General features: G+C 41.2%; 1 protein-coding gene across 2 annotated transcripts; it reads right to left on the reverse strand.

Moving 5' to 3' along the window:
- Positions 1-45,630: 45,630 nt before the first annotated feature.
- LOC124233301 (zinc finger protein 391) lies at positions 45,631-53,726 on the reverse strand. 2 transcript variants are annotated; one of them, XM_046650465.1, is made up of 5 exons: positions 53,663-53,726; positions 53,127-53,181; positions 52,177-52,290; positions 48,302-48,492; positions 45,631-47,537 (listed from the first exon to the last, which is right to left on the reverse strand). In XM_046650465.1, exon 5 carries the CDS (start codon positions 47,457-47,459, stop codon positions 46,383-46,385), a length of 1,077 nt encoding a protein of 358 aa, XP_046506421.1. In that variant the 5' UTR covers positions 47,460-47,537; positions 48,302-48,492; positions 52,177-52,290; positions 53,127-53,181; positions 53,663-53,726; the 3' UTR covers positions 45,631-46,382. The 2 variants fall into 2 exon arrangements, with proteins under 2 accessions (XP_046506421.1, XP_046506422.1); XM_046650466.1 differs by having other exon boundaries at positions 52,177-52,325.
- Between the last annotated feature and the right edge of the window lie 12,096 nt (positions 53,727-65,822).

Genomic DNA, 65,822 nt, shown 5'->3' on the forward strand with positions numbered 1-65,822 from the left:
AATCCCAATGACATTCTTCACAGAAATAGAACAAAGAATACTAAAATTCATATGGGGCAACAAAATACCCTGAATAGCTAAAGCCATCCTCAGAAAAAAGAACAAAGCTGGAGGCATCACAATCCCTAACTTAAAAATATATTGCAAAGCTATAGTAATCAAAACAGCATGGTACTGGTACAAAAACAGACACACAGATCAACGGAACAGAATTGAAAGCCTAGAAATAAAACACACAACTACAGACACCTAATCTTCGACAGAGGAGCTAAGAACATACAACGGAGAAAGGAAAGTCTCTTCAATAAATGGTGTTGGGAAAACTGGACAGCCACGTGCAAAAGAATGAAAGTAGACCATTATCTTTTGCCATACACAAAAATTAACTCAAAATAGATTAAACGCTTGAAAGTAAGAGGTGAAACCATAAAACTCCTGGAAGAAAATATAGGCAGTACACTCTTTGACAACAGTCTTAGAAAGATACTTTTTAATACCATGTCTACTTGGACAAGAGAAACAAAAGAAAAATTAAACAAATGGGACTTCATCAACTAAAGAGCTTCTGCAAAGCAAAGGAAATCAGGAACAAAACGAAAAGACAACTCACCAACTGGGAGAAAACATTTTCAAATCATATATCCGACAAGAGGTTAATCTCCAAAATATGTAAAGAACTCACACAACTCAACAAAAAAATCAAACAATCCAATCAAAAAATGGGCAGAGGATATGGAAGACATTTTTTCCAAGGAACATATACAGATGGGCAACAGATACATGAAAAGATGTTCAATATCACTAATCATTAGGAAAATGCAAATCAAAACTACAATGAGATAGCATCTTATACTTGTTAGAATGACTATAATTACCAAGACATAAAACAACAAATGTTGGAGAGGATGTGGAGAACAGGGAACCCTCATATACTGCTGGTGAGAATGCAAACTGGTGCAACCACTATGGAAAATAGTATGGAGATTTCTCAAAAAATTAAAAATAGAAATACCATATGACCCAGCTATCCCACTACTGTATTTATCCAAAGAACTTGAAATCAACAATTCAAAGAGACCTATGCACCCCGATGTTTATTGAAGCATTATTCACAATAGCCAAGATATGGGAACAACCCAAGTGCCCATCAACTAATGAATGGATAGGGAAGATGTGGTGTGTGTGTGTATATATATACAATAGACCACTACTCAGCCATAAAAAAAGACAAAATCGTCACATTTGCAACAAAGTGGATGGACCTTGACGGTATTAAGTGAAATAAGCCAGACAGAGAAAGACAAACACTGTGTGATTTCACTCATTCATGGAAGATAAACAAACACATGGACAAAGAGAACAGATTAGTGGTCACCAGAGGGGAAGAGAGTTGGGGGTAGGCATAAGGGGTAAAGGGGCATGAATATACGGTAACTGACAGATAATAATGTACAATTGAAATTTCACAATGTTATAAACTATTATGACCTCAATAAAATAATTTTTAAAAGGAAGTATTCAAAAGCATCTAAAAGAATACAGAAATGGCCCAAACAATCTTAACTCTGAAATGCTACAATCTTTGTTTTCAATTTGCTAAAATTGGGGTACTTTGGGTTATTAATAGTTTGCAGAAAGATCTGACATGGAAGGATGAAATCATTGAAGGCAATATAAAAGAAACCATGATGCCTGGAAGAGATTACTTTGAAGAACAATACAATCTGTACAACCTTGTCTGTGAGCTGCCATCTTGCACTTCTGGCTGCCTACTGGACATTTCTACTCAGATCTCCTACTGGTATGTCAAATTAAATACCTGAAGCTGAATTTATCATCTTCTCCTCAGAACAAATCCAATATCTCCTTTGCCTATGAGTTTCTTTCTTTATTTAATAACCGTTTATTGAGCACCCATATTTCTTAGAGATTAAGCATGGAAAGATGATAAAATTCAGTCTCAAGAGCTCACCATCTATTCAATCTATTTACATAGATAGAGCAATTAGAATTATATAGTGAGGTGTTACCTGTACTAAAGATGTAAACAAAGCACTGTACTCAACCAAGAAACAGCAAGGCATTTTACTCAAAGGTAAGGTTCCCAGTTAAGGTGACATTTTCCTCTGGGCCTTGACAAAACTACAGGAATTGTCCAAGCAAAAAAGGAAGGAGGAAAGGACATTCCGGAAATAGAGATAGAGCAGCATGATAAAAAGTTTTGAAGGCTTACAGAGAATTCCCAAACAGCACATAGTCTTGCAACAATTGCTGTTGGGTGGGGTACATGGCAAAGAGTAGTAGGAGATGATAGGTAGAAGATGATAGGCATAGGTATATTAGACATAAACTAACTGGAAATGAAACGAACATGGATACCAGCAGATAATTATTTACTATAGAGAATAAAAATAACCTTCTTGATCTCCTTGTTCAAAATGTCCAGGATAAGTGGAAGCCTAAAGCCATTGCAGGACACAGCCTCTGGTTTCTCTCTGTCTTGAAGATTCCTTCATATTTTTCAGCAGATTAAAGAAACTGATTTAGTTGGAAAGACACCAAAGCCAGAAATAATGTAATTCAAGATGACAGCTGTATTAGTTTTCTACTGCTGCATAACAAATTGCTACAAACTTAGGGGTTTAAAACAACACGCATTTATTATCTCACAGTTCTGTAGGTCAGAGGTCTGGGTAGGCTCAGCTGGGTTCTCTCCTTAGGGTCTTGCAAGGCTGAAATCAAGGTGGTGGTCAAGCTGCATTCTCATCTGGAGGATCTGTAGAAGACTCTGCTTCCAAGCTCATTGAGCTCGTTGGCCAAATCTGTTTCCTAGTGGTTGACAGAATGAAGTCCCCACTTTCTTGCTGGCTGTTAGCTAGAGATTGCTCTCAGTTCCTAGAGGCCCTTTTCAGGTCTTTTCCACATAGACCCCTTCATCTTCAAAACTTTGAATTGCAGTAAAATCTTTCTCATGCTACCAGCTGGAGAAAACCCCCCACTTTTAAAAGGCTCCTGTGATCAAGTTAGGCTCACCAGGATAATCTCCCTATTTTCAAGTCAAGTGATTAGTAGCTTTAATTACATCTGCAAAATTTCTTTTATCCTGTAACCTAACATAATCACAGTAGTAATACCAGGAGCCAAAGGATCACTGGACTCATCTTAGAATTCTTCCTACCACAATGGTTCACTATGATTATTGACGTATATTATATTTCACCAGGCAACAACAACATGGAGATTAAACAGGATCCCAGACAGAATATTTATGTAGTCCTGTTTCTACCTACTTTGTGGCAACTGACCTTCTCAAATTCCTCCTAACTCTGAGATTCCATAGGGAGAGTTTTATTTGTGCTTCCTAACGCAGCCTCTCAGCTCCTCAAATGCCTTTTTCCTGTTCTCCTATTCTTATTTCATTGTTAAATTGCCATAAATTAGTCAACAAAAATGTATTGAGCTGGGTAGCATCTTAAGTGTAGCAAAGAAAACAGAATTCCTGCCATCCATGGAGCGTACATCCTTGTGTGAGAAAAATATATAAATAAGACAATTACACATACCAATAAAAATTATGAAGATCAACAAAATACTAGCAAATTGAATGCAGCAACATATAAAAGGATCATGTACCATGACCAAGTGGGATTTATTCCCAGAGTGCACAATGGTTCAACAGTACACAATGGTTCAATGAAAGTCAATCAGTGAAATACATTGCTTTAATAGAATGAAGGAAAAAAACTACATGGTCATCTTGGTTGATTCAGGAAAAGCATTTGACAGAATTCAATATGCTTTCATGATTTAAAAAGGAAAACACTCAATGAACTAGGAATAGAAGGAAACTTCCTTGACATGATGAAGGTCATATATGAAAAATCCACAGATATCCTCATACTCAATGGTGAAAGACTAAAAGCTTTTCCCCTAAGATTAGGAACAAGACAAGGATGCCTGCTTTCACCTACTATCTATTCAACATAGTACTGAAAGTTCTAACCAGTGCAGTTAGTCAAGAAGAAGAAACAAAAGGCATCCAAATTGGAATGAGAAGTAAAATTATCTCTGTTCACAGATGACATGGTTTTACATGTAGAAAAGTCTAAGGACTCCACAAAAAAACCTGTTAGAGCTAATAAATGAATTGAGTAAAGTTGCAGAATACAAAATCAACACACAAAAATCAGTTGCATTGCTATACACTAATAATGAACAACCTAAAAAGGAAATTAAGAAAATAATTCCATTTACAATAACATCAAAAACGATTAAACAGGAATAAATTTAACCAAGGAGGTTAAATTTCAAGGAGATGAAAGACTTGTACACTGAAAACTACAAAATATTTCTGAAAGAATTAAGACATAAATAAATGGAAAGTCATCTCATGTCCATGGATTAGAAGACTTAATATTATTAAAAGGACAATTCTACCCAAAGTGATCTACAGATTCAGTGCAATCCCTATCAAAATGCCAACGGCATTTCTCTTCAGAAATAGGAAAAATCCATCCTAAATTCATTGTGGTATCTCAAGGGACTGTGAAAAACCAAAACAATCTTTAAAAAGAAAATGAATTTGGAAGACTTCCTGATTTCAAAACTTACTACAAAGCTACAATAATCAACAGAGTATGATACTGGCATAAAGATAGACATATAGACCAGTGGAATAGAATAAAGAACACAGAAACAAACCCTCATATATATGGTCAATTGCTATTTCACAAGGGTGCCAAGACATTAAATGAGTAAAGGACAATCTTTTCAACAAAGATTGTGGGAGAACTGGAGATCCACATGCAAAACAATGAAGTTGGACCTTTACCTTACATCATATACAAAAATTAACGCAAAATGAATCAACAACCTAAAGGTGAGAGCTAAAACTATAAAATTCTAAGAAGAAACTCCAGGGGAAAATCTCTATGACATTGGATTTGGGGATGACACCAAAAGCACAGAAAACAAAAAATGGATAATTTTGACCTCACCAAAATTAAAAATTTTTGTGCATCAAAGAACACTATTTCGAGAGTGAAAAGACAACCTGCAGAATGGGAGAAAACATTTGCAAATCATATGTCTGGTAAGAAATTTATATCCAGAATATATAAAGAACACCTGTAGCTCGACAACAAAAAACAACCATGTTTGAAAATGGGCATATGACTTGAATAGGCATTTCTCCAAACAGGGTATACAAATGGCCAATTAGCATATGACAGGATGCTCAACATCACTTGTCATTAGGGAAATGCAAATTAAAACAACGAGATACAACTTCATACCCATTAGGATGAATACCATCAAAAAACCAGGAAAATAATAAGTATTGGTTAGGATTTAGAGACATCAGAATCTTCACGTATTGCTGGTGGGAACGTAAAATGGTACAGCCAATGTAGAAAACAGTTTGACAGTTCCTCAGAAAGTTAAACATAGAATTACCATGTTATCCAACAATTCTACTTCTGGGCGTATACCTAAAAAAACTGAAATGAGTTACTCAGACAGAAATTTGTATACCAATATTCATAGCAGCATTATTCACAATAGCCAAAAGATGGAAGCAACTCAAATGTCCATCAACAGATGAATGGATAAACAAAATGTAGTATATACATACAATAGGATATTATTCAGCCTTAAAAAGCAAGGAATTCTTACACATCCTACAACATGAATGAACCTTGAAAACATTATGCTAAGTGAAATAAGCCTGACACAAAAGGAGAAATATTGTATGATTCCACTTACATGAGGTACATAGAATAGGCAAATTTATAGAGATAGAAAGTAGATTAGAGGTTACCAGTGGCTGGGAGGAGCAAGGAATGGGTTGTTCCTGTTTAATGGGTATAGAGTTTCTATTTGGGATGATGAAAAAGTTCTGGAAATGAACAGTGGTGATTATTGTAAACATTGAAAATGTACTTAATGCCACGGAATTATACACTTGAAAATGGCTAAAACAGGAAATTTTATGTTATGTAAACGTTAACACAATGAAAAAATTATAAAAAAAATAAAATAGGGTAATATGATGGAGAATGACTTGGAGTGTGTGATTTTGGTGAGGAGGTCAGGAAAGGCCTCTCTAAGGTGATATCTGAACTGATTTCCAGTTACTATGGCTGTATAACAAATTATCCTAAACTCAGTGGCTTATAACAAGGATGTATTATGCTTGTGGATTTGTGGGTCAGGAATTTGGAGAGGGCATAAAGGGATAGCTTGTCTCCATTCCATGATGTCTGTCCGGGGCTCAGTGGAAGACTTGAAGGCTGAGGTTGAAATCATCTGTAGGTTCACTTGCTTACGTATCTGGCAGTTGATGCTGGCTGTCTGCAGAGACTTCAGTATTGCTATAGAACAAAACGTCCATAGGATGCCTCTCCAGGTAGCCTGGGCTTTCTCACAGTATAGTGGCTGGGTTCCAAAGGTAAGCATCCTGAGAGAGAGCCGAGTATCAAATGGTATCTCACCTTTTATGACCCAGCCCTGAAAGTCACCCATTGGCACTTCTGCCCAATACTCTTCATGAAGGCAGTGACAGTCTCACCCAGGTTGGGAGGTTGGGTGGGAGAATAGGCTCTGCCTCTTGATGGAGAGTGGCAAGGTTCTGGAAGAATGTTTGGGTCTGAAAATATTGCTGTGGCCATTTTTAGAAAATAGAATCTCCCACAATCCTGAAGGATCAGAAGAGGTAACCACAGAAAGATCTGAGAGAAAGAGCTTTCCAAGCAGAAGCCACAAAGAAGACCCTTCTCCCTCTAGCCTCTCCTTCCATGCCAGAAACTTCCTGTCATCCCCATTATTGATCCTTTGTTACATGTGCTACAAAACAAGAACGCACCCTTTACCTTCCAGGACTAATAGAGATTTTTGGAGAAAGAGCTCTTTAAAAAATTTACTTGATCTTTACAGAGGATTATTAACCTTATTATTGCTCTTTCTCTTACACTTCAAGTAGTTGAGAAAGAGGATTGTATAAACATCAGAAAGCATCTGGTAGTCAAAATCATCCTTTACTCAGCTACAGCCCTTGGTCCTTGACTTCTGATACATATCCACCTTCACTTCCCTTAGGAAGAGTTCTTTCCCATAAGGTTCTTGACCCTTCATGAAGAAATCACCCTTAACTAAGAGTCAGTTTCTATTTTTGATGACTGACTGCTGACAGCTTTCAAGATACCTTTCTTCTCCTTCTGCCTGATACCTGGGCAAGCTAATAAGCAAGTCCCAGTGTTCTCTGCTTTGGTGCCCTGTGTGGAGGGTGTGCAAACCACACAATCCCTGGCTCACATGCGGGAACCCTCATCCCAGTCCCACTCCCTATCCACCATAAAACCCCAAGCTAAGAACCCCTCCCTGTTTTCTCTCAAGCTATTTTCAGACCATTTAGGGAGCCTGCTGTGCTCTCTCCAGAAAGTCTCATTATATGGATAATAAACCTTTTTATACCCTTTTGGTGCATATGTAGAGTCATCAATCTTGACATCTGAACCAAATTTGGATGGAGGAGATCCATCCTGCCTCAGTGGGGTGACCATATGACCACCCCAGTCTGAGTCCTTGCATGAACACAGCTCAGGTTTCCACTGGCGATCTTCATGCATAGTTGTTAGGAATCAAATTGTTTCCCTGCAAAAATTCTGGCTCTACTACAAAAACACACTGTAAAATTAAAATTACGCCGGCTTGCTGGATTGGAACAAGACATACTGTTAAACCCCACATAATTACTTTGCTCCCTGTTCTTTCATTTTGTGGTCTATCAGTGCTGGAGAGTGTTGGCAAGTTGCTAAGCATTTAAGAAATATGGCAGAACAAGTTAATGTTGAGAAAAAAACCAACCCATTAACTTTTTCCTCTGTAAACTGCAATTATTAAATTTAGTGGTGGCATATCTCTGTCCAGCTAATGGTAGAGATAGGTTCCCAGGAAAAAGTTTGATACAACAAGAGAAAGTCAGAGAAGTATACCTCTCTCTAGATTTGTCCCTGTGAAGATGGTGTGGAGAGGGAGGGAAAGGGGGGCCAATATGAAGACCTCACAATGGCATGGGATCTGTATTCTAGACCCTGTCTTGGACACATCCTCTATCTCAGATGGGCTTCCAGGTGCCTAGACCATGGATGAACCCACCCTGAGGGGTAGGGGGATTCATCTCGATCTTGGACCAGCAAGAAAGCATCAAGTAATATACCATTACTGAGGCCTCTGAGAAATGAAGTTCTGAGCAGAATACTACAGGGCCAAGAGAAATCTGGAACCACGATTCTGAGGAGCTGATGGCCCCAGCACTGCCCAAGAAGAACAGGAAACGAAGAGTGGGAGTATTGGAGAAGGAAGGTATTTTTAGGGGCCTCTTCTTGCTTGCTCCCTTATTTTCTTCACTCCACCTCTAGGAAGAGTCCCAGAAAGAAACTGATGGCACACTCAAGCAGTTTAATTGAAGAAAAGTTAACCAAGAGAGGGACTCAACAAATTACAGTGGAACAGCAGCATCTAGCAATTGCAGAAAAAACATTACCACCACTGAGTCTGAAAGAGCAAGGACAAAAGAAGAGTGTATTCATTTCCTATGGCTGCTGTAACAAACTAACATGAATTTGGTGGTTTAAAACAACAGATTTATTTTCACAGTTCTGGAGTCCAGAAGTCTGAAATCAGTTTCACTGGGCCAAAATCAAGATGTTCGTAGGGCCACACGCCTTTTGGAATCTCTAAGAGAGAAACGATTCCTTGCCTCTTCTAGCTTGTGGTGGCTGCCGACATACTTTGGCTTGTGGCTAGGTCACTCCAATATCTGCCTCCATTGCCTCCTCCTCTTCTGTGTCTGTCATCAAATCTCCCTCTGCTTTCCTCTTACAAAGATACATGTGATTGCATTTAAGTTACACTCTGATAATCAGGATAATCTCCTTATCTCAAGATCCTTAATTTAATCATGTCTGCAAAGTCCTGTTTTGCATATATGATAACATTCATAGGTTCCAGGGATTGGGACCTGGTTATTTTTGAGGAGGCCATTACTCAGCTTACCACAAGGAAGAATTCTGTCTGTAACCAGACCCAGTGGAGGAATAATATTCTGACCTCTCTCTTCTTCCACCCTGTGCAGTCCAACGAGATCAGCCTCTTGCTGGGGCTCAAATGAGTTAAGTAAAGAATGCACTTGGAGGGGCAAACAGAGGAGAACCAGTGCATAGCTGCAGCTGGGCATGTGAGCAAATGAAGCACTTAGTGGGAGTGTCACTGAGGCAATCTATCGTCAGGAAACATTCACTCATTTACTTCACAAACATTGATTAAACCCTCAGGTTGAGTGTGCCAAGTACCAGAGATCTGCTGATTGATGTGATCTCAGCCAATGAGATGCTTACAGCACAATCTGGAAAAGATAAACATGGGCATGGTGCCCTGTAAGACAGAGGGCAAATAAGCACCAAGAGTGGCACAAGTCCAGGCTGCCACCTCACAGAAGAGAGGAGGAACTTGCAGCCAAGTCAAGAAATCCTGCCTTAGACCAGGCTGATTCTCCAACGACCTCCTGCCTCTGCCCAGGACCTACATGATGAATGTGACGAAGTAGATGCAAGTTAGTGATATTCAGTTTGTCACCAAATGAGGGGGCAATGAACATGATCTCTAACATGTAATTTTGGAGATGTGTAATTTTTGACCCTGACCTTTTGTGGGTCAATCTGGGAATTTTTGCCAATCTGGTGAAAATGATATTTCAGTGTAGTTTTAATTTTCTTTTCTTTATGTGCACATATAGGTATAGGTCAAACTTAAGGTGGAGAATGAAGAAATAGGTAGTAGTCCAAAGGGAAATCTAGCCATATTAGCAGAAAATTAGCTTAGTGGCTAAAGTAGCATGTGGGTTGAATGAAGATGTTTTAAAACAGGAGAGACCTACTAGACTTGTTTAAAGTGATAATGAAATGAGTTACAAGAAAAGGAGAGGTTGAAAATTCAAGAGTGTGAGAGTCAAGTGACAGAGGCAGAAACGGTCTATTTGGGATGGATAGGAGCTAAGTGGTGGGTGTGGAAAGTGTGAAGGACAGAAGGCTGTGGGTGGGGAGCAGATGGCAGGCACCTTTTAAAGGCAGAGGAGGAGGAGAACTTTTGGAACAAGAATTAAAAACAGAGATTAGATTCACTGGTGGGAGAGAAAAAGCACAGGAAGCAGATGCTACATTACCCACAGGCGTGGGGATCCCTGCCTGCCAAGACCCCAGGGTTCCAGATAAAAGGCCGAATGTTTGTTGGATGATTTATCAACATAAACAGTGATTGACTCAAAAAATATTTACAGAGCTTTCACTCTATCAGACACATTGATGTCACTCAGAATGAAATGAGACATGAAATAGAGCAGGAGGCTATAAGCTAGATGCAAAAGTCAAGTAAGTATGAGAGATGAGGAGAAGACTGAAATGTGGGAGAGCATGAAGTTGTAAAAGGGGCGTTCTGGGAAAGCTGAGATTTACTTTAGTTTCAGAAGTACTGTGGCAACACTAGTAGGAAGTTGGGTCCCAGGAAAAGGAATCACTGGGCATCGCGGAGATGACAGTGGAGGTGAAAATTGTTCATTTGGGCAGTGATCAAAGTATTACTTGAACATGAAGCTGGAAGTAAAACTAGCAGAGAGTTAGCCATTAATGATTAAGCAGCTAGGAACTAAAGGTTTTTTTCCTTTTCGCAATTACTGATTCTGGCTTTTAGCTATTTAACACACCCATTGTCAACTGTGCTGTTTAGGCAATATGCTGTCCGACTCCCACTACCTCCTATAGATAACATCTTCCTGGAGCCTGGGTCACCATGGTAATGGGTGGGTGAGCTGTTTTTCAGGAATTAGAACTCCTTGTCCCCTTCAGGTCGGTTGAGACCACCAACTCATCAACTGGGGCTGTGCAGATGTCCGACAGGCGATCTTTTGATGTCAAGAGACTAAAAACTCCACCCTCAGATCATGCTAACACCACCATTTTGTGAACACGGGCATGGAGTCTGACCACGTTTGCACAGATCATCAATTACCTCACCTCTCCTCATCTCCAATCACCTACCTCCACATTTCAGACCACCTTGCCCCCTATCCCATAAATATCCCTGAGTCCCTATTTTCAGGGAATCAAATTTGAGACTCATGCTCTCGCTTCCTTGCATGGCTGCCTTGTGAGTAAACTCTCTCTGATGCAATCTCGTCGTCTCGGTGTTTGGCTTTCTGGGGGCCGGGCAAAAACAAACCTGCTTCGCTAACAGAAGGAATTAGATAACTTCTTGTTTCAAGAGGAATGCTAGTACACATTTTTAAAAATTTTATTACATAAAATTTCAAATAGACACAAAATAGAATAGAGTAGTGAACTCCAGCATATCCTCCACCCAGCTTCAACAAAGATCGATATTTTGCCAATCTTATTCAGCACTTCCCCCCTCTTATTTATTCCCGGAGTACTTTTAAGTAAGACCCAGACATCTTATCATTTGACTTGTATGTATCTCTTAACCAATAAGGACTTTCTCTTCCTTTTAGGCATAAGCATAATGCCATTATCACAACTAATAAAGTTAACAATAATTTTATAAAGTTGCTTTGACAGCAGCAGACTGAAGCATTTGCTAGGGGCTCTAAATAAAAACACTGGTGTTTAGGAAGCTGAAAAGAAATGCTGATACAGGGACAGGATTAGTTAGTTCTTTGATGGTACCATTAAAAATTATATTGTAAAATATTAGCTAACATGGGGAAAGTTCAAGATGAATGTATATAGTAAACATTGTGTTACATATAAATTAAACCTTTTTTCTTATATATAAACATATATACACAATCTCTTTCCATATCTAGCATATATAGATATAAACTATACGTATCAGAAGAAAAAAAGGCTGAAAGAACATTTACTAATATGATTAATTATCTGAATGATAGAACAAGAGTTTATTTTTGCTTTTCAACCCTTTATGCTTTTCAGGCGGTGTGTGCGTTGGGGTGGGGGGAGGGCGGCAGGGAGATGGTCGGGGGAGGGATCGTGGCCTCTTTGATGGGGCCGAATTAATGTTCTGTGAAGAAAGTGACTCATCTTTAATCTCAGTCCACAAATCAGAAATGCAGCTGGATACATAGTAGGCGCGGAAAATACATGTTAAATGAATAAAATCTAACGAAATAGAGTGAAAGTTTCACTGGTTTATCACTTTGTCAGAAAAAGGAGTGGCAAAGAGTCAGACTAGTTTACCCTCCCAAAACGACGCCCACCGGTATCTCTACAGCACTGCACGCCGCCGCCACCCCAACAGCCTTTAGAATCTTCAACAGGAAGACGATGACGTCACACAGGGTTTTCGGTGTAGGTGGGACTTTGTCCTATAAGACTTCCGAGAAATAGAGTCTGAGAGCTCTGACGCCCGCCAGTCTCGGAGATTTCTGGGAACTGTAGTTCTCAGACGTAGGCTCAGGCCATGCAAGGAGGGACGTGTGGTTGCTAGGAGTTCGCTCTGCTGTGTTCTCCCAAAGCCACCTCTGCTTTGGGAGGAGGGGTCTGAGGCTCCGCGCGCTCTCGCCTGCTGTTAGAGGGGGTGAGGGACCCAGTCCGTGTGTCGATTATAAGCTCCATAACCGCAGCAACAGAATTTGGATGGCGGGTAAGAAGGCTGTGTATACCCTAGTGCCGTACACAAAAAAAAGTCCTGGTGTACGAGAGTTCCTGCGTGTGGGACTGTCTGAAACTAAGTTTGGAGCCCTTTGTTTGACAACAAGAACAAATACATCCCAGTGCGTGGGTCTGGGCAACATAGCAGGGATGGGGTAGGACCGAGAGGCTGAGACAATCGCGTGCCTGGTACTCTGGGAAACAGGAGTCTTTACCAGGAAAAACAAACCTGACCTGGAATTTTTCAGCCGGAGATCTTGGGAAGAAGCAGGAAAGGAACATGAGGAATATATCCTAAAGCTTCTGAGATTGAAGCCATCTTTGATTGCTTTACCAGGGAAATTTAGAATTAAGATAAAACCGCGAAATCCTCTGTGAATACCAAAGAGGTGGTGAGTGGTGGGCTGGTTGGTTTGTTTCAAAGCCTCAGAGAAAGATATGGGTAATAGAAAGATGAGATTCAAGGGGAGAAATCAATCCCCAAAGGCTGGAAAAGCGAAAAACAGACATCTCGGAAGAGAACTCTTAAAAAGGGCTGGGAAAAAGTAGTTTCTCTTGCTTCAGGGTGGGGTGTTAGCGGAATGTGTGGGACCTCTATAATGTCACCCTCACAGCTGATCATCCAGACCACTTCTCTCCGTTAGACTCCGCTATGTGTGCCAGCATGGTGTCTGAAATTCCTAAGAAAATGCTTGCGTTGCCTCCTCCCACGGTTCAGGGGAGGGGACAATGAAATTACCAAACCCTTTTAGGGAGCCGGCTTCCCAAAGTGTGTTCTCTTGTAGAGAGTCACGGTAAGATAAAGGAATATGGTCCCCTGACCCAGACTGCTTGGGTTCAAGCCCTAGCTTGGCAATTTACTTGCAAGACCTTGGTTAAACTACTCATTTCTGCTTCAGTTTCCTCACGTTTCAAATACGAATGTTATCATGGATGTATTTTCTAGGGTTTTTTAAAGATTCAACGAATTAATTCATGTAAAGCTTTAGAACAGTGGCTTATAGATAAGCACTCAATGTTAGTCATCACTTTGTGTTATTAGTTTATATGTTATTAGGTAAGTTTTATAAGTTATTAAATAAGAAGATCTGAGCATTTTGCTCTTAAAGCACTTTCATGTGTTTTAAATTTTTTTTTATCAGAGCAGTCTTGTGAGATGAGTGGAAATAAAGGGGAAACTGAGGCTCATGCTAAATGACTGACTTGTGTTCAGGGAGTAGGTGGTATTGTTGGGGCCCAAAGCCTCATCTAATGGATAATTCTTTTGACCACCAATACATAATGTCCCCAGTAAAATTCTTCTAGCTTGTATCTATGAAGCTTTGTCAAACCTCCTGCAGAATGATTCTGTACACACCTTAGAGTCAAGTAACAGGTTGGGAATTCAGGCAGTCCTCAATCTATAAACAGAAACTATTTGACCTTTGCATGTGCTGGAGAGAATTTGAGTCTAAGTTGATCTTTGCATGTTTCAAAACATCTAAGGAGACAATTAAATTTATTATGATTTATTCTCATTTATACATGCATGGGATTATGGACAGGCATCTCTATGGAAAGGTAAAGTATTAGCAAATTGCCTGGTATCATCTCCCTTCGCACCAGATGGAGCTTCATTCCAAATCCTTGCTGGCTTGAGAAAGGCAGCTACAGAAGCCAACTGCACTGAGAAGAAAGTGTTGGGTTCTGATCTCCATAACTCAGAATACATTTTTCCCACGTTGTTATGATGGTTTGTGAGTCAAACACATTATGGCATAAGCTTTTAGGATTTGACATACCATCCTAGCTTCCAAGCATTATTTCCTTGGAAAATAGTTTCTAAGTTGCTGACTTTTGGAACTTAACTTGTAGATAAAAAAGAGATTCTTGTAGTTTTCTCATTTTTGTGTGGCAGTGACCAGGACCCAGAAATATTCAATGATTTATATATTTGATAGGTATTTCTTGAACAACACTGTGTGCCAAGTACTATTTTGTAGCTGGGGAACAAAGGTGGACAAAAAAGACAAATTACCTGCCCTCGTGTTTGATTTGGTTAGGGAAGTTCGGTTTGGAAGTTTGGTTAGGAAGATAGACTTCAATCAAATAATCATATTAGCTAGAAATTGTGAAGGAACTGTAAGTGCAAAATGACCTAGTCTAGGAAGTCATGGTGATGCGGGCTCAGTGAGCTGAGGAGTCGAAAGAAAGATTTCTTGGACTCTCAAGGTCTGGTAGTAGTGCTCTTTTATTCAGAGAATAGCATGAGGACAGGACCTATGGGCAGTGAAGAGCTGCAGGCACGGGGACAGGACCCATGGGCAGTGAAGAGATGCAGCATGGGGACAGGACCCATGGGCAGTGAAGAGCAGTAATGGGTTGAGGGTAGGGCTAAATTTATAAGGCATAGGTATGTGAGTTATTTCTTTACTAGACAAAGGAAAGATCATGTGAAAAAGTCGTTAAAATTGTATCAGTGTAGGTGGGGTCTGGTTACCGGGTGGTCATAAAACTTTGGATAGAAGTCAGGTTGAATCAAGTCAGGATGACCTATACTTCCTGGAGGATCATATAGATCAGTATGTAGGCCAGGATGCTTCTCTCCCTGGGGCAGCCTTGATTCTCATCAATAGAAAGCTCCATAAGGAAGTGACGCTTGAGCTAAGAGCTGACGGGTGAGAAAGACTATTTAATATGTTGTATTAGCCATATTTTCTTATTTTCTGTATTCTTGATACTCTGGCATCTGGGGCCTTGCTGACTGGGGAGACACTCCTTTTCCAGGATTAGCTAATTCCTAGAGGTATCAAACAAGTTGCCCCCTGCAGCATATCTTTCATAGGCAAACTCACCAATACAGAGCCCATAACATGCCTCCCTACCTCCTCTCTTTGGCTCTACTCTCTAGGCCACTATTTCCCTGTCCTAGTCATTTCAGGGCCAGGTACAAGACAACTCAGCACAGCCCCTATACGTCAGAGCCCGCTGAAAAAATTCAAACTAGCCAATGCTAAGCCTGCCTACATGTCCTCACCTGTTCTTTTCCACAGAAGCCATACTAAAGGCTTTTGCCCACATATGATAACAGGATGAAGCTAAAGGGAATCACAGCAGTATCCAGAAAGGCAATCTTTTTCTCCAGTGGAAGCTCAAGTGGAAGCTGTTCATTCCCAGAGTGAGTGGCTGCTGGCAGGTTTCTGAGAGTTCTTAGATTGACAGTTCACTGGCCATCAGTCAAATTGATGGTGGTGGTGGCAGTCTGGGTTTTGTTTTTTTTTTCCCTAAAGATTGGCACCTGAGCTAACAACTGTTGCCAATCTTTTTTTTTTTTTTCTTCCCAAATCCCCCCAGTACATAGTTGTATATTTTAGCTGCGGGTCCTTCTAGCTGTGGCATGTGGGACGCCACCTCAACATGGCCTAACGAGCAGTGCCATGTTCGTGCCCAGGATCCTGGGCCACCGGAAGCAGAGCGCGCGAACTTAACCACTCGGTCACGGGGCTGGCCCCTCAGTCTGGGTTAATTTGGCCAGATTTCTTGAAGACAAGAGCTGGGAGAGATTAACGGTCCCTCCCTCCACCCTGACCTCCCAGGGTTAAGGTGTTCACTTCCTACCAGCTGGGCTTGTGGGAGACTACAGCTGCAGTCTCTGCAGTGGCCACTTCATCCTTTTCCCAACCCTTCCCAAACCATATGCCCCAACTCACCCCTAATTGGCTTGGCAATTTCTTCCTTATAATTCCTTGTCCCATCTTAGAACATTTCCCACTCTCTGATGTTGTGAGCCATGCCACGACTACCTTAGGAGCTGTCAGAGCATATTCATTATCATTATCACCAATATCCAAGCCCAAATCCAACAAGCAGAGCTGGGCAGCAAAAGAGGCACCAGGCTTGATTTGCCCTATCCTGGCTCTTTTTTGATACTCGTAATTCTAGTGGCCTGGTTTCTTAGAGGTAGGTGTTGGAGGAAAAAAAAAATACCGTGAGAACAATTAATTACGTGATTTGGGTCTCACACAGACAGACTGGGCTTCCCCCCCACCTTCAACTCATAGTTAAACATTCTTTAAAATAAGAAGTACCCCTTTTGGGGAACTGCCACATTTAGGCCCAAACTGCATACAGTGTGAGTGTGTGTGTGTGTGTGTGTGTGTGTGTGTGTGTTGTACTGAGAATTGAGCCTCAGTTGTTCAGTTATCTTTTTCAGTTTTTGAGTCCATTCCATCTTTTAATACCATCTGCTGCATGGGGATGATATGGGACATGAAAGGTCCAGAGAATATCCCAGGTAGCTGCCCATTTCTGGGTACTTATTGCTATAAAAGTGGCTGATTGGATGTATACAGAGAATCTAAATATCTAACATAGTCCATTAAAGAGTCTTTGAATAGTATGGCCTGCATCTGCTGTGTGGGCAAGGAGGGCAGTTCCATACCCTTGAAAAGGTGTCTACTGCAGTCTATGCTCATTGGTACCCTTAAATGAGTTTATGGAGCCTATATAGTCTATTTCCTATGACTGGCCAAGTCTGGTACCCCTGACAATGTGCCCCTGAGTTCCTTTTACTACTTGGCTCCTTAGCTGGCAGTCTGGACACATTTGTCAGGCTTCTTTGGCCTCATGTGCTGGAATCACCAAGATTTGTTTTTGGCCCAGTCATAGACTGTAGATGGATACCCTGTGTGATGGCGTATCCAGGTGGGTGTGGTCCTTACATGGGCAGCACAGGTCTGCTTAGCTTCTGATTCCATTGGTGTTCATCCTGGAAGGTTTTTTTTCCCCATGGGCAGCTAGATGGGTCATGAACAGGGGTATAGGTCTAATCTGCTGCCACAATGTTTGTCCCCACAGAGGCCAAGAGTTGTTCATCCAATCATCCTACTGCCAGGCACCAGACCACATTGCCAGACTGTAGGCTACTGCTTATGAGTCAGTGAAAATCTAACAAGGTGCATTTTTGGGGGTGTTTTTCAGGGCAAGCACCACAGCCCACAACTCCACCCAATGACCAGAGTTCCTTTTTCCATGCACAGTTTTAAGCAGATTTCTTTGGAGTTGCACAGCAGCAGCATCCTAGTATACCCCATCAGCCTTTGACTTAGCAAATCTGTCCATGAACCAGGTCCAGCCATCCTCAGGCTCCTTGGTGTATCAAGAAGCCTGAGGTGCTGGCACAGCTCCCATATCTGAGATAGCTATGTTTCAAGGTGACTAGCTAGTTTTTTCAATGTAGATATGAGACTCTATTAATGCCTAGTTTACTTCTTTCCTAGTTATACCACTTCAGTTGAATAATGGGTGCTCATTGGGCAATGCCTACTATGTTGGTATTCTCATTTATGACCCATCCCATGAAGGGGATGTCAGGGCTTATTATAAGAACACCAGTTGTTGATAGTCTTTCAGTGTCCATTAGCACCCAATAACAAGCCATATTGTCTCTCAAATCAGATATACTAGGTGTTGTTGTCAGGCAAGCACTGCATCCAAAACCCCAGAGGGTGCTGTTTTCTGGTAGTGAATCTTTTTGCCACATGCTCTAGTCTGCATAATTCTCAATCAGTGACATTTCTAGTTCAAAAGGCTCATTAGGGCTGGCTGACCCGAGTGGAAGAGCACCTGTACAGATTGTTGGATAATTTCTAGGGTCTGTTATTGGTCAGGGCCCCACTCAAAGGTGGCTGCCTTTAGAGTGATCTTATGTAATGGGCTGAGTGGACCCCTATGTGAGGTACAGATTGCCTCCAATACCTAAACAAGCCCATCAGATACTTGCCTTCTTTTTGTTTGCTGGAGATTTTAAGACCAACTGTTTGTTTGTTTTTTTTTTTTAAGATTTTATTTTTTCCTTTTTCTCCCCAAAGCCCCCGGTGCATAGTTGTATATTCTTCGTTGTGGGTCCTTCTAGTTGTGGCATGTGGGACGCTGCCTCAGCATGGCTTGATGAGCAGTGCCATGTCCGCACCCAGGATTCGAACCAATGAAACACTGGGCCGCCTGCAGCGGAGCGTGCGAACTTAACCACTCGACCACAGGGCCAGCCCCCCAACTGTTTTTTTTTAACAGGCTCAAAGATTTTTTCTGGCATCAGCTTGCATGCTCCCCAAGAACGGTGTTTCAGCGTCTGACCCCTGTATTTTGTCAGAGTTAATCTACCACTCCTAGTCACTCATATATTGAGTTGTCTTATCTAAAGCACTCTGGATGCTGTCTTTAGGCCCTTCAATCAGACTAATGTCATGGATGTAATGGTACCATGACACCTCTGGTGAGATTTCAGCCTTTTCTAGGTCTTAATCTATCCACTGGTGACAAATTGTGGGAGAGTTTAGGTAGCCTTGCATTAGCATGGTAAAAATATATTGTAATCCAAGCCATGTGAAAGCAAAGTACCTCCGATCATCTGGATGCAGTAGGATGCTAAAGAAGGCATTAGCAATGTCCACCATTGTGTACCAGGCACCTTCAGTCTGCGCAGTGGACTCTGTGATAGTTATGATATCTGGAACTGCAGGTGCAAGGGGGACTCCTGCTGCATGAGCTTTTGGTAGCCCACAGTGAGGCGTCAAGTATCACGGGCATTTTTCACTAGCCACACAAGACTATTAAAAGGCAATATAGCTTTTTAAAGACCTTCTGCTTCCATTAGTTCCTTGATCTGTATAGTGACCTCCTTTTCAGACTCCCATATCCTATACTGTTTCTTAGTGAACTACATGCTAGGTTGGGGAAGCCTGATGGACTCCCAGTTGTGCACTTGTCCCACTATACTGTTCTAATCATGGCATTTCCTTATTGGGAACATCCCTTAAATCAACACAGTATTACACATACTTAATACATCTATTCCCACAATATATTCAGCAGTATCAGTTACAACCCCTTTAGTGTATATTGCCCCACAAGAGCCCATCCACAAAGTTACATTAGTTCATCATCTAATCTGAGAGTTATTCAAATTCAGTTAAAGTAACTTTTTGGGCTGATGGGCTTTCTCAGCACAACAGTGACTTGTGCCCAGTATCTAAAAAAGCTGAAAAGGTTTGGCAACCTTGGTTGCCATCCAGTCTCTCTAATACCTTGATCAGTGCATAAGGCCTCCAGTTTGCCTTAGGGATGGAGGAACCTCAGCCTCTGCCCTAGTTCTGTTTGTTCCTTAAGGGGGTAAGGTCTGGGTAGAGAGGTAGTGTTCAAGGTGTTAGATCAACATTAGTCCAAGCTAAAGGAGGTCTAAATCCTTTTGGTCTTCCCTTCTGTTTGTCCATAGTAAACACCAAAGCTGGCCAGGGATTTTCCCCTGCTACAGCCTGGATCTTTAAATTTTGTGGCTCCCTCATGGCCTGATTATGAGAGAGCATTTCCCTCATGGGCAAGCCATCAATCTCCTCTTTGGAGACCCCTGATGTAAAAGCCAGATCTTATGGTGTGACTATGGTTCTACGGTCTGGACCTTCAATTATTATTTTTTTTCATCCTTAGCCTGAAGGACATTTACCTTGGCCTGTGTCCAGGCTTTCATTCTGGGGAGCATATTGCCCAGTAGCTAACAGTTTCCTGAAGTCTATCTCCAGGGTGCAAGAGGAAACTTGATTGCCACCAAATGCCTGATTGTGCCAGCTGAAAAAACCAGTCAGTCTGACCCTGGATGACTATTTCATCATCTGCACACTCATAGTTTCTATTGTAAATCAGGTTGAGGTTACATTCCCCATGAGTTCTTATCAGATGACAGAAACTCATATCTGTTAGATCCGTTTCAATATGGATATAAAGGCCCACAGCAACAAACTCTGATGGGTCTTTATATCTTCTTCCTCCATGCTCATGTCATCAGAAAAGGCGGTCATGGCCTGGGTGAGTTGGAGAACTGGGCCACTTGTTTGGTTACTAAAGAATTCCATTTCTTCTCATCCAGCAAAACTTGCATGGCTTCTTAATCTGCTAGCCAGAGGAGCCAAATTTCTATAGTCTTGTTTGGCTTTTGTCCAAACCTATGTCTAACTTCCCTTATTTCTCTCTTGTTGTACGAGCAAACCTTAGTACACCTCTGACTAATTAGCTGTCCTTGATCACCAGGAACTATTCTATGTATAAGTATGGCTTCAGATTGGACAAAAGTGGTTGGTCCCAGTGGTGTAGAAGGATGAGCAACAACCATGGAATGCTTTATTTTTTTAAGCTCTGTGGGATCTTCCTTAATCTCTAACTACCAAAGCAACTCATCAGGGGTCTCAGAGATGATAATTAAAGACTGCTTGTCCCTCTTGTCAATAAACTAGATCCACACTACAGCCTATCAGGATCCTATTCCACACACAACTAGGGTCTCACTTGTTGTTTTGTTTTGTTTTTTCCCCAAAAAGGCAGTGTGACTGTATCAGCCTCTGGAAGGAGGGAGTAAAGAGTCTGAGGCCAAGGCCCTGTGTTATGTGGCTTCTTACCACAAGCCAAAGGACCAACTTTAATAGGGATTACAACTTTTGTAGGAAGACTATCTTTACTTTGTGAAAGACAGCGGTTTTTCTTTGACTGCCAGAGGGATTAAGTGTTGTGAATCCACTTACATTGTTTCCAAGAAACTTTACTTGGCAAACTGGCCCTGAAATTTGTTCAGGCTTATCAGTTGCTCCTGCTGGCAGGCAGCCAAGGCTATTGACACTAAGACTTTTTTTAACTTGCAACCTATAAGGCATCATTTATATAGTAAAACTTTGGCCATTAGAGGAATTTTTTCTAACACTTTGTGAACATTCACACTTCAAATATGTAACACATTTCAATACCAATTACATATGTTTACAACAGTACATATAATGAATCCACCCAGACCTCACTCACAAGGTTACGTTAGGTTTTACTTCTTCACTGCAAGATTGCTCATACTCTATTAGATACTTTGTGAAGAAACAGACAGACAAAATTTAACATAGTCACAACAGCAGGTCTCAGGAGACCATGTTATCTCCTCAATTGGGAACTCAAGAAACACAGGGCAGTGTGGAGGAGGCCAGCCCGCAGGGTGGGCTGGAGCAGCAGGAAAGCTTCTTTCCTTATAGCAGCTAAGGCTGGGGTAAGAAGGATGGACAGATAGGGGAGAGGGGAGCGCCGAGCTGTTTGAACCAGCAAAAATAGCTATGTACTTCTTAACTCTTCACTTGGCTTCAAAAAATGAACTTTTATTAACAATTTGGCACCAAACTGTGAGCTGGCTTCATTCCCAGCTCTAGCCCTGTGACCTTGAAACGTTATCAGCAGCATATGCTATCGGATCCTTAGAAGTCCTCTCACATTGCCTAACCTGGCCCACACAGCCACTGAATAGGTAGGACAGTGGAAGGACCCCTACTCCTCCTTCACCTCACCTGCCACTTACTTAGGTGAGGGCATAGGCTGCCAGATCCTGAGGAATCTTATCTCATCCCCTAACCTGGCTCGTGCTGTGCTACCAGGTCTGAAGGCATCTTTAGCCCCTCACCATGCTGGTGAGGCCTCATGTCTTCTCAAAGGGCACTGTAACTTTACTAGCTCTATGTGAGTGCCAAATTTGCCAAGTACACAAGACAAGGCCAAGGCCTGACTGATTTGGCCAGTCAAGATACAGTGAGCCACTTTTAGATTCAGACAACTTACTATTTACATAGACAGCAAAAGGAAGAGTATAAGAAAAGGTGCTCGCTCCCTAGGTCATTGTCTCACACACTGCAAAAGGATGACACTAAACAAAAGGAGCTGGGTGGCTACAACAGGAGTGAGGGGTTACCCTGTTGCTGAGGAGCCAATTCTAGACTCAGCTAAGCAGTTCTCGTCTGCGGCTAAACCCTGGGGAAAGCCTCATCCCTCATGGGAACCTGCAAAGCCATGAGAAACTGTCTCATGACAGCTTCTCAGGAGTATAGAGAGGTGTGTAGGAGGTAGCCTTAAGGCAGCTCCTCACAGCCTTCCATCTTGTGTTCAGGAGGATCACAAGGGCTCTGCCAAGGCTCAGATTAGCTGTGGGTTGAGCTTTTGCCTGTGTGGTCTACATCGACATGTGCATGTAGGCGCCAGGGTGGAGGTACTCACTTACCAGGGGTCAGCAAACTTTTTTCCGTAAAGGGTCAGATCTAACATCTGTTGCCAGTCTTCCTCTTTTTGCTTGAGGAAGATTGGCCCTGAGCTAACATTTGTGCCAGTCTTCCTCTATTTTGGATAGAGGAAGCCACTACAGCACAGCTTGATGAGCAGTGTGTAGGTCCGCGCCCAGGATCTGGACACGCAAACCCCTGACCACCAAAATGGAGCATGTGAACTTAACCACTATCCCACCAGGTTGGCCCCTCATATATCTTTTACTTTTATTTTTAATACAAAAAGTTTTAAATCTTAATGTAATCATATTTATGAATATTTTTAAAGTAACAAAGATCAGTAACATACATTAAAAATAAATACATATATGAAGAAAAGCGATTGGAAGGATACACCAAATTGATGACCATGGTGTTCTAGGGAGATAAGAGGAAGGAGAGGAATAATCAGTATAATGAATCTAATCCTTAAAAAAAAAGTATTAACAGGGACATTTCAATAAACATTAGCAAGAAGCTAAAGTCACATCACTCCTCCCACGCTCCATGACCAGACCTCCCCCTCCCCAGCGGGCTGGCTCCCAGGATTGGTGGCACCATCTCCATCACCTCTACAGGTGCCTTGGACCAACCCTGGCTCTGTGGCTAGCAGCTCCACCTCCGCACTCCTGATCAGCCAGCCGCAACCCTAACCCCACTCCTGGGTGGCACTTGCCCTAGTGGCTCCTCACCAGATATCCTCCAACTCCGTGACCCCGCACGACCCTCAGCTTTCCCACTGGTAGATGCAGTAGCAGCAGGTTCATGACCGATCCTTTCAAACAAGCTTGCTAGCTGTTGTTTCCACCTTAGCTGGAGTTCCTGAGCAGTAGCCTTGCTCGGGGTAGAGCTTTTAGGGAGGGCAGGGAATAAAGTTACCCTGAGTCTGCCCACAACTTCTCATCATCTTGAAATAATGATGTTAATAATTGTCATCATTTCTTGAGCACAGAGTAATATGTCACTTGCTTTACTTTATAAATTAAATACTTGACTCCACACAGCAGTCCTGTGAGACACATACATATTACTATTCCCATTTTACAGATGGTAAAATTGCAGTCTAGATCATTTTGAGTGGCTTAGTCAGAAAGTGTCAATTTAGGGACTGGAGGCCAGGCTCACTGACAATTGGCACCTCAAAGCCAAGTTATTTATCATCCCCAAAGTGTCCTCATGACCTGGGAACCAGCTGAGATCCTATGGCTGTCTTGTTTTTACTGAATATGAGTTATTTAACATATTCTTCATATTGATTTGTTTTCCAAGGGAATGTTGACATTACCAATAGATGAAATCCAGTTAATTATTTGCCTCTATAGAAATTAACCAAAAAGTTAAATACAACAAAGCACAACATATACAATTAAATTTTAAAAGACTGAAGGAAAAAGTTGGTAGAAAATACAATGGATTTATAACAATGGATACATGAAATAAGATTTTTAAAGAGAACTGAATTGTCTGTAATCATTTAGTAATAAAAGTCAATGTTTTACTCCAGATATGCTTTAAATTTAAAATAAAAATCACGTGCAATGGCAAAAAGATTTTTCATCTATATATAAATATTTTAATGTACCCAAATTATCAATTTCCATAAAAATATTTTAAGGTACAAGTTAATTTGTGGGTAAAGATTTATACTAAATAAGAAACAGGTAGTTTTACTATCCTGAGAATTTCAGATACATATAGTTTTTAAACATACACTAAAGGAGTACTTCTAATAACAAAAGTGGTAGTGAATGAATGTGACTTTAGGAGTGAGCTCATGTAAGTACCATCTGCGAACAAAAAATTCCTTTAAACCCTTTCTGAGGAGAAAGCCGTGCAGCCGGATCTTCGGCTCTCCGTCCCCTCCAGGTGCTCCGTCGCCCGCTGCCCTGGGCCAGCGGGATGAGGCTTTGCAGTTCTTGACCTGTAGAGTCACCAACTTCCCAACTGATGCCCAGGAGCTTCCAAGGGCCCTCTGGGTGCGGATCTTTGCCTGTGCCCCTGAGCGGCAGGAGAGGGAGCCAGCTTCAGCTGCGTGGCGGCCAGGCTGGTGGGGCCAGGAGATGGCGACGTGGAAAACCCGGTCTCCAACCTGCCTCTTTTACTGCACAGCCCGCTGCAGCTCATAGTGGGAAGAACAGAACACCGACCTCCCTGTTTCGACCTCAAGATAACTAATGGAGCACTCTGCCAGGGCTTGGAGCTGAAGTGTGCCAAGCGCCCCGATCCAGCTTCTCTGTCCAGCTCGGCCCACAGATATCGGAAGCCTTGGGAGCCTAAAGCAGACTCAAAGGCCAGACCCGCCACACTGCTCCCCAGGGGTCCTTACCGGCAACTTCCACTGTTGTCTGCCTCCCAGGAGCACAGAGACCTGCCTGAGAGGCCTGTGAGCTCCCGGCCTCCCCAGGCCTTGCACAGTGTCCCCCTCGTTCTGCACGTCCTCTGCACCCACCAAGCACACTCACCAGGAGACTGCTGGACACACAGCCCACCAATCTCACTACGTGGGTTGTCACCTGAGGCTTGGAGGTGCTTTCCCATGAAGAGATCCCAGAATTCCTTTATGAAGCCCGTTCTTTCCAATTGGTGGGAAATTTACTTCAAAAGGAAGCTTTGGTCTGCCCACCCAGCAATGTGGAGCCAGGTGACTGTCAAGTTCAGTCCTCTTCTACGGAGAGTGCCACTCCTCTGTATCCCCAGCACAAGTAATCAGCTCTGCGGGGCCCCCACCCATAGAGAAGCCCCCAGACCCATGTCCAAAGGAGACAGTGCTGAGGACCCTCAGAGAGGGCAAGAAAGGGAGAGTGAAGATGGATGAGCCAATAATTCTCTGAGAGAGCAGACAGGAGGAGAAGGAGTCTGGGGACCAGACTATCAGCATTTAAGCCTCTGATAACAAAAGGAGTCCTCCCTGCCTTTGAGCTCAGGCCTGGGTCACTGAAGAGAAAGCCGCCATTCCCAGTGCTTACATAACTGAAAAAGAGACATCATCACTTCTTTATGAAGTCTTTGACCAGCTGAAAAAGAACTGCCAAGAGGAGCCCCTATAGCTCTACTCAAGATTTCTTTGTGCCACAGAAGAGAAAGGGTTCCATTCATCATCCCAGCCAGAGGAACGGCCAGCCAAGAGGGAGGGAAGAAGGTCATCAACCACACTCTCAAAAGCCTCACTGCAGTCCCCACAGAGAGAGTCCATGTAAGCATCTAGTGGTTCTGACCAGCGAAATGAGAAGAATCTGCTGTTCCCATTCAGCTCTGGGAACCAGCTGTCCCCGTGTCCGCAGCTTGGTTACGCAGTTCCCGCTGAGCACCTGGCCTTGGGGAAGAAAGTTATACTCCAATAGATCAACAAGGCCAGGGAGGATAAAACTGAGGCAACCTCACCTGGTACTGAGACCTGGCCTGATATTCAGTCTTCCATAACTATCACCCAGCTTGCTGCACGGACATCTCCACAATCTACTGGAGAGGCAACCAGTGTGGCACATCTGCCTCTGAAGTCATTCAGCCTGCAGGCCTCACTTGGGTCCTTATGGTCAGAGCCCCTTCCAAGCACCTCATCAGACTCAAAGCCCACAGCTATTTTCATCCTGCTGACCCCTGCCTCTCCTACATCAGTGGTCACTGACACCACCCAGCCACCTCTGACACATCTGCCATGCCCCAGATCTCTCCTCCCACCAATTTCTGGCATTTCTACCCCTCCTTCAAACCTGTCTTTGGCAGCCCCAAAGGTATCCCTATAACCCTCCACCTGATTTTGAACCTTAACATTGCTGGGGAGAGCCTCATCCTCCTCAAGTTCAACACAAAGACACGCAGATTTCTGACTCTGGGGGTTCCTTGACTTGCTCTAGAAGACTCAAGTCCTCTGTGGCAGATGCATAATGAGGCCTTATAGAAGCAAATGTCTTGAATTTGAACAGTTCTACTCTTGGTACTAGAGAGTAGAGAAAATATTTGCACATATCAATAACCTCTTCTCCCCACCCACTCCTTCCTACCTTTTCTTTTCTTTGGGAACAGACATGCCAGGAAGGCATGCTTTCTTTCTCAATTCCTTATTTGCCACCTTCTATATAAAGGCTTGGTCTACACCTTCCTAATTATACTCTGATGCCCCAGACTTCCCAGCTTTCCTCCTACCTTTTGGATACCCCTTCTCTGTTTCTGTTGCAATCTCTTCCTTCTTACAGCCTACTCTTAAATCACAGGAATTCTTCAGGACTCTTCCATAATAACACTTTTCTCTACTCATGCCCCACAAGAGCTTGCCCTCCACACTTTATCCTCATATCTGGTTTACTGCCCAGCACACAGAAGGCGCCAAGCCAATGCTGAGTGGATGAACCCCCCTCACTTCCACAGAGAAGAACTCAGAGCTCAAGTCTCACTGGTTTACTCTGATGTAAAGAGGAGAGATGAATCCTGATAGGCAGCTTTCTAATACCTCCTGCTCTTTTTTTAAATCAAAGGACAATAGCCAGCACCACTTCCTCTGATCAGATGTTACAAAGTGCTATTTCAGGGGAGGTAGCTTTTAAAATTTTACTTTAGAGCAAATGTTCAAATGGGTACAAAGTCCTTAGGTTTGAGCTGGGGAGAAATGAGGTTTGAGCCAATAAAAGTGATCATCCAAACTGGACACTTTCTGCAGGGAGAAATAATTTCCCAATGCCCTGGCTATGTGCCAAGGATGGCAGGCCACTGAACAAAGTATCCCACCCTCTGGGCATCACAAATTTGAAAAGTTCACCTCATCTCATCCTTACACCTTCAACCATGAGAAAGCAGGGAATGCACTGGACGAACAGATCTCTCCCCACCTCTGAGCAGGGTAGTGCTCTGCTCTTACCCAGAAAAATGCAGCCCTGCCTATGCAAAGTAGCCGGGCCCAGCAGTGAAGAAACTAGACTGCGCCTGTCACTTACTGTTGTGCTGCAGACAAGTTCTGCTGCAGACAAGTTCCGCAGCTCTCTCAGCCAACTCCATAGTGACCCTCCAGCCACAGCTAATATGGTCCCCAACTCCCAGAGATCTTGTCTGTGCCAGTGATCCTGTGCATGGCTTTGTGTGGCTATTTGACTCCTTCATGAACCCCAGGACTGGGATAGGCATGGACTGAGGGCCTAAGTGGCTTGTCTTCCCATTCTAACACAGGGATGTTCCACTGGTTCGGTCTTAGATAGGCAGACATGAAGGCAGGAAAAGCATCCTTCAGACACAGCAGGATAATGCAAAAAGCACTGAATTCAGAGTTAAAGGGACTAGATTTTGATCGTTTGGTATTTTTCTAGCCATGCTGTCTGGTTCAACTAATTTACCTCTTTGAACCTGAATACCATCATAAAATAGAATAACAATAATCCCTACTCCAACAGGATATTGTGAGGCTTAAATAAGACAAATTCATAACAAAATCACCTTGAAAATTCCATGCTATATGAATGTTACATAAATGTTAACAACGAGACCCTTCTTTTATATCAGAGGTCAATGAGACCCAGATGAGGAGAAAGAACTTTCCCGGGGTTAAACACCACAGTAGTGACTGCACAGGGCTGACACGTGGCTCTTCCAGAATACCAGTAATATCTGAAGGACCTTATGCCTTCTGAACACTGTCCCACCACTGGAAGAAATGAGGGAAGAAGAGAGTCAGACAGAGACACACACTTATCTTCATACCTAGAACTAAAGGAAGGTCCTCATGACCGGAAGGACATCGTCCCTTCTTACCAAGGGAAAAATTCAGGAGGGACTCATGAAACCAGAGGAGTGGGAAATGGACTTGATTCATAGAAGACTATGAGGGAGAAAGGAATAAGCCCTAGGAAGGATGATGAGCCAAATCTGCCCTGGTAACAGAAATCAGAGCTAGATGATCTGCATTTCAATTTGGGCTTATTCATTTTCCTAGGCCTACACAAGTAAACCTTACCCTCTATGCTCTTGGGTAATTACTATGTGCCAGACATTATTCTAAGCATATGCCATTTATTAACTCAAAATTCTCCCAATTCTCCAGTCAGGCAGTTATCACCATCCTCATTTTACAGATGAGGAAACTAAGACACTGGGTTGAACTGTGTCCCCTCAAAGGATGTTGAAGTCCCTAGTACCTGTGAAGGTGACCTCATTTAGAAATAGGGTCTTTGCAGATGATCAAGTTAAGATGAGGTCATATGGATGGCCCCTAATCCAACAGGATGCCCTTATAATAAGGGAAAATTTGGAGGGAATTGTGAGGGAAGATGGAGAATGCCATCTATAAGCCAAAGAACACCTGAAGCTACTAGAAGCTAGGAGAGAGACCTGCAACAGATTCTCCCTCACAGCCCTCAGTAAGTAGGAACCAACCCTACTGACACCTCGATTTCAGATTTCTGACCTCTAGAAGTGTGAGAGAATAGATTTCTGTTGTTTAAGCCACCCAGTTGGTGGTTCTTTGTTATGGCAACCCTAGCAAATGAGTACAGACACAGATTAAATAACCTGCCTGAGGTTACACTGTCAATATATGATGGAGCCAGGTTTCAAACGCCAGAGCCCACTTTTTCAACCACTATACTATCCTGCCTCATTTTCTGTGCTAAGAGAGGCCCGGGTCACCTCTTTTAGCCCCTGCATTTCAAAGGAAGGAATAGGATTTCTGAAGTAAGGAAGGTTCTAATGCATAAAGTATATAGACCTTGGCAACTCATGAGCTGAGACTCACTCAGTATTAAAGTCAAGTTGGAGAAAACATTTCCTCTTGAAAAATCCAATAGTGTCACTCTTTTCCAGAAACAGAAAAATAATTCTGAAATTCATAAAAATAATAATAACTAATAGGAAGAAAAAATAGGAAGAGTATCATACAACTTCACTAAGCACTCATTTACTCACCAGAAAAATGAAGACGATGTCTAACTCAGGATTTATGTAAGAATCTTTTTCTCTTTGGTTTTCCCAAACCAATTATAGAGCAGATGAATTACGGCCAACTTATCAATAATCTGTGATTTATTGTGAGTGTACCAGCCCGTGGTACATCATTACAGATGGTTACAGCTTGTTACAGATTTTCCCTGTCATCTCACATTACCCTCAAAATATCCCTGTGAAGTAGGCAGGGAAGATGCTTTTAACACCACTTTACATTTCAGTAAACAGAGCCTTAGAGGGGTTAAATAGTTTGCCCAGGGTCACGTATTGTCATAAGGCAGAGCTGGAACATGAGCCCATGTGTTTTAGGTATTTTCTCTATATCCCACTCTTTTCAAAGAGTATATCTGGGCGGATAGGAAAGGCCACTGAAAGCTGCATTTACTCGACATCATCATTGGCCAGGCTCCTGCCCACCAAGGACATGATGCTTACTGGGCACTCTCACCTGTGCCTCACAGAGGGAATTTGCCAAAACCATAATCACAGGTAAGAGCCATATCTCCAGCATCAATCAGATGAGTAGGCAACAGATGCGTTCCATAGAGGACGGGGGCTCCCAGTCACAACAGGTCCCTATACCATTCCCTGACGTGCTTTACAAAAACTTTCCCCTGTCTCCCTTTCCAAGCCTCCAGTCTATTCTGGGATAGAGAAGAGGGCTCAGAGTCACTCACTTCTAGCCTGGTATTGTCCTGCACCATCCCTTGCCTCTGCCATCATCCCTTGCCATCCACAAGCATCATCCTTTGACTCTGCATTTGTCCTTCCTTACCAGGCACACAATAATTTTCCCCACAAATAGAAGCAATGGAGACTCAGGAGACAAAACATTTTCTGTCCATCCTCTAGTGCATCTTCCCACTGTCACGGGGCGGGGGGGAGGTGAGGGCAGGAACACACCTGTCTCAGGAGGAACCTTCCTTGTGGCCAGGTAGCTTGTTTCCACTGACCATTACCCACCAGGCAAACAGCTGGCCTCACTGACTCCTAACATTCTACCCACTGACTGCATGACAGGACAAGCACAATAAATTATTGGATGTACCTCTCAACTGACTAACCCTAGATGGCTAGTGACTCCTAATTAATTGAAAAACTGCATGGCTTGGCTGACTCATAAGCAGTTTGCTTACATACTCAAGTATGTCTCAGTGACTGCTGAGTAGGAATAACCGACCAAACTCAACTAATTGAGTATCTAAGCAACCAACTGCCTGACAAACTGACCACCTCGTCTCTGCTCTGGAATACCTGATAGGCTGCCTCAGACATGAATGAAGAGGTCTGGCTTGGGAGAGTGCTGGCTGTACCTTCCTCAGCTCAGTCTCCTCTAGGGTCTCAGTGGGTCCATCAGACATCTGTGTGGGTGTAAGTCTGCCTGTGTGGGTATGTGTACTGTGTCTGTGAGGATTTTTGTGAGTTTGTGAGCCCCCGTGAGCTCCCTGTGGATGTGTCATATGAGCCCCTGTGAGCATCCGCAAAGTTCCTGAGAAGAAAAAGAAGCTAGAACTTTGATGATAGTAAGTATCCTTATGCACCTGCTATGTCAATGAGTTGCCTTATGGGGAATGTGGGGGATTTACTCTGTGTGGGGTGGTGGGGAGGATATAGCTGTAAGCCTGACAACTAGCTCACAAAGGAGCTTTCAAGTACTGCCGAAGGTTAGGAAAAACAGGTTTCAGAGCTAGATTCATAGGCCAAAGTATTAGGCCTAGAGCATTGGAACACAGTAGCTTCAAACCCAAATTTCCAAAACCAAACACCTGATTCTCTACCGGTACCCTAGCTTTTAAAAATTATCCTTCCTTAGTCTTCCCATCTCACTAAATACAATTTTGTTTTTTATTTGTGTTTATTACTCTGTCCTCATATTTTAAAGCCTTGGAATTTCTCTCATATCCCTCAGCCATCAGTAAAGCCTCTTGACTGTTATCTTTGAAATATATGTAGAATCACATCCCTTCTCACCAAGCCCCTGAGACCAACATGGTTCACCTCATTATCTTCTATCTGGACTACTGCAAGAGTCTCCTAATTAGTTTCTCTACTTCCGATCTTACCTTGTCCTATCTTCCATTTTCCATATAGCAGTCAGAATACTATTACCATCCACTGGCCTCCATTTCACAGGGGAGGAAACAGCACAGTTTCAGTTACTTGCCCAAGATCACATATCTACCAAGTGGCAGAGGCAGACTTCAAAAGCAGGCAGGCAGGCTCTGAAACTTATGGTCTTAACCATTCTTTTACTGCCTCCGCATAGAAGGCAAGACAGTGAGCCCAGACTATCTGTATCCTCACTGGGAAAAATAAGTAGGACTCCAGATGCAGCCTTGTTTTGCAGACAGAGAAAGAGCTTTTCTGATGCTTATGTGGCAAAAGAAAGCTCATGGTAGAAGAAAATTTTGAAAGATGATGGAATTTTGGGTGAGGTGAAGGGACTAAACTTTGCAATGGAGAGTGAGAGCTATGATGCCCCTGAAGCAAGCAGAGTCAACTCTTAGACACCTGTGCAGAAGAATTAACACAACAGGCCTGAGACTGCTATCCTTAGAAAGGCCTGCTTACAAGGTCGGCCCTTGGCTGGCATCTGGGAGCATAGATTTGGGGAGGGTTCTCATAATTCCCATGACTGATAAGAGTGGTTCACTGTGTCTAAACCGTGTACAATGTGGTTTATGCTGAACACCTGCTTTCCTCTGGGAGTCTAAATTGTGGTACACATTAGGCAGAGGGTACATACTTAACCAGCCCCTAATAAAAAGCCTTGGGCACAGAGTCCCTAATGACCTTCCCTGGTAGATAAGACTTCACAAATGTCATCACTGAGGACTCTGACGCCTGGTTAAAAACCTATGTGTGATTTTTCAGGCCTCATCACAGGCAATTACAAAGACTTTACCCAGTAGGCCTCATGGGGGAAAGCTGCCCTCCCCATATCACTTGGTGCACAATCAATACATTGCAGTCTCTGAAGAGAATTGCAGTCAGAGACTCAGGTCCTTCTGGCCAGTCATGCTCTTCACATATTTGCATTTCTAGCCCAGGCACCTCATTCCTAGGTGTCTTTATCTGAGGCCTTGAGCAAAGGTTTTTCAGGTGCCTCTTCCAGGGCTTCTTTATGGGGAGGAAGAAAGGGAAGTCTTGAAGACACTTTCCCCCACTCTGACTCAGTACTTTAACTAGCCCTCCCTGCAACCCCAGGGTCCAAAACACTGCCAGAGTCTTTTCTTTGGGGCTCCCTCAACAGTGAGAGGACCCCCAGATCTATGCTGAACCACCTGACCTTAATCAGCAAGCAGTTTCATGGAGGGGAAATGAAACAGGGGGCAGTTGGAACTTTCTCCAGTTTTAGCTGCTTGCTAATATTATTGCAGTAAGTGGTTAAAAGGCTCCACACTGGTACTCTCATTCTGGCTCACTGTTGCTTTCATTGGCTACTTTGATACCTGACAGTTCAGATCTCTCTCTCCCAGCTCAGCTGAACTCCTGACAGTCACAACTCATTGCTGAAGGAATTAAACACATTCTGTGTGATTCCACCTGGGTGAGCACTCTTGGAAACTTGCATCTGGTTTCCTCTGGACTTTTCCCCATGTGCCTGTACTGTTTGCTGATTTTGCTTTGTATCTTTCACTACAATAAAACATAGCCATGAGTACGACTACATGCTGAGAGCTGGGATTCCTCCTAGTGAATCGCCAAACCTGGCAGTGGTCCTGGGGACTCCTGACACAACACCAAAGCAGGGAAAGAAAAGATGAGAGTATTTGTACAAAGGTACAGCTTACAAGCACCTCAAACAGAGAAAGTAGGAAATACTCCACAATTATAGTTGAGGACTCTAAGACCTAACTCTTAACAATTAATAGAACAACTGTCCAGAAACCCAGCAAGTATAGAGAACTCAACGATGTCAACCAAGAGGATCTTTCATTTGTAGAAGGCTTCACCCAAAAATAATACACCCTTTGTATTATTGCTGTATTATAATACAACAAAAATACACATCCTTTTTAAGTTCCCACAGGACACAAACCAAGATAGAGACTATCCTGGGCCATAAAAAAAAACCCTCACAAAATTCAAAGGAACTGATATCATACAGATTATGTTCTCTGATCACAGTGGAATCAAACTAGAAATCAATTAACAGAAAGGTAACAAGAAAATCCCTAAACACATGAAAACTAAATAACACACTTCTAAACTAAACAACAAACATGCACACGAGATGAAGAGGAAGTCTGAAAGTGAATTAAAAATTACATTGATCTCAATGAACATGAAAATACAACATAACAAAATTTGTGGGACACAGCCAAAGCAGTGCTGAAAGGGAAATTTAGGGAAGATGAAAATGAAAAGTCTCAAATCAATATTCTAAGCACCCACCTTAAGAAACTACACAAAATAAAACCAAAGCAAGCAAAAGGAAGGAAATAATAAAGAACAAAAATCAATGACATATTAAACAGAAAAAAATAGAAAAAGTCAATGAAACAAAGGTTAGCTCTTTGAAAAGATCAATAAAATTGGCAAACCTCTAGCAAGACAAAGAAAAAGAGAAGACACAAATAACCAATATCACAAATGAAAAAGGGAATATTGCTACCAACCGTGCATACATCCCTGCATAAATTTAATAACTTAGATGAAATGAACCAATTCCTAGAAAAGTACTAACTACCATAACTCAATCAATATGAAATAGTTTAAATAGCCCTATAACTATTTAAAAACTGGATTCATAACTTAAAAACTCTCTACAAAGAAATCTCCGGGCCCAGATGGTTTCACCAGATAATTCTGCCAAATGTTTAAAGAAGAATTAACACTAATTCTATACAAACTCTTCTAGAAAATAGGGGGAACACTTTCAACTCATTTTATAAGGCCAGTATTACCCTGATACCAAAACCAGACAAAGACAGGACCCCACCAGGTTAAATTAATAAAAGGAAGAAAACTACAAACATCCTTCATTAATTTTGATGTAAAAATCCTTCATAAAATATTAGCAAATAGAATTCAGCAATACATAAAAAGTTGTTCAACATAAGGCACTAACTGAGAAGCGTAGAGAAAAAAACAGGAAAAGGAGAGGGTGATATCCCGAACCTTAAGTGGGTTCACTCACCTGTTGCACAGCAAGCCAATCTCTGACACCAGGTGTAGTGGAAGAAAGTAGGAATTTTATTATTGCACAGCACTGAGCAAGGAGAAAGGGCAGCTAATGCTAAAATCCCAAACTTCCCAAAAAACTAAAAGGAAGGGTTTTTATTTGGGGTTTTAGGTAGGGGAGGGGGAGCATATAGCCTTGTTGGTCAGCGCTTTTCCACCAGCCTGTGTTTGGCCTTGAGACTACTTGCAGAGAGAAGGGAGCTTGTGATCTTGCTGGCCAGCAGCTTTCCCACCAGCCTGTAGCTCCTTGACAGGGAGGAGGGGGAGGAGATAAGGAATCCAGGTGGTTATCCTTGGCTGTGTCTGTCTCCATGGAGGATAGTGAATTTTGGAGCCAGGAAGCCAGGGAGTAAGCAGGGAATGAGTGTTTTGGTTTTAACCCCATATATGCTGGGTTTAATGTAGGGGAACGGATATCTGGGGTATCAAGGGGTAAAATGGATGGAATGAAAGTTCACACAGAGGCAGCCAGAGTGAGAAAAACACAGAGAAGGATAGAGGAACTGAGGAGTAATGGGTCAGGGGATACAGAATGCAGGACCAAATGGAATATTCACATAGCAATTTCCATGATATTTGCTCATAAACTGGCTGTTAGATGCATCTGTTCTCTTGGGCTTTAGCCTCCACATTAGTCTCTTCCTGAATTGCTTCTTTTACTTCTCTTGGTTTTAAGAACTGGGGAGTTTTGCAGGGGGAGTGTTTCCTTGGCTGATACAGCAGGATGGTGTGATTTACTCCAAAGGCCTCCAAATCTCTTTCTTTGTAATAGCTTCCCTAACTCAGTACTTCTGGGGTTAGGAAAACAGAAATAATCTATTCAAAAGTTACCCTCAGCAACTCCCAAAGAGCACACGAAGAAGAAAAATAAATGCAGGAGGAGGCTAAAATATTTAAAATATTTAAGAGGCCTGGGTGCATAAACCCTGGCCTAGGAAAGTTAAATGCACATAGGTTGGCCTTTGCGTAGCTAATGTTTTCTCTGGGGAGCGAAGAGGTCTCAGATACATTTTGATTCTTCAGTGTTTCACAAAATGATAAATATGACTGACATTGTTTTGTTCCCACATCTATTTCTTTCCCATGGTTATGCATTATCTATCATTTATTTTGAAAAATTCTCAGCCATTATTTCTCCAAATATTTCTTCTGCTCCTTTCTCTTTCTTCTCCTTCTGGTATTCCCATTAGACATGTTACAATTTTTATAATTGTCTTACAGTTCTTGGATAGTCTGTTCTGACTTTTTCATTCTTTTTTCTCTTTGCTTTTCAGTTTGGGAAGTTTCTATTGACATTCTTCAACCTGAGTCTTTGCTTGGGTGTGTCCAGTCTACCGATGAACCCCTGAAAGCTATGCTTCATTTCTGTTACATTGCTTTTGAATTCTAGCATTACCATTTGATTCGTTCTTAGTTCTCACCTCTCTGCTTACGTTATCCATCTATTCTTGTATGTTGCCCACTTTTTCCATTAAAGCCCTTAGCATATCCATAATAATTATTTTAAATTCCTGATCTGATAATTCCAAAATCTCTGCTATATGAGAGTTCGCTTCTCATCAATACTTGCTTTGTCTCTTCAGACTGTGTTTTGTACCTTTTAGTATGATTTATAATTGTTTGCTAAAATCCAGACATGATGTATCAGGTAAAAGGAACTGAGGTAAACGGGCTTTTAGTGTGAGTTTTTATGTTTGTCTGGCTAGGAGTTAGATTGTGTTTACTGTTTTCTGTAGCTGCAGGTGTCAGAGGCTAAAATTTCCTCATGCCTTTGTTTATGTCTCCTCTGTTGTCCTTCGGTTTCCCTAGACTCTGAAAATTCTGAGTCTTACAGCTGTTTCATGTGTGATCCTCCATTATTATACAGAAACCATATCAGTGTGGTGGTAAAGGTATCAGGGATGGGGTGGGGGACGTGTTCTATAAACCTACAATTATGCCTCAGTCTATTGGTGAGTCTGTGACCCTGGGCGGGGACCTTCACAAGTACTTCTCAGTACTCCTCCTCCCTTTTGGGTGAGACAGGAAGGCTAGACGAGGCCAGAGTTGGGTATTTCCCTTCTTCCATCTAGTTAGGCTCTAGTAAAATAGTTTTCCTTGAGGCATTTGTTAAGGAGACTGGAACAGCTCTGGGCCTATTCCAAAATGGTTACTTCCAGCAGGCAGAGGATTTTTCTCAGATCTTCAGAGTGAGAACCTGGTAGGGCTCCTGGAGGTAAACCTCCTAAAAATGTGGGGGCTCCATTAAGGTTGGACCCCCAGGAGATTTTAACTCTCAAGTTAACCACACTTAGTCTCCAACAGTTAATCAATTACCTTTTAATTGACCCTATCAGTATTTGGCTGCAGCCTTGGTTTCTGCTCTAGGTAAGTTGTGATTCTCTATATCTACCTGTCTGTCTCTCTAGTTTTTAAGACGGTATTTGCCCCGTGACCTCAATTCTCTGACAGTTTTAAAGAGTTGTTGATTTTCAGTTTGTTCAGCTTTTTGCTTGTGAAGATGGGAGTGAGGACGTCCAAGCTCTTTACAGATTGGACTGGAAACCAGAAGTTTGTATTATCTATTATGAAGTTTTGATGCTTTGTGAAAGCAGATTTTTCTCTAAGAATTCACTGATACCATGAAAGAGATAAGTTCTGAGTGAAGATCCTTCCACATGTGGTATATTAGTGGGGCTTTTAATATTTGCTCTTTGATGTTAAGAGATTAAACAAGACCAAAAGATTTCCCACACTGATTAGATAAATAAGGTTTTTCTCCTGTATACGTTAATTGCTATTGAGAGATAAGTTATGCTTAAAGGACTCTTCCCATTTACAATATTTGTACAGTCTTTCCCAATATCAGTGATTTGATGTTTGATAAGGTGTGCAGAGCAACTGAAGGCCTTCTGTATTTATTACATTTGTTTAGTTTTTCTCCAGTATTAAATATATTATGTGAGAAATAACCTGTGCATTTTGGTTTTAAGAGCTCCCACACTCACTGATGTTGAATAAGATATGAACTCTGACTAAAGGTGTTCCTTCGTTTACTGAATTTATAGGGTTTTTCCCCAGTATGAGTTCTGATAAAGGAGTGATAAAAGAGGGAAGGAAGAAGAGAGGGAGGGAGAAAGGGACATGGGAAGGGAAAGATGGTGAGGGAGGGAGAAAGACATCTATTGAAAAAATTTCCCAGATTCATTGAATGTATATGAATTCTATCTTGCACAATAAGTGAAGCACTGCAACGAAATCCCTTTTTATACTGAAGTGGAAGAGGGATAATCCCTCCCCTGCCGTTTCCATTAAGGTTCTTATAGCTGGTCAAATAATTAGAAAGGCAGGTGAGCAGAAGAAAATAAAATAAAGTTTAATAACACGTATACACGGAAGAAACGCAGGAAAACTGAGCAACTCACCACAATGGCCAAAGCTGCCCCCTTAAATATGTCTCAGCTAAAGACAAAGAAGGGTGTTGGGGGTAATGGTTTGGGACTTCAAAGGGGAGGACGACAATTCATATGGAGATGGAAAACAAATGTTTGTTAGACAACTGTTTACTGGGTCACCTATAGAGAATGTGGCCCAAGAGACAGAATTTTGATAAGATGGGCTCTGATGCCTTTCCTATCACACCTATTTTACATTATGCTATAGTTATCTCGTATTAGTTCCTTCCTGGATCAGGCCTTCTATCTAAAATTCTTTTAGGCAATTTGGGGGAAGGCCAAATGTCCTTCCTGATTCTTCTGAGCCTTTATTGTCTTCATCTTGAAATAATCCCCATACCAGAGTGGCGCATCTGGGGGTGGCCTGCCCTGAGCCCCATCAATAGACAGTGCGTTTTTAAGGCCTCCTTCCTGTAGGTGTTACCTGACACTGATCCAGGACAGCATGCTGAGTAAAGGATTTCCCATATTCATCATATGTATAAGACCCCTTTCCTTATGGCTTCTCTGATGACAAATAATGACTTTTATTTGAATTTTTTTTTATGTCAAATAAGATTGGAATGGTGATGAAAGTCTTTCCTATAGTCATTACAACAGCGTGGTTTCTCTCCAGTAAAAACAATCTGATGTTTTATTAGCTTTCAATTCCATCTGAAGCTTTTCTCACATATATTACACTTATGGGATCTTCTTCCTGTAAGAAGTCTGTTGTTCAGTGAACACTGCCTTAGCTTCTGCTAAATCTATTATATTCATACCCATGCTCTGCAGTGGGGTTTTCTGAGTAAGTGACTAATATTTTTCTCAAAGCCCCTTTCCTCAGAAAGGCATTTCTTGTGATGTGTTCCTACATAATATCTTCTAAGCTTTGCTACTCTCCTCTCACCTGCATGTGATTCTTCATACAAAGGTGTTGAGGAAGGTTCTCAACGTGTCTCTCTCTGATGTGCTCTCGTATTGCTTATTCAGTAATGCTTTGCTCTGAAACTGCCAACTTGGCCTAAGTTCTCATCTCTGAATCTGAAACAAACAAAAATACAAAGACCAGTTCTTCTCTATGTTCATTCTTTTTTTTAATGCTAATTTTTTTCTTTTTTTCTGAGGAAGATTTGCCCTGAGCTAACATTTGTTGCCAATCCTCCTCTCTTGTTGCTTGAGAAAGATTAGCCCTGAGCTAACATCTGTGCTAATCTCTCCCTACTTTTTGCATGTGGGATGCCTCCACAGCATGGCTGATGAGTGGTGTAGGTCTGCACTGGGGATCCAAACCTGTGAACCCAGGTTGCTGAAGCAGAGCATGTGGAACGTTAACCACTCGGCCACAGGGCCAGCCCCTCTATGTTCATTCTTTAAGTGCTTACTCTTCCAGACAGTGAGAATACAGCAGTAAATAAAATAAATAAAAATCCTTCCTCTCATGAAGCTTACATTCTAGTAGGAGGGATAGACAATAAAAATTTTAAAAAGTAAAGTACAGAGTATATATTTTGAGAAAAAATAAAGACAGACATGGATATAGAAAATAACAGTGGGGTATGTATTGCAATTTTAAGTAGGGAGACAAGAAATAGCCTCATTGAGAAGATGGCACAGGACAAGAGAAAGAGAGCCAGCGTATATCTGGGCAGAAGGGAATCCAAGCAGAGGGAACAACAAATATGAAAGTCCTGCGGTAAGAGTGGCCTCACATGTTTAAGAACAACTGGGAGGTCATTGTGGCTACAAGTAAAGGGAATGAGAACCAGAGCAATAGGAGGGTAGATTCAAGAGGTCATGAAGAGCCAGACTATGTGGGTTCTTGCAGACCACTCTAGGGCCTTTGGCTTTTACTATGAGTGAGATAAGAAGTGTTCTGAGTGGGAACTGACGTGATTTAAGTTCTAAGTGGGAGTGACATGATTTAACAAAATTTGAAAAGGATCCCTCTTGGTGCTGTGTTCACAAGAGACTGGATGTGCTAGGGATGGAGATGAGGGACAAGGATGAAAACAAGGGGACCATTACAAGGCACTAATCTAAGAAAGATATGAAGACAGCTTGGGTCAGGGTAGAAATGATGGGAAATAGTTTGATTCTGCAACAATTCTGAAGTAGAGCCAATAGGATTTGCTGATGGATTGGATACGGGATGTGTTTTTAATTTCAGTTTCCACATGTTCATTGTAAAAGAGTCATTTTAGACTATGAAGTTGTACGGAAATGGTTAACCATGGAAAGAAGGCTTATCAGAGAAGATGAAAAGCAAGGAAAAATATTAGAAAATGGTTCTCAAGGACTCAAATCTCCAGGTCCTCAGGAGGAAGCCAATATTCTGAAGGATCCAACAGGCTCAGTTAACACCGTTAAAGTCCAGGAAGTTGGGATGGAATAAAAGGTGAGAAGAAATGTCCTGTCTCAACTCTTAGATTTAGCACGGATCCAGACCTGGAGCTACCTTAGTTTCTCCTCATTTTCCAAAACAGATGTGGCTCAGGTTGCGTTAAATCTATAAAATGAAGGGTATTCAAGGAATTACTGTTAATTTTGTTAGGTATGATAATAGCATTGAGGTTATGTAAACAATTGTCCATGGTTTTTAGAAACGCACAATGAAATATGTAGGGATGAAATTACATGATGTCTTAGCTTTATTGAAAATATCTCAGCAAAAGAATAAGACAAAGGAAGAAAAAACGGACACATAAAGCAAATGTAGCAAAATTTTAATAACTGTTGAATTTGGGCAATAGGCATATGGGAATTCACGGTACTATTCTCTCTAATTTTGTGTATGTTTAAAATCTGTCAAATTTTTATAAGTGAATGTTACATTTTATCAATTTATTTCCTAGAGAACAAGTTTAAAATAGATTTGTCTGGTTTTATCATGTTTGAGAGAAAAACTCAAACTTCAAAAAAAAATCATAAAAGGTATGGACTTGGTGTCTTGATTCCCCTCCAGGCCTTTTTCTTAAAATTTTATCATCCTGTGATTGTCCTTCCTATCTCCTTCATTTCCTTTCACAGCCAAATTATAAAAGATATCATGTGTTGGGAGACAAAAGGTGAAAAGTGATATGAAAAGACAGAAATGGCTTTGATGGGATGTAAACGTTAAATTTGTCACCAGCTGCTGCCTCCATCCTCAAAACTACATAAAGGGCCATCAACTAGGAATGAGGGCAAAGGGCTACTCCTCAGCAACTTCAAAGTCTATACCGACAATATTTCTGACACCCAGGTTTCAAAATCGCCAACAGTCCTTTTTCTATCTTTAACTGTCAAAAATATTAAAACACAAGACCTTCTGATTCTTTTGCAAAAAACCTAATTCATACCAGGAAAGATAGAAAATCACTAGCAGAATTCCATCACAAACCTTAGCATTAAAATGGGATTAAAAAAATCAGTATACTGATTTAGTAAGCATAGCCAAAAAAGCACTTTTTCATTAAAACCAAGTATTAAAATAAATTGAATTTAGAGTCCAAATTGCTGTACCAAAAAGCATTAAAACAACGTTAAAAATAATAAGAAGCATAGTCAAGTTTTTTGTACCGCTAACAAATACATTTCATTACAGAAGTCAGCAAATCTGAAGCAACACCCTTTTGTAAAAGAAAACTGGACAACTCACCTACCATTCGCACACTCTGTATGTAACGAAACATTTCTTCCTTCTCAGGATAAGGCTGCGAACTCGTCGCATCTTGCTTTACCGCCAGCGCTCCTTGCGTTCACGCAATAAGCCACGTTCACATCCTTTCTCAGGAGGAAAATCGAGAACCAGAATCCACACGTGCTCACTTCTAGTTCTATACTGTCTTAAAGAAAAAGTTGGTAAACTATGTTTTAATAAGAAAATGAAAACACAAAACCGGGTCCAGTGGAGGGGCAAGGCATCCCGGCCGGCCCGGCCTCGGGGCTTCCCTCGCCGGCTGCGGCCCCGGCCACGCCCGCGCTCGGCTGTGCTGCGGGCGGCGGACGAGCGGCGGGCCCCGCGCGCAACACTCCGGCCGACCACGCTTGCCAGGAGATGCTGGGCCGGGGCCGCACGCGACGCCCTCCTGGCTCTTTGGAGGCTCTTGCTTCAGAGCGCACCGCCAAGAAGCGGGAAAATGGAGTTGGGGCGGTCGCTGGCCCCCATCGAGGGCCTTCTAGGAGCGGCCTTCGCACCATGTTGGGGAGAACGGCTGCACACGCCTGTCGCCGCCAGCCTACGGGGGCCGTGAAGGGCCAGATGCACGTCCAAAGCGCGGAGCCCAGAGGCTCTTAGCCACGTGGTGGTGTTCCAGCTCGCTCGCCTCCTTCTCTACTTGGATGCCCCGAATGGCTTAGGGGCCTTGGCGAGCAAGAGGGAAGGCAGCTGGCCTCCGCGGGAATCCTTCTCCCTCTCGACCTGCAGGTCTCGCAGAAAAGTAAGGGCCCACCCTGAGCGCCTGGTTTTGGGCTCCGCGTAAGGCAGATTATTTTGAGGATGTTCTTCAATGTGAGCCACCACAGTGACTTCTGGCTGCATCGGAAGGCCCTCCGTTTCTCCTTAAAATAAACTTAGCTGACCTCTCCCAATCACTCTTATCTTCTGACTCAACTTCTCCACTGGAAATCCCAAGTTTCTGGTTCCACACTGACTTCTTTTTAAGAGGCAAGTTAATCTTACCAGACATTCAACTTTTTTATGTTTTGTGTTCATGACTAGCTGCTAACTGTATATCAGAAATCCCTCCCTCCATGCCCTAGTAGTTTACACGAAATTTAATGAAATTAATAAAATTTAACAACAGCAATTAAGGAACGTAGCCTCTGGTCCCTCTTCTTTCTTGCCCATGTCTAGTCACCAGTTTCACTGGATCTTTCCTTTACAGTTTCTTCTCTATTTCCCAATACCACTGTTCTGTGTCTCCAGCTTCTCAGCTACTTTCTGCCTACTGTCTCTCTCATTTCCAAACCGTCCTGTCTCCTCTACCAGATTAATCTTACCCCTGAAACCAAGCTTAATTACCATGATCAAAAAACTGTAATTCCCTCATTGCCTAAAAGATTAAACACAAACACAATCTAGTACTCGAGGCAGCCGTCATCTAGTTATCCAATTCCAAATCAACTTTCCATTTTTTTCTTCACTGAACTCCCTGCCATAGACAGAGAGTTATTCATTTACTGGAACAAACCGTGGGCATTTTCCCACCTCTGTGCATTGACTTACACAGTTCTTTCTTTTCCACATCTTTCCAGGGTCCAGCTTAAGAGGTCCAGTACTGGTAAGCAGAACTGGGGTCAAATCCTCGTCGTTGGGTAAGTTATTTAACATCCGTAAACTTCCATTTCTTCACTCCATAATGTGGTGAATTAAATGACTCAAATGTGTGAAAAAGAGATTTTCTTCTGGCACCCATTAATTACTTGATTATCTAACATAGTCTCCCCCCTGTTCCTGCTAACCCCACTCCACGCCAAGAACAGTCTCCACCCCTGCCTTTCTTAGCTTTCTACTATTAACTACATATTTATTCACTGGAGAACCTACTATATGGTAGGTGTTGTGGAGGATATATTATTTTATTTATTTATTTTTTTGCTATCAAATGCATTGTATAATTACATAAAGGCTAATGGAGAAATTCATCTTAAATCTATCAGAAAAGCTTTGCTTTCCTTGAAGAATAGAGTTCCCCCCCCCTTCCAAATACCATGTAAGTAAATGATCATCTCATTTTGGTTGCTAGAATGCTCAGTTTGCATCTCTAACTGACTGCCTGTATGGCATACCATAACTTGTCCTGACCTGGATCTTTTAGGCACTTTCTCTTTTCTCTACTGCTGATTTGTATATGCTTTTGGTTTTCTATTTTATCATATCTTGTAAGCTGTCTTGAGTCATTTTTGACATATGATAGAGTTATAATAAAACAGATGGCTATTGCCTATTATGACAGTTAGAAGAAATACCTTCTAACTTATTTGCTTGTGATCCTAGTTTTTCATTTCTGGTAGTGGAGTTAGATGCTGCAGGAGAGGAAATGAAAGGCTACAGGAAGATGTGACACAGTAGAATCATAACAATTAGCATTTATTGAGTACTTACTATATGTCAGGCACTGTTTTCATGAATAAACTCACTTACTCCTTACAAAGTGGAAAGCTAAGAGGCCAGCATCCCAGGAGCTCTAAAGGAGAGTCATTCCCAAGAGTTAATGGACATGATTCAAGGGAGGACATAAAGAGCCAAAATATTTATGAAGTTATCTCACCATTCAAAAGACTAAAGAGATTGCACTATTAAATTAAACCTTCCTGATTTAGATTAAATCTAGCGTCCAGGCCTGCATTGCACTATGTATTAGATGGGGCGTCTAAGAGATTTAAGACAATTTCTAACTTCAAAAAAGCTTATGAAAAAAATCACCTGAAAGAACCAGAGAACAGAATAAGAAAGGGTGTAATGCATGAGAACAATGCAAACCGTCCCTGCAAAGGACTTCTAAGAAAGTGGGGCACTTCAAGTCTCAAAGAGGCAGGACTTGAGCAGGGCCTTAAAACTATGGATAGGATTTCTGGAGGTACAAGGAAGAAAGCAGGACATGTAAAACGGTGCCATGGAATAGTTTGAAAAGAAGCTAGGTGTGAGAAGAGGGTGTAGCAGAGGCAAAGGATAGGCCTGCCCACATACATTGGGGAGTAATGGAAAATAAGTCAAGAGATCCAACTGTGGAAGGTCTTGGAGTTTAAGTTTGAACTTTTTCCTGGGGACAGTGGGAAACTGTGGACTCTTTTTGAGCAAAGTGGTAGTTTAGTCAGGAAGCTAGATAGACAGGGAGACAAGGGCAACAACGATGTGTTTACTCTAGTAATCTAGGCTCAAACTACTGAGGACTTGGCAACAGCAGTAGGAATAGAGAGAAAGAAATCAACTGTTAAGCCATTTCAAATAAAGTCTAGCAGACTGATTACCTGGGATAAAGAGGAGTCAGTAAGCAATTAATTACAGGGCATTAAGTGACTACACAGGACTTTGTGATGTTTAATAGGAAACTAAAACAAGATTTCTGTGTTCAAGAAGCTTACAATCTAATGAATAACCTCAAGTTTTATAACCTGACAAACTGAGATTATTTTGGTCCAACTCTTGCCCAAAGTCACCGAGCTGATCATTTTTAATCAGAGGAGTGCTGGGAGGTAGGAAAAGTGTGGATCAGCACAGAATCATGGATCCCAGAAACTCAAATTTTAAGGCATAAGAGTAGCCAAAAGTGCCAATTCTGCAAATGTCAAGTAGGAAAAGGACTGAGACATAGGCACTGAGTTTGTCCTCGAGACATCAGCTTTACAAGATTGGTGACAGTCAGAGCCAGAGAGTTTAATGAAGTTTCATGAAGTCTGTAAACAAAAGAAAAGTTTAAAAAATAGGGCATTTTTTTTTTCAAGATAATGGAGGAACTAAATGTCTTTAAGGTTTAGGACATTCTTGCTAAGGATGAGATAAAATAACACTAGGATTAGTTAGGCACATTAGTGGAACTATGGGTTATACTCTGAGGAAAATATGCTACAGAAAAAAATGGTGAGAGTGGAAGGAAGAGAAAAATCTGTCCTTTTAAGTCCAGAGACTGAATTTGCCTCAACATTATTATTCCCAAATTGGTGAGAAGTTTTTTGTCCTGTTCTGAAGCTAGCTCCTTCTCTTCTGCTACCAGAGCCAGCAAGCATTGACAATACACACACACACAGGATTTTCTCTTTAAGTGAAGGGGCTGATATAGTAGGGAAACAGAGGGTTCACTTGTTGTTCCAGAACCCAAGCCCCATAGATAAGGTGAGGAAATGCCAGGTGTCAGGTAGCTGTATACTCTTAAGGTTGGAGCCCTCCAGAATATCAGATTGAATATATTAGGTTTTTAAAGTCAATCCCTTATTGTATCGATCACTCATTTGAGCATTTAGTTTACAAAAAGAAAAGAAGGCTAGGTTAAAACTGGCTTATAGCTAGTCAGGGAAGGAAAATTCAAACAAGTATACATTTTTCTTTTCAGCTGCAGGAGGTTATGCCATGTGCTTTTGTACTAACATTAATGAAAGCTCACATATTACTCTTTACTGTGAAGTTGCTGATGTCTGATGAGAGTTGAACTCTGACTGAAGGCTTTCCCACAGTCATTACATTTGTAAGGCTTCTCTCCGGTATGAGTTCTCTGGTGGATAATAAGGGATGAGCTCCGACTAAAGCCCTTTCCACACTCTCTACACTCATGGGGCTTTTCTCCAGTGTGGATTCTCTGATGTTCAATAAGGGATGAGCTTCGACTGAACACTTTCCCACAGTCACTGCACTCATAAGGGTTCTCTCCAGTGTGAGTTCTCTGATGTTCAATAAGAGATGAGATCCAACTGAAAGCTTTTCCACATTCACTGCATTCATAGGGGTTCTCTCCAGTGTGTATTCGTTGATGCTGAATTATAGTTGAACGGTCACTGAAGGCTTTCCCACAGTCATTACATTTGTAAGGTTTTTCTTGAGTATGAGTTCGCTGATGTTGACTAAGGTTAGTACTTCGGCTAAAGGCTTTTCCACATTCACGACACTCATATGGTTTTTCTCCAGTATGGATCCTCTGATGTAGACTAAGGTGAGTACTCCGGCTAAAAGCTTTTCCACATTCACTGCATTCATAAGGTTTCTCTCCAGTGTGAGTTCTTTGATGTTCAATAAGGTGTGTACTTCGGCTAAAAGTTTTCCCACATTCATTGCATTCAAAAGGCTTTTCTCCATCATGAATTCTACTGTGGACAATAAGGTTTGATTGGTAACTAAAAGCTTTCCCACATTCATTGCATTTACAAAGTTTCTTTTGTGAGAAGAGTTTTTGGTGTTTAATTAAGTTTGAATTAACTTTGGAGTTTTTCCTAGATATGAGGGATCTAGTTCCCTTTGGAATTTTCTGCTGTGTATGAAGTTTGGAGCTTAGACTAAATTCACTGGATTCAGGGCCTCTCTCCCTAGTGAAAATTTCCTTGAGGGTCATTGACACTTTTCTGATTGTTCTTTTCTCAAAAGAAGATTTCTTCTGTACATGACATTTTGTCTGCCTTGATAACTGGTCCTCACTTTTGCAGCCTTCTTCATTTGTAGGACCTTGGGCAGTATTCCCTCTGAGACTTTCCATTGCTGACCCTGAAAACTCTAGTTCTTCAGAAATAGCCTGATTGGTGTTGATGCTTTGGTTTGGTTCAACTCTCCCTATCTGAAAGACATTTAAAGTGCAAATGTCACCTGCTTCTAGTGTAGAGAGCAAAGAAAATAAACTGGCAGAACAGAAGACAACTAATTTGCAATTCATGCACACTTGCAACTTTATATGGGGAGAAAATAAAAAGGCACAGTGGAAGAAAAGTGAACAAGGCCAGAAGAGATAACAGGCAGCGTTTTCACAGAGGGCATGGTGAGCACAGAGACGTCAAGAAATAGGGGAAGGGTGATTGGGGCTAAGCCAAAGAAAATGGAAATAAGCACATACCAGCTGATGAGCAAAGAGTAGGGGATTAGAAAGTAAAATGAGCTATTAGTTACTGTAGCCCATTAATCATAGTAAATGACAGAAAGGAAAGAGATGAGAAGAATAGACCCTCAAGTGTAGAAAAGATACCCCTAAAAAAGCAAAAAGTAAAGATGACTTATCAAGCTTAGTTATAACCATTTTCTTGGCATTGAGAGAGAACAAAATTTCAGAAATGCTAACTACCACACTGCTACCCTCATTTGTCCCCCAACCCTTCTTCCAACTAGTTTAGGTATTCCTCTAAACAAGTCTACAGTCATAGACTATCAGAGGTTTAACAGAGCTCATCTTAACAGAGCTTAACTTAGAGTTCATCTAGGCCAATTCACTTATTTGACAAATAGAAAACAGACTGGGTAACTTAAGTCATCCAGCAAATTTTAAGAGCTTAGACTAGAAATCATGTCTCCTAAATATCAAGTTGGTGGTCTTTTCATGATACCACTCACCGAGACAGGTGTTTTTGGTGACTCCCTTTTCAGCTCCCTGAAGATCCAGTATCTATGGTTGTTCTCCCTCCAACTGTGTGATCATGTTCAGTTTGCATCCTGGGATTGCTGCTGATTGGACATGACTTAATACAAGGCTATGGGTGCTGGAGACAGAGGGCTATTCATAGCTCAATCTTAATGCTTTGAATCTATAAAAAAAGATAGTGTGAACTTTCACAGAGGCTGTGGCTGGAGGGGCTGGAGAAAATGGGTATCTGAAAGGGACTAAAATTGGGTTCTGAAAGAAAGGTTATACACATCCAGATCAGAATCACTTATGGAACTTGTTAATTCAGACACCTGGGCTTTGCCTCAGACCTAGTAAGTATGATGGGAACCAGATATTTGTATTCAATAATTTCATATGACTTGACAAGTTGAATTGCCCAAAAAGAACCATAGAAACACAGTCTAGGTTGCCTGAAAAATGTTTTAGCTGGAACCAGCCTCCCTGCCCAACATTCTTCTCACAGCAGGAGGGTCTAAAACAGAAACTCAGCTTCCCATAAGACAGGTGTCTTTTTCCTTTTGCCAGTGGAGCCAGCACTTCCCAAGGATTTCAAGGTTCTCAGGTTTTAGGCAGCTAGCTTTCTCAGGTGACTCCCGTTAAAAAGCTGGCACCCCATATTCAGACTGTCTGGCACCAAGTAAGTAGTCTGTTTATCTCCCCACTGACAAGGCTGTTCTTATACTTGCCTTAGAAGGAAGAGCAGCAAGGCCCTCTCCTGGAAAACTGACTTACGCTGAGGGTTCAGCAGAGTATCATGGCTTCAGCAACCTTTCTGTTGGGAAAATGGGAGGGTATGGGAATCTGTGTTTTATCTTCTTGCCCATCTCTGGACTCTTAAGTTTCCCCATTAAAGCTTTTTCTTTAACCCATTCTCCTGTGAATTCATCCAGAGCTTTGTGCATGACAGTAGGCAACAAACTGTATAACGGTTCCCCTAATGTTTCTGCTCACAGCACGATTTGAGATCCACTGGATTAGGAGTTGATCCAGTTACAAGTCTTTCCCTTCTCATAGACTGGGAACCTTTCAGATATGGAGGTGAACCTTGGAGGATATCCACCAAGAAGCCATGCTTGGAGAATCTCAGATGCAATACAATGCTGCTGCCCATTTCCAGCTTTGTCAAAAACATGCCTTTCAACTGGAAACAGGGAACACAAAAGGCCTACCTGGGTTGAATGAGACTCAGAAGTTCTAATTTATTAAGATCTTTGCAATAAAATCTAATTGCATACTTTATATTGCCAATATTCCCTAATAGGAATTTTCCTTACTGCTAGGTTGGCTGGCCTATATTCTTGCAGTCCTGATCCTTATGCTACTCCATGATTCTTTTGTTGGCAGTTCACTGTTATTTCTCTCTTTTATTACAGTAATCCTTATCAGCGGTACCACCTCCTAGGGAGAGTTTTGGGAATTTGTGAGGGTTTTTTTGGTTGTCATGTTGATTGGATGGTGCTATTGGAATTTAATGGGGGCCAGGGATAATGGGCATTCCTGCAAAACAGAGAATGTCCCTTATCCTGCCTGACTTTCAAAAATGCTGTTAACAGTGACCTGAGGCTAGAACCTAACACCACTTTACATGTAGATACAAAGTATTTTGCACAGCTTTGATATATATTGGAAAATCAAGGAAATGTAATTCTTTTGCTTTGAATGTTATTAGGAATTATTCACCATTTCAGGAAAATCCAACCACTATGGTATTAGATTCACAAATATGACATTCAGATATTAGTCTGCATTTGTAGATGTTCACAGTGATTTTATGAATAAGTGCAGGCATCTGTTTCATCCAGTCTTTACATGATGAAATACATATTATTCTATTATAAATTACTTTTCTTGTCTTTCCCCTTTATATTACAGTTAAGATAATATATTGGTATTTTGGAAATTCCATGTGGGTAATTAATACTATCTATAAATTTTATTTCAGGATAGTATAAAGGGGGATGGTAGGTCTGAAAGGTGGAGAAATACTTCTCTAGTGAAATAGAACTAAAGTATTGACAGTTACACAATAGATGAAGTGTACATCTCTCCGTAGGTAGATTACAAAGCCTCTAAAGCAAAAGTTTTTGTCCCCAACAGAAGTCCTCGAAGATCTAAGAGCACCCACACTGCCATAAAGGTGATGTGGTAACTAATGGGAATTTTATATATAGTAGAATATTATTACATGTTATATTCCATTCTGGAGAAGAGACAGTGTTGAGAAAATGTTTAGGTTTCTGGAAGTAAGGGGAAACCATGAAGATCTGAAATTTGAAAATCGTTGTAAATTATCTCACTAGAACCATTAAAACATAGGCTACCTAAAAGTAGACAGAATATCCTAAATAGAGAGAACGAGGACAGAGTTCAAAGGAGTTGGCCAATTTGAAGTTTAGGATTCGCTGTCATGCTCATTAATATCTTGATGACTGGCAAACTATGCCACTTTGATATAAGATTATCTACAATTCAACTAATGTGTATATACCATGTAGTACAAGTATCCCAAATGTTGTTTTTGCATTCAGATAAGCTCTTTACATGTATAACTGTATTATGCATTATGTGTTTGTGTATGTGACACAACTGATAGATACATAGAAACCATTGGGGAAAGTTTCTACATTAAAAAAAAAAAAAAAAAAGGAACCTGTAAAAGGAACCTAACTTGGAGATTCTTTAGGTCTTTTGGGTCTGCCTAGTCTAAGCATTTTATGAATATTGATTCATTTATCTGGTTTATAGTCTCTTCATCTGTAAAATGAAGATGTTGAACTTGATTGTTTGGTCCAAAACTCTCTGATCCCTGAAGTTTAATTTTAGGTCCCAGACTCTGAGGCATATACCTATCTCCCTAGACTAAGGGAATAAGACTAAAATGAACCTACTCTTTTTCAAATCACAAGAAACATGTGAGAGGTTAAGGTCCATGTTTCAGAGGAAATCATTCAAGAAACAGGCCAATAAGGCTGGCTTCTTCCATAACCCAATGATGAAATAGAGTAAATGAGTGTGAGGAAGACATTAAGGGTGGCAGGCAAACAGGGAACAGTCCCACCCTGGGAAAAATGTGGCAGACTCACCCAAGAAGGAAAGGTCTATGAAAAGAGAAATAAATGTGTCTCTGCTTGGCAAGATGATACAAACTTTCAGAAAAGAAGGAAGAATCCTTAACCTACATGAGACTTCATCTTATAGTGAGGTAGACAGTTGTCTTTTCCTCTTCTGCCTCCTCTTGCCTTTCTTTTTGGTCAAAAGCAAAGTTGAGAAAAGGTCTTATCCTAAGGCATCCAGAATCACTGGTCTAGTAATGTCTACATCTGGCCAGTTGAATGCAACCCTATAGGTTAAGGGGTAAAACATATGCCTAGAAGTAATCTCACCTCCTCCAAGATACAAAGAAAAGGACAATAGACATTTATGTCTGGGCTTAAGTCTCTAGTTCTTTAATGATAACAGGTAAAAGGGATGGATCTGGGCGAAGTCCAGATCTCTAGGTGATCTGAGGCATATAATCCAGCCTCTCTGACAACTTCTCCACATGGGTATGAGTTCAAATGGAATATGGCAGTAGTCCCTTACTTCCTTCTGAGGGTCAAAACAGAAGGCAGCTGATGCGGCTCCACCACCATAGGGCTGCACATTCCTGGGCAAGTCACTCACCTTTCTTAAAATGTGGTCTCCCCATCTGTAAAATGGCATTACTAGTACTTGTCTTTTCTCACAAAGCTTTTGTGAATGCTACAAGCTAAAAGATGGCAAAGCATTTACAATAAAGAATATCATATACAACATAAGGAGATTATATTATTGCTGTGCTTACCTCGAATGAATTAATTTTAAAATTGTGATGGTGTACATTTAAGGAACGATGCTCCCGGAGGATCTGTGAGGCTCCCTGCAGCAGCTGCTGCTCTAGCTGCGGTCATTTTCCTGGCTTTGCAGGATGCACAAGAAATGGGAAAGGGAGGGCTGGTGGATGTGACAAAAGTCTTATACCTGGAGGAGCCCCCAGATATATTCCAGAGAGGCTAGGAGGTCACTACCTCCTCGAGGTTAGGGTCATATCCTTACCCAGGTTCCATCCAAGGCATTCCTCCACCATGGTGTGGAAAGTTGCCTCTCCAGTTGCCTGTTCCTCCTTTCTTCCTCATACTTCAGTTATTTGGATCATCTTACTGCTCTGTGGATACTGTATCCCTACCAAATCCTTATTCTCTCAAGTACACTGGTCACAAAGTGCTGCAGCACCAGCAAACCCAGTCTGCTCTTTCTGTGACTAACTTTCCAGCCCTCACAGCACTGGCCACCTCCTGTTCCCCTAACCATCTGAAATGCTTTTGCCCGTACCACTTCCTCTTATAATCAGTTTCTGATCCAGCAAGAATTCTCCCATGTATTCCCTTCAATTTAAGAAATTATCTCATTCAGAAGGAAGAGAGTTCTGAAGGTTCTGGAACAGCTCTTCTCCAGGTGCTTTGCTTTCTGGTATTGGGCTGACTGCTTCCTGGGGCCTTTGCCAATGCCCAAAGGAATCAGCAGGAGGACCGAGGAGGCAGCCTCAGTTCAACCCTAGAGCAATAATCAAGTTCCCAGACCTACTAAAAGATGGTCTTCCAGCATCAGTGTTCATGGAAATTGGCTCAAAATAACAAATTCACAGAATTTGATATACAGAACTTGTCAATACCTCCACCAACAAATAATTAACACCAGCTATATTCAAGTGCCAACCCTCATCATCAGAACCATAAAACAAAGGCTACTACTCACAAGCTCTGTCACTTCCAGGAAGGTTCTTCATCTCTGAGTGCCTCAACTTCCTTATCTGTAACATGGGGATAACAATACTACATCTCATGGGTTAATGCAAGGATAAAATGAGTTAATTTTGGGGACAGTTAATTTTGGGAGAGTTAACTCCTGGAACAGTACCTGGCACACAGTAAGCACCTGGGAAACACCCCAGGTACAGAAGCCCTCCCTTGCCTAGCTAGAGGGGAGCGGAACGGAACTCTGATCTTTTCCATCCCCCCGGGGCGGATGCGAAGCGGAGACCACGGCCCACAGTCAGGGCGGCGGAGGGGCCGGGCCGAACCCAGCCGGGAGGGCAGCGCTGGGCGCCAGGCAGAGACCGGCGCCGCGTCCCAGCCGCGGAGGCGCCTCGGGCCGGATCTGCGGCCAGACCACCCGCGGCTCCCTCGCCTATCTCCCCCAAAGGAGCCGAGTGTTTCCGCACGACCGCTTCTCAGAGCCTCCAAGGCCACCCGTCCAGGCCCCGGCCCCGGGGCCCTGAGCGCCCCACTCACCGGCCGCCTCCGGCCGAGCGCCGGGACACACCCTGGGCCGGACCGCACTTGGACGGAACTTGAGTGCGCCGGACTTAGGGAAGCCGGAAGGATTAGTGGGAAACCCTTGCGTCAACCCGCTGCTCCAGCGCTCACCAAGTTTCCCGGGATCACAGACACTCCTCCACTCTGACCCCTGATCATGTCCTGCTCGGTACACGGGGCCAGTCATTGCTCGATCAACGGCCGGGACCTGATTCTCCTGGTCCAGACGACCCGTCAGAGAACAGAGACGATACGAAAGAAGGGGCAAAGTACTAGCGGGAGCCGCTCTGCGCCTGCGCTGGAGATCACGGGACCGCCACGCTCTGCTCAGACTCGCTTTCCTGGAGGTCTTTGCAGAGACCCTCCCCGAGTGTGTGTGTGAGGTTGAAAAGTTAGTGCTAGAGGCCTGAGAAAGCGGGTCTTCCAGAGCTCCTGAAGATCTTAATACATGCTACAGTGTATAACGTAGACCAGTGTTTTATAAATAGATTTAAATAGCCTACCTGGAGAGCCGGTTAAAATACAGAGTCCCAGTGTTCGCACTCAGATTGACTCATTGACGAGAATCCCAGAAACACCGCGTTTTCAACGGGCATCCCAGATAATTCTGATGCGTGTGGTCCGTAGACCATCTATGGTGACACAGGCTTCTTTGCACAGCCTAGGTACTTAAATGCAATTAAATACAGGAAACCTCTCAAATTCCACCAGGAGACATAAATAAAATCAGGACCCTACATTAAGCTTGTAGATTAAAACACACACACATTTCTACAATTTTAATACAAGATAGTGTACTCGCACCAAAAGCGGTAGTTTGTTCTGGGAGTTCAGAGGGGAGAGAATCTGTGGGATGAGGGACATTGGAGTGGTTTGGTTTAGGAAAGATTTAATGGAAAGTATAGCAGGAGGCAACCTTAAAAAGAATTGATGGCTATCACAGTGGATAGCACGTGTAAGACTGTGGATTTGTCATAGGACAGCTGTGTGCAAGTACAATGGAATAATGCAGGTTTACTGAAGCATGAAGTAAGTATGGTGGTGCTGGATCCAAATCATAAAGCTAGTAGGGACCTGGAGACCATCTAATTTTATTATGTCCATTGCATTTTTTATTGTTTTCAAATCATAGTAAAATATACAGAACACAAATGTTACCATTTTAATCATTTTAGAGTGCACAATAAAGTTTTTAGTATCTTCAGAATTTGTGCAAACACCATCTAATTTCAGGACATTTCATCACCTCAAAAGACACCATAAGCACATTGAACAGTCACTCCTCATTACCCTTTCCATCCAGCCTCTAGGAACCTCCATTTTACTTTATGTCTATATGAATTTGCATATTCTAGACACCACATATAAATGGAATGATACAATATTTGTCCTTTAGTGTCTGGTTTATTTCAGTTAGCATAATGTTTTCAAGGTTCATCCATGTTATAGCATGATCCATTTATCTCCTGTTGGACACTTGGTTGTTTTCACCTTTTGGCTGTTGTGAATACTGCTGCTATAAACATTGGTTATAAGTGACTGAGTCCTTGTTTTCAATTCTTTGGGGTATGTACCTAAGAGTGGAATTTCTGGATCACATGGTAATTCTATGTTCAACTATTTGAGGCATTGCCAAACTGTTTTCCACAGTGGCTGCACCATTTTACATTCCAATCAGGAATGCATGAGGGTTCCAGTTTCTCAACATCTTTGCTAACACCTATGTTCTGTTTTGAGGTTTGTTTTGTTTTGTTTTTTATTACAGCCATCCTAATGGGTATGAAATGGTATCTTGTGGTTCGGATTTGCATTTCACTAATGGCTAGTGATGCTGAGCATCTTGTCATGTGCTTATTTGTATATCTTCTTTGAAGAAATGTCTATTCATATCCTTTGTCCATTTTTGAATTGGGTTGTTTGTTTTTTTGCTGTTGAATTGTAAGAGTTTTTATGTATGATGGATATTATCTCTTTTCAGATATATGATTTGCAAATATTTTCTCCCATTCTGAATGTTGTCTTTTCATTCTTTTGATAGTGTCCTTTGATGCACAAAAGTTTTTAATTTTTTAAATTGAGATATCACTGACATATAACATTATGTTAGTCTCAGGGTACACATAATGATTCAATATTTGTATATACTGCAAAATGATCACCACAATAAATCTAGTTAACGTCCATCACCACACATCAATACATTTTTTTCTTGTGATGAGAACTTTTAAGATCTACTCTCCTAGCAACTTGGAAATATACAATACAGTATTATTAGCTATAGCCACCATACTGTACAAAATGTTTCTAATTTTGATGAAGTCCAATTTATCTATATTTTTTAAAAGATTGGCACCTGAGCTAACAACACTTGCCAATCTTTTTTTTTTTTTTTGCTTTTCTCCCCTTCTCCCCAACTCCCCCCAGTACATAGTTGTGTATTGTAGTTGTGGGTCCTTTTAGTTGTGGTATATGTGATGCCGCCTCAACATGGCCTGATGAGCAGTGCCATCTCCGTGCCCAGGATCCGAACTGATGAAACCCTGGACCGCTGAAGTGGAGTGCACGAACTTAACCACTCAGCCACGAGTCTGGTCCCCCTATTTTCTTTTTGATGCCTGTGTTTTGTGTCATATTTAAGAAATTATTGTCTAATCCATCACCATGAAGATTTTTACCTATGTTTTATCCTAAGAATTTTATAGTTTTACTCTTAAATTTAGATCTTTTATACATTTTGAGTTAATTTTTGTATTTGGTGTAAAGTAAGGATACAACTTCATTATTTTGCATATGGATATCCAGTTTCCCATTGCCATTTGTTGAAAAGACTGTCTTTTCCCAATTGAATGGTCTCAGCACTAGTTGAAAATCAATTGACGTATATGTGAAGGTTTTTTTCTAGGCTCTCTTATCTATTCCATTGGTCTATATGTCTATCCCTATTCCAGTACTACACCATTTAGATTAATACTGTAGCTTTGTGGTAAATTTTGAAATTAGGAGGCATGAATTTTCCAACTTGTTCTCCTTTATGAAGATTGTTTTGATCTTTTGAGGTCCCTTGAAATTCCATATGAATTTTAGGAGGGATTTTTCTATTTCTGTAAGAAAAACATTGTTGGAATTTTGATAAAGAATACATTGAATCTGATTTGAGTAGTATTGTCATCTTAACAATATTCTCTTCCAACCCATGAACATGGTATGTCTTTCCATTTATTTAGGTCTTTATAATTTCTTTCAGCAATGTTTTGTAGTTTTCAGTTGCAATGTTTTCTACAAGTCTTTTGCCTCCTTGGTTAAATTTATTCATAAGTATTTTATTCTTTTTGATGCTATTGCAAGTAGAATTCTTTAATTTCCTTTTCAGATTGTTCATAGCAAATGTATAGAAATACAGCTGAGTTTTGCATGTTGATTTTATATTCATTTATTATCTGTAACAATATTTTTGTAGATTCTTTAGGGTTTTCTACGTATAAGATCATGTCATCTGTGAACATAGATAACTTTACTGCTTCTTTTCCAATTGGATGCCATTTTATTTTTTTTTCTTGTTTAATTGCTCCAGCTAGAACTATAGTACTATAATGAATAGAAGTGGGAAGAGTGGGCATCCTTTGTTCCTGATCTTAGGGGGAAGTTTTTCAGTGTTTTACCATTGAGGATAATGTTAGCTATGGGTTTTTTCACACATGGCTTTTATCATGTTGACGAATTTCCTTCTATTCCTAGTTTATTGAGTATTGTTATCATGAAAGGGTATTGAATTTTCTCAAATGCTTTTTCTGCATCAATTAAGATGATCCTGTGGTTTAATTCCTTCTAAAAATGTGGAAATTCATGTGTAATCTATTGCATTGATTGACTTTGTATGTTCAATCATATTTGCATGCCATTTGGTCAAGATGTACCATCTTTTTAATATGCTACTGAGTTGGGTTTGCTAGCATTTTCTCAAGGATTTTTCCACCTGTATTCATAAGGGATATTGGTATGTAGTTTTCTTTTTTGTTGTAGCACCTCTGTCTGACTTTGGTATCAGGGTAATGCTGGCTTCATATAATGAATTGTGAAGTGTTCCCTCCTCTTCAATGTTTTGGAAGAGTTTCAGGAGAATTTATGTTAATTCTTTAAATATTTAGTAGAATTTATTAGTAAAGCCATCCAGTCCTTGACCTTGTTTTGTTAGGAGACTTTTGATTACTGATTCAATCTCCTTATAAATTATAGATCTATTTAGATTGTCTATTTCTTCTTTAGTAAGTTTTAGTAGATTTTGTATTTCTAGGAATTTGTCCATTTCATCCAGGTTATCCAATTTCATTGTATTCTCTAAAAATTATTTTTGTTTCTGTAAAATCAGTAGTACTGTCCCCCTTTCATTTCTGATTTTAGTAATTTGAGTCTTTAGTAATTTGAGTCTCTCTCTTTTTTTGGCTTAGTCAATCTAGATAATGAGTTAGTTTTGCTGATCTTTTCAAAGAACCAACTTTTGGTTTTGTTGATTTTCTCTATTTTTCTATTCTCTATTTTACTTATCTCTGCTCGGACCTTTATTATTTCCTCTCTTCTAGTACCTTTGGCTTTAGTTTGCTCTTTTTTTCTTAGTTCCAGAAGAGTATAATTAAGTTATTGCTTTGAGATCCTTCTTTTTTAATGTTTGCACATACAGCTATAAATTTCCCTCTTAGCACTGCCTTTGCTTCACCCCATACATTTTGGCGTGTCTTACTTTTGTTTTCATTCTTCTCAGGTTATTTTCTAATTTTTTAAATGATTTCTTCTTTGATCCATTACTTGAGGCTGTTTTATTTAATTTCCACATACTTGTGAATTTTCTAGTTTTCCTTATGTTATGATTTCTGGTTTCATTCATTTTGATTAGAATAGATATTGTGCATTATATCAATCTTTTAAAGTTTTTAACACTTTTATTGTGGCCTAACATATGCTCTATCCTGGAGAATGTTCCATGTGCACTTGAGAAGGCATATTCTGCTGTTGTTGGGTGAAGTGTTCTATATTTATTTTGTTAGGTCCAATTGGTTTATATTGTTGCTCAAATCTTCTATTTCCTTACTGATTTTCTGTCTGGTTGTTCTATCCATTACTGAAAGTGGGGTATTGAAGTTTTAATTATTGTGGAATTTTCTATTTCTCTTTTCAATTCTGTCAATTTTTGCTTCATATATTTTGAAGCTCTGTGGTTATGTGCACATGCTTATAATTGCTATATCTTCTTCCTGTGTTGAACTTTTTACCAGTATATAAGTTTCCTCTTTGTCTCTTGTAACCTTATTTGATTTAAAGTCAATTTTTTCCAACATTAATATAGGTACTTCAGGTCTTTTTTGGTTACTATTTGTATGGAATGTCTTTTTCCATCCTTTGACTTTCAACCTTTTTATGTCCTTATATCTCAATTGTGTCTCTTGTAGACATATTGGTGGATCTTATTTATCCAATCTGACAATCTTTGTCTTCAATAGGAGAGTTAATTTAGTTACATTAAATGTGATTACTGATAAAGAAGCTTTTACTCTGTCATTTATGTATTGTTTTCCATATGTCATATATTTTTTTCCTTATTTCCTCCATTACTGCCTTTTCTGTCTTGATTTTTTGGTGGTGTATGGTTGTGATTCCCTTCTTTCCTTTTCAGCATATTTTTTAGTTATTTTCTTAGTGATTGCCATGAGGATTACAACTAACATCTTAAACTAACAACCTAGTTTGAATACCAGCTTAGTTTTAATAGTATACAGACACTGTGCTCCTATATATCCCTGTCTTTCCTGTTTTGGTTCTTAATTTACAGATTACCTCTTTATTCACTATATGCCCACTAACATAGAATTATAATTATTTATAATTATTTTATGTAATTAGAATTAAGTCCCCTTTGGCTGCCTGCCATAGTTTTGGGTTATGGGGGATGGTAGCCACTACATGAAACAGTGATATTCACCAAAATTTACCAACCTCTCCATCAATCTCGCCTCTGGACTCTGCAAGTGTTTAACTGGGTCCAGAATTCCAAGAGTCGCTTCATACAGTCCTGCCAGCTCAATGGTAATTTCCATGGAGGGACAGATACCTGGACATTCCTACTCACCCATCTTCTATGACACCACTGTCATTTCCTTTTACAAATTGTGGGATGAAGAGTGAAATGACACAGCCAGAGACAAGACTAGAATTAAATCTTGTGTTTTTTAAGGGGGCTGGGGTCTCCTGGATATAAGGAGCTTGAGCAATAAAAGGACAGAAATTGTTTGGAAAAAGAGGGACAAGGAAAGATTGTTTTCTAAATCTTAAAAACAGAAGAAATGCTGTACATACTTAACTTCCGTCTTTCTGTCTGACCTCTTGGAATTTTTGTGTTTACAGTTTTTTCACTGCAGAGAAATATGAAAGCCATTTGCAAACAATTCCTGTGAATTTTGAAATGGTACTTTTATGAATCTCCACCAAACTTACCTTTAAGTTTCTCCCTTTTGTATATTTATTGCTTCACGTAAAAGAACTTTTGAAATTGAATTTAAGAAAGCATTCTTCAATCAACTATGAGGGATGACAGATTGACAAACTGTGCTGAAGGTGAATATGCAACCAGGATAAGTTTTGTTAATCATTGAGAAATTTGCAGAAGACTCAAAAACAGAAACTATGACGTTATTCATTACTGCAACACAGTAATATGTAGGTAAAAGTTTTTTCATCTTTTCCCCAAAATACATTAACATAATTAAAAATATCAACCTATTATTTAAAAACGTTTTGGCTTAAAAATTTTTTTACTGGCATAATTATATACGAAGTTCAGTAAAAAATATTTAACTGGCCGTTATTATTATTCATTCCATTTCAGGATTACGGTGTATTACTGAAAATAATTTTTCTTGTACAGAAGACGAAAGTTTAAAAATTATCCGCTCTGGATGTTAAATATGCCTTGGGGAGGGTACCAGGTTATCTTCCTAAGCAACATAAATGGAACCTGAGACTCTTCGTCTAACGCAGGTGTTATTCTCTGCTGAGAAGCTGAAGGCGTGGGAGGATCAACCAAGACCCCCACTGCGACCAAGCAGACATGCACACTTAGCGCCCCCAGCAAGTCCCTGGGTTCTTAGGTCCAGATCAAAAGCCGCTGCAGTTAGCTCTGGGCCCAATCTAAACTGCGGAGGTAGCTGTTGTCATGGAAACGGTCTGCTGTTGACTGGTGCACCATTCCTGGCGCCTTTGTTGCGTCATTTCCGGTCACCAGCCCCGGGCGCGGTAGCCCTAGCCCGCCTTAGCTGTAGGGGTGAGTGTATAGTGGAGTTTGAATGCTGTCTCCCGGAATACTAGTTGACAGTACGCTTTTCCCTAGAGCTTTCTTTGGAGAATGCCCCATGGTCGGTCGGAAGGTTGTGGTCCCACAACGCTCCGGACCGAGTCGCCAGAGCGTCTGGATGCGTCGCGGCGCATCCTGGCAACCGCCCGACCTCTGTGTAACCTCTCAGGTCCTTTAGCCAATTTCGGGGTTGGCTTGTGTGGAGTGTGTGCATGAAAGTCTTTCTTTAGCACCTTTCTGCCTTTTCCGTTCTCTTCTCCTTGATAGGTTTCCCCATTGTGGGATCTGCGTCGCATCCTTTTCAGAGGACCGTTTGGGACACACTCGTTGTGACTTTCTGCCTAAATGGTTTCAGAGACTTATGCTTTTTCTTTAATAACGACACCATGCACCTGCTTTACATCCTTAAAATGGACTTGATAAAAATGGTTCGACCATTCTCGTGACATCCTGAAGTAAGACAGACTTGGGGATGAAGGTCGGGGTATGCTTTCTCAAACTGTGCAGTGAAGGTCCTATCTACATTCATTTTCTGAGTGGGGCAGTTCTCATTGTTTCTTTGAATCTCCAGATCCCAGAACCACAGAAATAAAATACTTTTTCAAATTGAACGCATAGAAAACTTTTTTTCCCCCCAAAATAGAATAGGAAATATCAGAGTGCAACACATACAGAAAGGGCAAGTTTTTGTTTTGTGAAGCTTTTGTGTAATCAAGTGTGTGTACTGGGTTGTAAAACATTTCTAACTGTGGGGTCAAAAGTTGAAAGACACTGGTGATGCTTCCAGTGAAATGTATGACATTCAGGCAGAGACACAGGAGACCCAGAGAACTCCCTTTGTCAGACTTCAGGAGATGACCTGGGTCTATAAAGGAGAGCTTTGATTCTTGAAATTGTCAGATGGGCAAAGTCCACTGGTGCTAAGGAATGCTCTGAATAGCCTGCCAGCAAAGATTAGCATTTGGATGGGGGCACAATATCTGGGGATCAGGGAAGACTATTGACTAGTGTTTTTCAAACTTTGGACCATTGTGAGTCATGAAATCAATTCAGTGGCTTGCAAACAATGTTTAAAAAAAAAAAAGAAGAAGTAGAATAGCAAATATGTATATCGGAGTAGCTAATACACATAAGAGTAAGAGCAAACATATACAGTATAATAATAATTGTATTGTGAAATTTGGTCCAGTTAAACACACACCATATACATACAAAGGCAAGTTTGTAGTAGGTTGCAAAGTAACATGTATTTCTGAATGGAAAAAAAATATATTTCATTAGTAGATGATAAACTGAAATGCTTGAGGGGAAAAGATGAGAATAAATAAATGAGGGAAGGGGGTTGGTGTTCTCGGAATGAGTAAAATACAGCCATTTCAGGTATTGTGGTAGAGGTGAGGGATTCTCAAATGGAGATTTAAGGAAAGAAAAGTAACCCTATTCTTAGGATTGAAGATAGATACTATTGCCTTGTGTGCGGACCTGGAATTGGCCACCCCAAGATATGTCTCTTTGGCATCAGGATTATTTGAGGCTGATTGCTTTTGATAAACTGGGACAGGGAAGGAGGCTCTGAGGAATGGAACTTGCCCTTTGTTAGGACACATTTACATTTGTAAGGTAAATCTCTATCTGTAAAGGTGCCTCCCTCACTGTACCAGGAAGAAGAAAGGAGATGACCTTCTCTCTAAAAACTCTTAATCAATACCAAAGGCAAGGACTTAAAATCTGCATTTTATTGTGCTAGTCTGGTAACCTCCTGTAACTGACTTCCCTCCCCCTCCCAACGTTGGCATTTCTTAAGGATTAAGCATCTTTCCTTAGGCTAGGAACTGATTGCTGCGCTCACCTGTGACCGCCCAGCTCCAGACAATCAACTAGCCTCCTGCTACGCCCACCAAGATAGCCGACCACTACCTGCTGTGTCCATCAAGCCCTGTGCTGACAGGGCAATCTTGTGACTGTTGTGGGAGGGACATTTCAATCACATGTGAAACACCCCGTTTGGGGGTATATAACCACTCTGTGCACCCCACTTCTTCGGTGCCCTTTCTTCCTTCGGGGAGAAAGGCCCCGGGCCATGGTTCCTCATAAAGCTTTGTTTAATTTTCTCTTGCTATTCTGTCTCATGTGAATTTAATTCGTTCTCCGGCCAGACGAACCCACATTTGGGGAGAGGAAATGTCCTCCTCTCCTACACTTGTATCAGTAAGAATGTATCACACTTTATTTCTTTCTCAGCTGTTATGTGTCAGCCAGCCACCGAACCAGGAGAGGGAAAACAATTTAGGAGAAGAATCTTGGAGATAATCATATATAATTTGTAGGATTATTTTTCTCCCTTCTTCTTTCCCTCTTTTTCCTTTTTTTTTTTTTTTGTAGTATATCTGCTTAAGAGGAAGAAATTATCCTCCTTATTACTCATATTTAAAACAATTATGGAAAGACCCAACCACACAAAAGTATAGAGCTTTGTACAATTAACCCCTTAATACCAATCGGTCAGCTTCAACAAACAACAGCTTTCTGCTGTTGATCATATATTTTCTGTCCTCAGAGGTGTTTTGAGAGGTAGATGAGGCATACAGAAGGAAATTAAGACATCATCTCTCATTTCAAAGAGATAGCCTGAAGTCATAGGAACAGAGATGAAAATATAATAGAGGTCTTCAGAATCTTCCTATCTTCTTTCTGTGGATCATATATCCTATATTCATGCTTGTGTCATATTTTATCAGTCACTTTATTTAAGGGATAGGAAATTTGTTCTTTTCCCCCTGTATTCAAGTTTAGTGAAGTCTTTATTTTTCTTCCGGTTTTGTGTCTATTTCTTGTTTTGTGTTTCGTTTCTGGTCTTAGGTTTTGTATTTCTAATTCAAGGAATTCTTTCATATCACCAAAATGCTTGTTGGAGGATATCTAATGTAGTTTAGTTTTCCTCAGCTTCATGATTGGCTTTTTGGGAGGTTTTTCATTAGCAGAAAAGCTTTTAATCACATTTTCTGACTTTTTGCAGTAGTTTTGCGTGGGTGTGGTCTGGGTTTTTTTTTTTCTATTCATGTATTTTTTTAGATGGGGGAGACTCAGTGTGTCTTGTTTTTCCTTAATTTCTACAGAATCCTTAATTTTTTCCTCTTATTTCCTTCTTTCCCTTCACTGCCTTGTCTCCAAGAGGTACTGCATCTTCTCTCTACATAGCAGATTTTCTCTCAGTATCTGCTTCGCAGAGGCTGTCACTTCTTACTGAAACTGGCAGAGAGTTAGCCATTGATGATTAAGTAGCTAGGAACTAAAGTTTTTTTTCCTTTTTGCAATTACTGATTATAGCTTTTAGCTGTTTAACCCACCCATTGTTAACTGTGCTGTTTAGGCACTATGCTGACTCCCACTAGGTTCCTATAGATAATATCTCCCTGGAGCCTGGGTCACCATGGTAATGGGTGGGTGAGCTGTTTTTCACGAATTAGAACTCCTTGTCCACTTCAGGCCGGTTGAGACCACCAACTCATCAACTGGACCCATGCAGATGTCCGATAGGCGACCTTTTGATGTCAAGACTAAAAACTCCACCCTCAGATCATGCTAATGCCACCGTTTTGTGAACATGGGTCCTATGAAGAGGCATGAAGTCTGACTACGCTTGTGCAGATCATCAGTTACCTCACCTCTCACCTCCAATCACCTCTCTCCGCATTTCAGACCACCTTGCCACCTATCCTGTAAATATCCCTGAGTCCCTATTTTCAGGGAAGCGAATTTGAGACTCATGCTCTCGCTCCCTCGTGTGGCTTCCTTGTGAGTAAACTCTCTGCTCGGTGTTTGGCTTTCTGGGCAGTGGGCAAAAACAAACCTGGTTCAGTAACATTATACTGCATATTTTCAGCCCATTTCCCATAGCCAGGGCTGTTAACTGCCAAGTCCTGATCTGTGTTCAGTGTTTTGGCATTTATGGTTTCACTTTTTCTTTCTGGGGGTGATCTTTTCTGTGCTAACTGTAAGCCCTTTGCTCTTTCGTGAAGTCTTTTCAGCCTTGCTCACCCTCCTTTCTGCACCCACTGGCTTTAGTGGCGGTGGATGGACTTCAGGAGCTCTGTTGGAATTTGTTTCTTTTCTTCCTCCTCTACTTATTTGAAAGTTGCTGTGTAATGCTGAAGGCATAGGTCCTGAATGTTTTCTTTCTTCTCTTTGTTGACTTTACAGTTGTTTCGGGAGAGTAAGGAGGAGATTTGGAATTTGGTTACTGCCCTTGTTCTCCAAACCCAGAAGTTACAGAAAACATTTTTGATAAAATTTAATATCCATTCATGACAAGAATGCTTAATAAAGTAGGATTACAAGGGAATATACTTAATTAGATAATGGGTATTTATAAAAAAAACCCATAGTAAATATCATACCTTAACCTCAAAATGGAGAAAAATTTCCCTTTGAGTTCAGGAACAAGACAAGAATGTTTCCTCTAGCATCACTTCTATCAACATTGTACTGGTGGTCTTAGCTAGTAACAGAAAGGGAAGAAAAAGTATAAAGATAAGAAGGCATAAAAATGATTATTCACATATGATTGTATACATAGAAAATCCAAAAGGATCAACAAACAAGTTATTAGAATTAATAAGCGAGTTTAGCAAGATTTCTGGATGCTTCATCAGTGTACAAAAATGAATTGCATTTGTCTGGACCAGCAGCAAGCACTTACAAGATGAAATAAGAAAGATACCATTTATAATAGAAATATAACAAATACCTGGGAATAAACCTAATAAAAAACGTTAAAGATCTCTATTCAGAGAACCA

The sequence above is a fragment of the Equus quagga genome, unplaced genomic scaffold, assembly GCF_021613505.1.
Source record: "Equus quagga isolate Etosha38 unplaced genomic scaffold, UCLA_HA_Equagga_1.0 188_RagTag, whole genome shotgun sequence".
NCBI classification, from domain to species: domain Eukaryota; kingdom Metazoa; phylum Chordata; class Mammalia; order Perissodactyla; family Equidae; genus Equus; species Equus quagga.

Coding starts and splice junctions, on each gene's coding strand:
- LOC124233301 (XM_046650465.1), bottom strand. CDS start 47,459: ATGGAAAGTCTCAGAGGGAATACTGCCCAAGGTCCTACAAATGAAGAA.